Genomic DNA, 72,089 nt, shown 5'->3' with positions numbered 1-72,089 from the left:
TAGAATTTACTAGGAAAATTTGAAAAATATATTGATTGTACACACACAATTTTTTTTTTTTGGGTGTTTGTTCCTCAATTTTTGTCAATACCTACTGGCTCATAGATTTAGTGACATTTAGCAGTTCAAAAGGCATCCAAAGCAACACTTGAAGTGAAGATACTCTCACAATCTGCCACAACACAATTAAGAAATTAAATTTAGAAGATCACACGTACACAAATGAACAAGAAGGATCTTTACAAGCAAGAAATTCTCATAGATGTTATTCGTTGAATAATATACTAAAAGTATATAAAATAAATTATCATATATACATGTTAATAAATTACACAAAATAATTAATTAATTTTTTTATTAATTAATTAATTTTTTTATAAACAAAACCTATTCAAAGAGAAATGTGTCACTTTAAAGACAATTTTAAAGTTAAAAAATCATCCAATAATAGTGGTTGGTGATGGCTTATGATAATTATTAGCCATGATTGATGATAATTTTTAATAATTAAATGTAGTATGAGTTTTAAAAACAAAAGCTAAAAAGAAACAGCTCTAAAATGTTTTTATTTTTTTTGAAATTTTAAAAAAATAGGAAACTTTTTGAAAATATTTAAATTCAAGACACTTATGAGAATGAGTTTTTTATTTTACATGTTTAAAAATAAAAAATTTTTAAAAACAGGAATCAGACATCTCCTTAATATGTCTATATCTTTTTTTGTGCAACAGTAATTAACTAATTTATTTAGTACTCTTTTCATTTAAAAATATAAGGCATTTTTAATCAAATCTCACCCCTCAAAAAAGTAATTACTTATTTTTAAACTAATCCTATTTTATCATATTTGTCCCTATTAAATATTTTATAATAAATATAAAATCACTATCAATATGGACACTTTAAAAAAAAGATAATAATTACATTTTAAAAAATTAAAAATATCTTATATTATTTAACATTCAATTCCTTAAAAAATACATTACATTTTTTAACGGAGGGAGTATCATTTTTCAAAGATAATCAATCAAATCAATCTTATAAATCCACACAATACAATTACACCTCAATTCTAATATATATATATATATATATATATATATCTAACAAAAGTATATTTGAGATCCAACTATTTATTATATTTAATATAAATATATTTTATAATTTAAATATATTTTTGAGGGTTACTCAAAACAAGTTCGTATATACAAGCCTTTGGATTTGGGAAGCTATAAACCCACCTGAAAATGAAAAATCAATCAATCAGACAACGAAGAGAGAGAGAGAGAGAGAGAGATGGAGGAGGGTTGTTGGAGAGAGTACTTGAAGGTGGGGAAATGCGAAGGAGAGAAGGTGGTGGAGGGAGAAACGATGCCTCTGGTGTTAGAGCCAGCGGATGAGAACAAGAGTGACATGGATTCTCAGGTGTTGGGGTTGAAGAAGAACCAGCAATGGTTGGAGAAGACGATACAGAACAAGAGTGCGCTTCTGGTTCGAGGCTTCCGAGTGAACAAGGCCGAGGATTTCGACCAAATCATCGAAACCTTGGGCTGGCAACACATTCGCTACCTGGGACCCGCACCTCGTACCCACGTTTACAACAGAGTCTGGACTGCCAATGAAGGCCCCCTCTCTCACTTCATCTACTTTCACCATGAAATGGTTCTGGTACGTACGTTCTTTCTCGTTTAATCTTCTTAAGTGCTTAATTCCTTGTTTCAACGTTGGTGTTAGAGCGGTCAACTTGGCCGGCCCGGGTAGGTTTATTCAAATTAACCTTAAATATCCAGAGAAATTGTGGTGATTTTATGATTAAGCAGATGAATGAATATCCAGAGAAAGTGATACTGTTCTGTGAGGTGGCGCCGCCGGAGGGAGGAGAGACGCCGTTTGTTCCGAGCTTCAGAGTGACGGAGAGGATGGTGGAGGAGCTGCCGGAAGCAGTGGAAGAAATGGAGAAGAAGGGCCTCACATACTCTTTCACTGCCCTCAGTAAGAATGACACTTCCTCCATGAGAGGAAGCTTTTGCTACTTCTGATCCCAAAATAGCCGAAATCAGGCACTTTCCTTCATTATATAAATTTGAACCCAGAAAGATATGTTTGTGTGCTCTATAAAAAGACCCATAAACTTGATACTTTACCCGTGACTCTGAATAAACTCTCGGCAGAGCCAAAGCTTTAGGGATGGAGTTAGAGTGGCAGTCAAATGGAGCAGTGAAGACAATCATAGGAGCAAGGCCATTGACGAAGGTGTTTGAAGGGAGGAAAGGAAGGAGGATGTGGTTCAACACGGTGGTGGGGATGCACGGCAAGGAGCATAGCTCGGCCGCCATGGCCGACGGCAGTGAGATTCCTGAGGAACTGGTGAAGAGATGTGAAGAGATCATTGAAGAAGAAAGCATACAGTTCAAGTGGCAGAAAGGGGGACGTCCTCTTCTTAGATAACTTGGCTCTCGTCCATGGAAGAAGACCTTCTCTTCCTCCCAGAAGAGTCCTCGTTGCCACCTGCAAGTAGAACTCTCATGCTCTGTTGTGCTTTGCAGTTTTTGATATGATATATATCAATTTTGTAATGTTTGGCATGATATTAAGAAAGTTGTGCATGATGATGCTATTTTCTTTGGTAATACTATGTGTAATATTAGATATGATCAAACTATAATTCAATTATAATTTGACTTTTAAATCTTAATTTAATACAACTTAATTTTCATAATTTTAATCATTTCAAATATTAATTCTTTTATTTTAAAAAAAAAATTATGCATATCAAGTATTATTTAAAAACTTCAAGACTAATATTTTAAGTAGCTAAAATTATAAAAATTAAAATACACTAAGTTAAAATTTAAAAACTGAATTTCAACTTTAGAAACTGAGTAGCACAAAGATAAAATTCAATAACTAAATTACAATAAAAACAAAATTATGAGAATTAAATAATTAGTTTTCTTTTTGTTTAAAAAAATGGCCCACCATTTACCCCAAAAAAAGAAATGAATTTCAAAAACTAATAAAACTAAAACGTCGACTCCATAGCTTTTAATAAAAATACGTCAACTCCATAGAATTACACATAATAAGCCCCAATCTACAAATGACATTAGGAATCAAGTTGCAACTTGCATTTACAATGCACACGGTATGAAAATAAGCACATCTGAAATAGACAACTAAGCTCCATTTTAAAGATGGCAAATCAAACTGCTCTATACACTAACTAGACTTAGCCTTCTAAATAAGCTAAAATAAGATGGCGTAGAAGTATACTTCCCCCAAAACCAGGCGCTTTCCTTTATGGGCAAGGAAAGAAGCTATCATGACAAATTGGATAAAAAATGTCAACCTTTAAAATGAAACACAGAAAATACAAACTATTGTGCCTTGGGATAATTTAGGCTAACTTTAGCCAGGGGCTTGACTCTCTTTTCTCATGATAATCTAAACTTGAATCTACACTGCCAACTATGGGCGGCTCGGCATACCGCGTCCTCTTCCCCTTCCCATATAGCCATAACCCCTTCCATAATAGCCACCTCGAAAACGGCCACCGCCACCTCCACGCCAAGGACCACGTCCCCCTCGACCACCACGGTACCTCACAAAATCACCAAATGTCTGCACCACAAATCAGTAAAATATGTTTGAACATTAACCCCCCATCTCACAAATATAGAATCAGTCAAATCAACACAAATTACCTCAGTATCAATCTTAATTTGTTCAGGATATCTGGTCCTTCCATTTTGGGAATTGTGATCAAGCGCGCTGGATGAGAGTGAGTCGAAGAAATCATCCTTATTATAAACAGGCTGCGGAGAACGCAAGTAACAGGATTAAGCAATGCAACTAAAAGTATGTAATTATGCATACAGAATAACTGACAACCTCAAATTGCACGCACACACAAGTTGTAAAATTCGTACCTTGACCTCAAATTTTGATACTTCACCATAGTCCTCATCATGAATACCATCTTCATCGCTGACATCTTCCTCAGCCTCTTTCTCTTTTGAGTGAGCCTTGTTGCTTTTGCCAAGATGACCCCATACTTCATCCTTGTTAAATTTCTCATTCATTGCCATGAAATCAAAATCTTCAGTAAAATTTGTGACTGGGCGTGAACCCTGCAAGCATTCAAACTTATACCTTTAACTGGATTGTCATAGATTTACACATTAGAGATCATCTCCAAAAAAAATTTGCGAGGCTAATCAAATCAGCAAGCACAACAAAACAGCAAAGACTCAGAACGGTCATACATAACAAAGTTGGATATTGAAGTAGCAGACAACCTTTAAATTCTCAGGTTTGACACAAAAAAATACTACTTTATCTCAAAGGAAATATCATACAGAGCATTACCCCCATGGCTCTCCCCCTTCCACGTCCTCCTCTGTAACCATAATAATGATGAGTCTGAATGAGAGCTCCACTTGGCTAGAAAGAGTGCAACCAGATATACAAAATATCAGAAAGGAGATTGATGGAATATAATATTTGTAATGCATGCATAAATGAGATAGACTACCACCAACCACCATATGCAAGCAGACTTCAGAAAAGCATACGTTCATTTCAAGCATGTAAAACCAAAAGCAGACTTTAAATTACTATCACCAACCACCACATGTAAGCAGACTTTAGACTTAAATCATTTGAAAATACAGAGCAGAACTTGCAGGGAGTCAAGATCTGAACAATGACTACTCACAGTATTAGTCACAGATGATGAAAATATATCCAAGTTACAAGAATTCATGTGGTGAAATATAAGAAAAACATTTTGAAGAAACCTAGGCCAGTAGGTTATTAGTATTGTATTTTGCTTTAGCCTGTGAGGAACCTACCAAGGCTGTAGCTTCTTTTTTGTTATTTTAATACTGTTGTAAAGAGGGAAATCTGAACCTTAACTTTATATGGACAAGTTATTAAGGTTTCCTTAATAGGTAGGAAAGCTCAGACTAAGTTGGCACTTGTCATGACAGACTAGATGAATGAATGAGAAGTATTTTGAGTAACTTCTGATTATTTCCCCTCCAGCTCTGCGTTTCTCTCTTTTCCTCCTCCCTCTCTCTGTTCTCTGTCTCTCTTTTCTCCCTCTCCGTTTCAGTCTCTCCCTACTCTTTCTCCCTCTGTTTGAATCCATGCGTGCGTAAGTGTGTTACATCATCAGGTCTCCGCCAGGCCTATCATTTTATACAAACATGCAAGGACATGCAAAACCAATGTAATGTGTGCGCATAAGTGAAGGGATACGTTCATTTCAAGCATGTAAAACCAAAAGCAGAGGTTCCTCAATTATTATGTATGGCATATAGTGAATATACTACCACCAACCACCACATGTAAACAGACTTTAGACTTTAAATCATTTGAAAATGCAGAGCAGAACTTAGACAGATACATGATCTGAACAACGACTACCTCAGAGCATAAGAAGTCACAGATGATGAAAGTATATCCAAGTTACAAGAATTCAGATCTCCACCAGGCCTATCATTATATACAAACATACAAGGCCATGCAAAACCAATCTAATGTGTGCATATATGTGATGTGCATGCACAAAGCAAAGAGAAAAATACCTTGTGACTGGCCCCTGAAGTTGTTGGCAATGGCAGTATTGGGGGTTTAGTTTCAGCAGAAACTGGCACAGACTGCTCCTGAGATGATGTTGATGATACCTGAACCACTTCAACATCCTTATGGGATGTTTGCGTAGGTTGAGAAGAAGAAACTAATGCTGGCCCGCTCTGCAACAATTGACCTGGAGTTACCAAAGAAGGGACAGGTGCTTCTGTACGGGTAGTATTTGATAACCCAACAACTGCAGGAGCAAATTGAGATGCAGTTTGATATGGCAAACTTGAAGAAGGAATTGCATTAGATTTGTTGGAGATTGGTGGCACTATAACATTTATATCTGGATTGAATGTGGTCATAGGATTCAGTGATGGTAAGTTAGCAGCTAATGTGGATGCTGGAAGCAGAACAGTTGGTGCTTTGTTTGGTACTGATGCTGGAAATGTTTCAGAAGCTAATGAAGCAGAGGGTGCAGGAGGCAAAGTTGATGGAAGATTTACTGGTGGTAAGGAAGCGGATGTTATACTAGGAGAACTAGAACTGGCAGGTAGTAATGATGGTTGCAGTTCTGGCATATTTGAAGACCCAGAGGGTAAAGAGGGATTAAAGTTAGGGTACTGCATTGGCTGCTGCATAGATGAAGGCAACGATAAGCCTGGTGGTGGTCGAAGTAAAGATTGCTGGTGTAAATGAGGGAGCCCATTTGGGGCACCATAATATCCTTGCCAATACATTGGCATAGCAAGGCCACCACCATTTGCACTTGGGACCGGTGGCGAAGCCCCCCATGAGCCTATGTTCCCATCAGATTGATACAAAGGCAGGGGCCCTTGGAAATTTGACCCAGGCAGTCCAAGCTGTGTGGTATGGGAACTAAGATCAGTCAAAGACCCGCTTGCAGCAGAAGGAAAGCTTGTAGGTGTGGCAGCAGGATGGGGATATTGAGACTGCAAAGTCATCCACACACTTTACAAGGTGATAAAATTAATTGAAGGCAGTCAACTTAATTTGGCATATTATGCATGTGTATATATAATCTCTAATCAACCTGGATAATAGCTGGATCATTGTTTATTGGTGGAGTAGGCTGGATAGGTGGAGAGGATTTAACCTGTAAATCCTGCACAAAAAGAAAGCACGGCCGATATTTCAACCAATCTAATCCATAAATACATGCTGATGAAATATTAAAAGTATGCATGCAATAACATCTGTCAAAATTATAAGGCAAAAGGAAATATGGATCAGCCTTCTAATGTTTATTTCTCTGCTGCCAACATATATGATGATACTGAATGTTTTCTTGTAATTATTAGACCTTAATCAGCTAAACCTTCAACACAAGACAGTGAGAGCAACAATGAATACTGGAGACTACAAACAAAAAGACCCAGACCAAGTTATTCAAAGGAAACAAACCACATTTTCCCAAAGGAGATTTTAAGTATTCAACAAGATAAGAGCAACCTAGCAAATTAAGTGTCTTCACGGTCTCAAAATCCCAACTACAGAAAAAAGGTGCTGGGCTATGATCCACAATTACACAAATTATACCTTGATGTCACTCCCACGGAACAGTATATACTCATAAACCTTGTCACCAGGGGGAATTTGTGGCCCATCCTTTTTTCTTCCTTCAGTTCCAAAAGACCGTACTGCCCACAAAAATAAAAGCATCACCACAACAACAATGCTAGTGACATCAAACAAAAACATATTAAGGAGCCTCTAACAGAAAATAATTATTGGAACACATTCTTAGAATAAGCAGAAATCATCTGATTTGTTAAAAAAGAATCATGCCCAAATTGCAAATTTAAAAGCTATCAAGGCAAACATAACAACAGTGCCAGTCCATCTAAATAAAAAGCTTAAATAAAGATGTAAGTAGATTGGGGGGGGGCTCATTTTTACTACAGAAAACTCCAACTGTTTCTGTTCTGCCTGATTGTCAGACCAATCACCAAACCCTCCCCCAGGGCATCTGTACAAGGATTGCAAATGGAAAATATCAAAATTGTCATCTTATATTCTCATTAATGATGTAAAGAAGATTCTCGTCACTACCCAACAAAAGGATTCTTACAATTACTTTTTTTTTGGGGGGGGGGGATGACAACAAATTTTAAAACATATCTAGAACTGAAAAAGGCCTAAAATTTTTTCTCCCTTAGTATCCATCCAAACCCACCCCAGGACAAGTATACCAGGTTTGCAAATGGGATATAGTGAAATTATCATTCTATTAGCAGTACAAAGAATATTGTCACCACTTGAAAATTCTCATAGATTAATTTTATTGATCATAGAATATTCGTTTGATGTGGAATAAGGCTTGTTGTTGTTGTAGAATATTCACTTGATAAAAGAGGGGCGAAGATGACTATAAAATGCCAAGGAAGGAGCTGGAGTTGACTTGCAGGCCATGCTCCAAACATGGAAGGAAAACAAGAAAATAGAAACTGCTTAATCCTGATGGCTACAAGATGATAGAAAGGGAAGAAAATAATTGATTTGTTTTAAACAGTATTAAATCTAGAAAATACTCCAAATTTGATTAGCTAATTCATTTAGGAAACTCTCTCTCATTTAGCCAATACCAACACCACTGAACTACAAAAGAGAATTATTACTGCTGCTCTTTTTGGGATGATGATGAAAAATTCCAAAACCTTTATATTTACTAAAAAGACTTCAATTTTTTCTTCCTTGGTGTCTGTTCAAACCCTCCCCCAGGGCAACTGTATATGAACTGAGAATGGGAAATATAGAAACTGTCACTTCATTATTAGTACCATGAAGATTGTCTCTACTCCATGACAAAAAGTTTCAGAACTTACCACCATTTTCCCAAAAAAGGGTAATGATAATAATCCAGCAGAAACTGAATCCAAGTTATGAAGGCGTGAAAAGGTGTGTGCCTTATTTTCTGGTTTGTGCCTTTCTAAAGTCATTTGGTTGGCTTTTCAACTCATAATCACATTTATCAATGAATAACAGATTAAAAGCAGTTTGTTCGCCTAACTTTCAATCAACAAGACATTCAGTGCTATTATAATCTAACAACATAAATCAGCAATTTATTTACTACTAACTACTTATCTGGAAGTATGGAACATAAGGACATAAGGGAATAAAATGGCACGTGGCAGTCAATGGCATGTTGGCCAATATAGCAAAGGGGCTCCTAGAGCCATGCTCATATGATGCAAAGAACATTGCCACATTGAAGCATTATAAACACAGATGAAATATACTTCAAAATAACAATAATAATGAAAATACTGAAAGACGTATCATATCACACATGAAACATAATATCAAATGGTCAAGTCACAAGTGCCAAACTTGATGTTTAGGAGTAAAACGAGAAAAGGTTTCTATTCAGCAGAATTGACATTCGCTAGCCAACATGGGTTGTGCTAGAAATTGGAAAATAAATAAATGAATAAAGTGCTTTCTAGATGAAGTCATGGAATATAGACAGAATTTGAAGATGAACAAAATTAAGTATTGAAACACTGTGAAATCATAGAAGGAAAAAAGAGAGATCAGAAAATTGCAAACTTGAAAAAAATTGTGGCCATATATTCATGGGGATTTGTGAAGCATGCCGCATGCCACACTGAAGCATTTAATATTATTATTAGCAAACACTGCAAGACTTACAGGGTGCGACACTCAGACAATGTTCTGTAGGCCACATATGTCGGTAACAACTATGCAAGGGTGAATAACAGAAGGAATCATTTAAGTTCTTGTTTTGGCACGTGGCACTTAAATAAGGAAACAAAGCCAAGGAAGCATTTATTTATTAATTTGTTCCCTCCAAAAAAAAAGCACAATATGAGGGATACGGAACCATTTGATATTTTGATGAAATAAGAACATCCATTTCTTCCCCACGAAAGAATAAAGAAAGAAACCTTAACCACAACAAATGGTAAAATTAGTCAAATTCTATACAGCCTTTTTCCTCACCGTTCCCTTCTGTCTGTTTTCTAACTATTACAGGCAAATGTATATATTCCCAAGTGATAAATTATCCAAACAAATGAAAATGATTAAAATTATTTTCCATACTATTCGGTTTTTAATAATTGTGATTCTTTCGATTCCATCAATACAACAACAACAAACAACAACAATAAGCCTTTATCCCACTAGGTAGGGTCGGCTACATGGATTGCAAGACGCCATTGTGCTCTATCATTTATCAAGCTTTTAGGAATATTATTAATTAAGAGATTGCGTTCAATAACTTTCAAGAGTGTTCTCTTAGGCCTTCCTCTACCTCTCTTAATCAGACTCAAAGTTATATGTTCCACTCTTCTCATTGGTGCCTCCCCTGATCTTCTTTGTATATGCCCAAACCTATATTTTCTATTTCGATTCCATCAATAGAGAGAACAAATAAACTTGAAGAAAACTTGCCGTTATTAACCAGGGAGAAATCAGATCATGCTGAAAAGAGCACAATCCAAAAGCCTTCGATCATGACAGACATATGACAAAGCTTTCACAATAGTTTCAAAACACTGGTAAGCATTACTGGGGAAAAAAATCACAAGCTACGAGATTCAAAATCGCATTCATGGTACATATGCCCACACTACTACGTCCAGCCATAATGTTACTAGACCCTTCGGCCATCGCCCTTACTCTATGGCAGACACACAAATAATAATAAGAAATTCAGAACACCTCCCACGACACTGTAATTCATAACCCTTTGAAATAACCCACAGTTCAAAAGGGACGAAACAATGATGTAGATGACGATCTACAAACCTTCAGCTATAATCAACGACCAAGGTAAAAGATCTAAAATAGATTGAACCCCAATTCAGTGGAAAACATATTAAACCTAGATGGAATTACTTAAAAAAAAAAAACAAAGCAGTACCATTCCTGAGGCCGATACTGGACTCATCGGTATTGATATTGTACAGAACCCCTTCATATCTGATTTCACTCTTAGAGGTCAAGCTGATCAAGCTGCCAATGTAGGAATCGGCCGCTGAGCTCGATCGAGAAGCGCTTTCTGAAGCCATAATCTACAAAGCCAATCAAAAACTATCAATGACAGACAGACTAACCCACAAGCATTAGGGTTTGGGTTTTGGGTGCAAAGAGCGAGCAACTCCAATCTGTTTCTCCCTGTAATGGAAAAACGAAGGTTTAATTATACACGTAAGTTTTGACCCTTTTATCCGAACCCAAAAAAATTGTCAATTAATTTTGCTGCAAATAATAATAATAATAATCCGCTAAAATTACAACAAAAACAAAATAAACCAATCAAGAGAGGCCACTTCAGCAACGGGGGGACACAGTCATGTCATTCTAAAAAATAATAATAACTGCATTCTAATAATTTTAAGAAAAAATAATAATAAAATTCTTTTAAAATATATAAATGATAATTTAATCTTTTAAAATGCATAATTTTTTTAAAGTTTTTAAGAACTTTTTTATCATTACTTTTATAAATTTATATAAATTTATTAATGATAGAAAAGTCCTTAAAAACTTCAGGAAAATTACGACATTTCAAGGAATTAAATTATTATTTACATATTTTAGAATGATTTTATTATTAATTTTCCTAATTTTAACATGTTTTGATATAAACACCTATTTTTTTTTTGGCTATAGGTTCTTTGGTTTACTCTGTCTACAACATTAATCATTTTATTTTTTAATATGTCTAAAAGAACAATGAGATGGCACTAACAATAAAATATATTGAACTGTGGTTAGCATTGTTAATCTTTGTATTGTGGTAGAATTATGCTTCAATAGATTGAAACCCGAAACTTGAAAATAATAGGATGGACAATACTATTAGTCTGCTTAATTATAATTCCATTAAGCATAGAATAACAAGATTAGTCGTAGTTTAACATATTTATCATTGTTAGTGACATATCATTATCCTTTTGAGCATATTTAAAAATAAAAAAATTAATGTTGTAGATGAAATAAACTAAAAGAATTTAGAGCAATGAAATTAAATTATAAATAATTTGAATTAGTAATAGCAACAGCAATAGTTGTGGTAGTGATAGCAGTTGTCACAATTGTTATAATAATAGTAATTGTAATTATATATAATTTGAATTTGAATTAACCAAGTTCTCTTTTTTTTTTTGCCTGAACAATTAGACAAGTTCTCTTAAAATTTACATGAAGTTTGAGGAATCATTTATCTTATTTATTCGTGATTAATAATATTTTAATTTAACAATTAATACTATCTATCCTTTTTATCGGCCTATCTATCCACCAATTCTTAATCACAGATTAATAAAATGTATAATATCATGTCGTGTCATCATATATCATATATTTAAGATGACCTTTTATGAAGAAATGATTTGATCATGAACAGTGCCTACTACAATATTTTCTACAGGGAAAACCATTGTATTAAATTTGCACAGAAGAAATTTTGCAATGGAATAAGTTGGTTATATTTTTAATATATTTGGGGCTAACAAATGGTAAAATCAATGTCTTCATACCCAAATTAACCCAAACGATTAGATTGGTTGGACCATCATTTAGATACAAAAGCAACTTGGTTAAACTTGATAGCCTATCTTAAAGATCAAACCGTTTTAAATTGCTTTGAATTGAGTGATTTTGATAGATCCAGAATTAACTTGGAAATCAAAACGATTGGCCCACTTTAAATCGTATTTTCTTTTTACTCTTATTTTATAAATAATTTTTTAATTTAAAAATATTAATTTCAAATTTTATGGGTTGTTATAGTACAGTTGAGTGTGTAATTTATTTATTGATATTGTATGAATTAAACTGTAAAGAAATTTGAAAACTTATTTACTTTAAAAGATAAATAAGGTAAATAAAAATATACATATGAAAAAATGAATAACTTAAAATTTAATATGTTATTTTTAATGTTTCATTTATATTATATGTGTAGAAATATTACTTTTTTATTTTATTATTTTGTAACTGGTTTGACCCTAATCCAACAAGCCAAACCAAGAGAATTGTGATTCATTGACATTTCTGATTTATCATCTAGTCCATTTTTTAAAATATTAAATAGAATATAACAAGTTGTTTAAATTTTAATTTAAATGGGATAATAAATTTGGTAAAAATGCTTTGTTATTTTTTTTGGGTACAAAAATACAATGTCATTTTTATTTTAAGACTTTGCATGTTTCAATTGCGTTACTTTTTGAGAAGTTATGCTTCTACTTTTAAAAAAGTTAGGACTTTTAATAGATCAAGCTATATAACTTTTTAGGTTAAAAGATAATTTTATCTTTAAACTATAAGTTCAGTAGTGTATGAAATTTTAAGTTTATTTTTGGTGCAATGTCAATCATATCATAAACAAAAATTAACTCTGATTGTTAATTAATAAAAAAATTACAAAAAATAATTTCAAAAATTACATGAAATGACTAAAAAATTACAAACAAAGACATAAAAAATAACATAAAAAGATAAAAATTTTTATTGTGCTCCTTTTCTATAAATTTTTCGTCAACAAAATATGAAAGTTAATATCTATTAATGACAGGTGCAATATTATATTATTTTAAAAAGTTAAAGAGAAATATTGCACAAAAACAAAACAATCTCATGTGCTCCTAAAATTATAATTTAAGGATTAATTTATCATTTGACTTTTTGAAAAGTCTAACTTTCATTTCCTACTTACCTTGACAAAGCAACTCCTTATTGCAGGATTCTTGAAGTTACTGATTGGGGGATACCCCCCTCTCCTTTGTATAAGATATCTTTCAAGAATAAAAAAAAGTCCAAATTATAATACACTATATAAGGATATTAAATAATATTTCTTTGATATCCTTATAATTTTAATAAATTTCTAATAATTTAAGCAAGGCATGGTGAGATTCCCTTTAATTAATAATAAGAATACAATTGAAATACTGATTTGTTTTTAAATAAATAAAACAATTTAACAACTTTTCTTTGTCTACATGAAAAATGTTTGAAACACCTTATATAATAGACGGAGGAATGTGAACCTTAAGCTCCAACCTGCATGGCAAAAATGCTTCATGTATGTTTAACTATCCACTTTAGTGACAATAGCAAAAGGAAAACTTTAATCTAGAAAATCTAATTTGGCAAAAGCAATTATCCTTCTACTTGTATTCTAGAAACTATGATCTGAGGAATAAAAACCAATTTAACTGAGGTAACATGTGAATTAATAATTTTAAATTTAAATTTTAGATTTAAAATCTTGAATTTAAAATTTTGTATTTAGTTATGAAAAAGTTCATGTACTATTTAAAAACCTTTGTATGGACAATGTGAAAAGATTTTAAAGGAAGAAAAGAGATGAGTTGGGTTTCAAAGTAAAAATGAAAAATTGAGACTAACAAGGCTCCTGTTTAGCAATATGTGTTTGGAATAGTTTTTTATTCTTCAAAATAAAAAAATATGTCTGATAATGTGGTTTTAAAAATATTTTGAAGAATAAAAAATAAAATATTATTATAGATAATAGAAAAATGAAAACATCTTTTAATTGCTCTGAAATTATTGTTCCAAAAAATAAGAGAAAATGAAAAAAAACCTATTTTTATTATTTCTCTTTCAAAATATATTCTATAAAATACTAGTTCTCAAAACAATAAAACAAAACAATTTCAAACAAGTCTAAATTTACCTCTATTTTTTTAATGAGAGACAAGAACCGTAAATGAGAAAAAAAAACTAGAGTTACATTGGCAACAAAACAATAGTGAAAACATGAAGAAAATAAAAAAGTTGAAATAGCTAGAATTTTAAATAATAAGATACAGAGATAATTTGAAAATAAAAAGTTATTTTAAAACATGAGTTTGGATTTTGATCAAATACAAATAATTAGACTTTTGTATATCTAAATAAAGGATTTAATTCAAATCTAAATTTAAATTCTCATAACTTAAAGATTATGTTTGGTTTAAACTTAAAGCTATGGTAGAAGTTGTATATAAGAAGGAGTTAAGGTAGATTTTTTTTTGGGTGATTTTTTGCTTTTTTTGTGGTTACTTATCAATTTATGTTAGCTTTTAGAATTTACAGATAATACTTTTTTAATTATATATGGATGTGGACTCTTTTATATTTTTAATAATTTTAACTTAACAGTTAATATTTTTCTTAAAGAGATTAAATTACACATATAAAAATATGTCATAAAATTCATGTCATTTCGTGTCATTATATATCTAAACCTATTTTTGAATTATATTATTTGAACAAGTTTCTTATAAAAGTATCCAAATATAAATTATATTAAAATAATCGATTTTTGTTTTAACTTTAATTTGCAAACATCAATTTATAAAATTTTAGTTCTGCAAATTTTAATTCAAATGGTTCATAGTTTAATTTGACTTTCTTTTTAATATAACAAACAAGAATGAATGCTAGTACATTGACAAGAGGACCAAATGCCCAAAAGGCTGAAGAAGTTGGGGGTTACAAATTGCTGATAGGAAGACGCCCTCATATCATCTTTTGAGATATTGGATTAATGCATAAATATGTTCCCAAATTTTCATGCAAACGCAATTAATATCTTAAAGTATTTTTAAGTATAATGTTGCCCGAATATTTTTAAAAATGGTACAATTTTGCCTTGACTTGATAGAAGTAAAATTTTGTTTGTCAGTTGAACTATATATACTTACATAGTGTGTCCCCGTGACATCCACACAACATTTTTTCTCTAGCTGCTTAGATGAAAAAAATATGGAGAAAGAAATAAAAAAAATGAATGTAGGTCTTGCCTACACCGTTTGTAACGTCTTCAATTTCAAACTTTGAATTTTTAGTGTTCAAAAAGGGTAAATTGATAAAATTGAGCGATTAATAAGTTAATGATGTTTTCAAACCACTAATGAGATTATTGAATCATTAGACAACCTTGGAAGAGAGCTAAATGGGAGCTCATGGTGACCGAGCATCAAGTAAAGCTCAAAACTTAGTTTGAGCTTATTGTGTCATCTGTCGCAGTGAATGTGCCATACACCATGGTGGATGTATGAAAATTTAGTTTTATCATATGTTCATGCGCAACAAAAATAAAAGAGAAGGAAAAAGGAAACATGAAGGGCAATAAAGGAGGAGGCTTTCTCTACTAGGGCTTCATCTTTTAAGCTTTGGGGAAGCAATTTGAATTAGCAATATAATTGGGTAAGCTTCTTATCCACTCTCCTCCCTCCCTATTCAAAATTTATATAAATTTGGATGTTGTTAGAGGTTGATTTTGGCTTCCCTTTAACTTTGGCTGAATCTATTGGCTTAGTTATGGTCTTAGAGAGTTAAATCAAGTTTATAAACTTAGGTTTGTGAATTTTATAATGATTTGAAATTTTTGATTAAGGTTTGGACATTCTCTAAGTGAAATTTGGGAGATTGGGAGTAATGTGAGTGAAGAATTGATGTTACCTAAGTGTTTGAGTGTTGAATGAAATTATTGGAATGTGTTGAGAGTACTGATTGTGTTAAAGAAGAAATTTGGGTACAATAGGTATCCAAAATTAAACTAAAAGGGGTTGAATTAGAGTTAAAATTAATTATTAAGTATTAATATTTAATCTTGTAAATTAAATGTTAATCAACCCTTGTTGAGCTAATAAACCTTGTGGAGTTGGTAATTTTTCCGCGGTAATCCTTTCTATCACAAAAAATGTTGAGGTAATTAGATAATTTAATCTTTTTACTTGTTTATTTGGATATGTATGAGCTTTGCAAAAAGTTTATATGCATATGTATATGTATTCTATTGTGAAAACTAGCAACTTATTTGTATGAGTGTTGGATTTTGGAAAATTGTGTGGAGTGATTTTGAAACTGTAGTTTTAATCCTATTTTATAAACATTTTGCCCTTTTGTAGAAAATTATAATATCGGATATAAGTTTGAAATGTTAGTAAATGAGGTATATTCATTCATAATGACTTGATTGTGTATGATTGAGATTGTATAAGCATGATCATTATGAAAGGGTGAAAGTTCACCCTAAAGTTGTCAATATAACATCCTAGAAATTTTCACTCCTGACAATTAAGTAATTAAGAATGAATAAGTAGGATTTATGTGATGTGTGGTCAGAGAGGACTAATGAGTATTTTATCTATGTTTTCAACTATAAAGTTAGGCCCAAAATAAAATTGGATCACTTGAGCATCAAAAGTGAAAAAAAAAACAAGGAAGGAAATCTTTGTGCAATATGACATGGCACATGCAACGTGTGCCACAACTCATGGAGCAAGAAAATGTAAACTAGCTTTCTCTGTATCTTATGTCGTAGCACACGGCTCATTTCCTGGCAAAAATGGGATGTAAATAGATGTACAAATGAAAAGAGGAAATAAGAGAAAACTAGAGAGGAAGAAGGAGAGATTGGGCTCTACTAAGGCACGACATTGTGGAAGATTAAAGAGGATTTGAAGCTCTCAATCATTAAGATAAGTCTTTTGTATCCTTCCTCTTCTCTACACTAGTTTAAAACTAGGGTTCATAGTGTAGAGTTGATTTTCAATTCATAGAGGTTATGAGTTTGAATCTATTAACTTAAAAAGAGTTAATGAGAATTCTTTGAGGCATTTAAATCAATGATTAAGGGTTTCACATACTTTTGGTTGGTGAGGCACATTTATGTCCAAAATTAGGACATTTATTTTGAATATTTTGGGTTGTTGGTTGAAATATCTTCGTTACTAAACACAATTAATTATACAAATTAAGGTAATCATAAGTTAAGCTCCTTTTTAGATTATCAAGTTTAAATTTTGTAGAAATAGAATTCCAAATTTTTATAAATCAATTTCACTAAAACTTCATTTAATAAATCTTAAGTCAGAGTAAAATAATGTTTTGGAAATATGGAAAACCTCACGGGTTTGAAAAGGCTAAAAAATAGTTGGAAAATAACAAGTCACGAAAAATAGGGCAATATGCCGCGACTCTTACACATACGCTGCGGCTTCTCCCTTTCTGTGCCACGTGCCACAGCGTAGGTGCCATGCGCCGCGGTGTGTTACACATTTTTTATAGCAACTTTATTCTCATTTGACAGTAATCTGAGGCAACTTTTAATATGCTCCGTTTCTCCATCAAATGTCCAAATGAGGTGATATAGATATATACGAAAAGCTCTTTTCATCAACTAGCCAATGCCATAGGGTTTTACTTTCAAGTTAAGTCATATAATGAAGTTAGATACCAAACACATTCTTAAACTATTTTCATAGTTCTCACCACGCAAGAGTGTCCAAAACCCTTTATATGTGCCAAGAGCATTTTCTAACACCTAGACCATACTTAATGAACTTAGAAATTCCTATACAACACACCACATGCACCTATACACCACAATATTAAATTTTCACTCCTTAACCCTTTTAATACCAAAAACAGAAGGAGAAGGTTTTAATATTGCATAATCCAATCATTATCAATTTCAACAATATAATAATAGTTACTACACTTACACTAATTTTTAGCCCTATTAACTCTTAATAACTAACATATGACATTCCAAGGCCCAAAATACATTTCAAATTCTTTAACAACAATATAGTACGAATGTAAATAAAATACATCCTACTTAATAATATATTATCTATTACACAAAATAAATCTAAGTAAGAGGCTTTATAATAGGAATCTTAGATTCCTAAGCCTCTGTAGCTTTTTTCCTTTCCTCACTAAAGCTAGAGCTTATAAAATATTAAAAAAAAGAGGTGAGTATAGCCACTCAATAACCAAGGTATACCTACCCTATGTAATTACATATCAATTGATTTAAACACATAAAAGGGAATTAATCACTCAAAATATGATATTATATATAATATAAGTTGTAATTTCACAATGTACTCGTTTTCACGTTTCCCATTTTAAAACATAGAGTACATTGCCACAATACACTTAAACATGTGATAATTGGAATATCCTAGATTTTATTGGGCCTTAAATTATTGATAGACACCTTAAAGAGGGCATAGAATTAAGTATTAGGCCTAAAATAGTAAAACAATAATATATATATATATATAAATTAATAATTAAAGTAATTAAATTTAATAAATGTTTGAAACTAACTTATATATATAATATTAAAAGTTAGATAATCTTATTAAGTTTTAAAAGATATCAGATTATTTTAAAATTATCTTTAAAGATATTATAAAGATAATGCTAGTTAATGAAAAGAAAATTAGTTTAAGTTTATAAATTTATAAGTCTAAAATATAACTTGCTGAAAACCCTACCTCTACATTCATTTAGTTTTCTTCATTCCACTCACACAGCTATTGAGTTCTCTCCACACAAGTTACTCTTTCTAGTTTTTCCTTCTTTCGCTTTATCGTTTTCTTTCCTCGGTGCGTTATATATATCAATATATGTTGTACGAACACCACCAAAGTTGTCAAACATTTGTCCTTATCCTTGAAAAGTTTCCGTCCTTTCTTCTTCCTCAATCGTCACTGTGAGTTTGCACCAAACCTACTGATCTCGTAGTGTGATGCTTAAAATAATGATATAATAATAATAATAGTGTTTCAATTGCTTTTTTCTTTAACACCCACGCACAGCAACCTAATGCCTTCCATCTCCTCGTATATATAAAACAATGATATAATAGTCCTCCTAGTAGTCTTCTTGTAGGCGTATCATTGTTGTGTTCTTTTTCCAGTGTATACATATAAGCAATATAATATTATATGTGTTCATGGGTAGTTATAAAATAGAAATTTAGATTAAAAAATGGAAACTTCTAAATTAAGGAACATGCATAAATGGGTTTCGACATGAAACTTGACTACTCTAAATAATTACTTAAATTATAAAGTGATATGAAATTTAAAAGAAAATCTTAGGCGCTCAAGGTAGCACTAAAGTTCTAAAGTAATTTTAGAATAACTTTAGGATAGTTATAGGGTAATTTTTAGACACTTTAAATTTTCTATTAATATTTTTATATGTATGTGATTTATGTAGAATCTTATTGAGAACTCTTTTTGCTTAGTTTTTGTTGTGTGGTTGCTTGTTAGCGGAATAAGTATGGATGGAGTAACAAGGAGATTATTGGTATTACATATTGACATGTTATGAGATATATCCTAAAAATTCTTATGTTATAACTGAATGACTTTTATGAATTCACTTGTATATTAGTTGTATAATTGTGTGGTTGTAGTTTGTGCATGTATGGTTAAACTTTGGGTTACTGAAACGTTAGTGCTCACCTCTCTTTAACATTTTAGGTAAGCTTAACAGAGAAAATGGGAAGTATCTAGAAGCTTGGAGTTTAGCTTGAGTAAGTTTTAAGTCCCATTTTAGTTTGTCAAATAATTATTTGTTAGTATAGGACTCATTTGTTATTTGGGTGGAGTTTTGAAATTATTTATTATTTATTGATGCCTAAAAAAAGTATTGTTAGTTGAGGCCTAAGGCCATAGAAGTTGCTTAATGAATCTATTATTTTTACCAAGACTAGATTTTAAATATTTATTTAGTAGATGAAATTTTTGCAACCATGGTAGTTTTCTAAAATATAAATTAAATCTTTTATACTATGATCATTTTTTTAAAATAAATTTGAGAATTGACTTTACATCTTTATACCATGGTAGTTATTTTTATTAGTTTAAATCTTTTTATTACCATGGTATTTGATTATGTTTTTAGTTAGTAAAGTTAGGGTGTTACAACAATGACCCAATTCATTAATTCAATACACAATGCCATAACATAGACAACCATGTGACAATGGCATGTTCATTATCACGATTCACCACAAACTTAACAACCATGTGATAGGTTAGATAAATATATATGCATGATCAATTCCTCCTTATACCCTTATTATTTCCTCCGACTAAAACCGTGGGCTATAATCACAATCAGGGGTTCGTTCGTGTGACTGGACTACCTAAGCTCACCAATTGTGAGGTGTGATTTAGCTAAAAATCATAACACTCACTCTTGGACCACGTTTTTTCCCATTCTTGAATCTATGAGGTGTCGTATACCCTAAACTTACTTCCTCGATAAACAGGTATAGATAATTAGGTTTTAATCTCTTGACAAACTATGTGACAGTTCCTCAACAAAATAGTAGAATAAGGCTAGGCCTTCATGTATTAAAAGGCAACTATAAATACCATATGGATTTTATCTATTTCTCTCTCTAAACAAATTCCCGCCAAATGATTATGCAATGTTCATGCTTACTCATTTCCTAACTTACTTAATATCAACACATTGGGTTTATGGTATTGTGCTATCTAAGTGAGCATCAATATCATATTCATAAATATTCTCCTTTTCAATTCTAAATTTCATAACACATTTAAATTTCTGTTTAGCCACACGTATAATACTCAAATGTTAGTACAAGCATACTAACATCACATCATCCATCATAAACTTCTCATTTATGTAAGATAATATACTAACATATGGTTTATAGCATGCTTTCACATTTTCAAATTCAATCATACATGCAAGTAAGCCTATTTCTACATTAAAACTCAATTGACAAATAACAACCCAAGATAGGTTCCTCTAATTACCTCAAACATTTGAAAGGTTAAATATTTACCCCTTAATATATGCTTACAAACTTGCTTTTGAAGCCTAATATGGTGCGCGGGTGATTAATCTACAATTAATCAAACCCACAATCATTCACAATACAATACATACAATATAACTACTTTTTCTGCTATCTCTAAAATACTTAAAGCGCTCATTTATTACATTTAGGCTTACCTATTGGCTTTTTAACTCTCTTTAGCTCTCATTTTTTTATTAAGCTCTCACATTATTATTAATGGCTTCCAATGATCTCAAAGACCTATATTAGTGGGTCATTTTCGGATTTCAATGGTCGCCCACTACCATTACTGCATAAAACCCCTCATTAATGGTTTCAACAACTAAAATAACTTCCATTAACTCTATTTAGATCAATAGATTTAGATCTATAGCTTATATGGACTGAATTTAATCTTTCACTATACAAAAAACTTAAGAAAATGGGTTAGGAAGGGAGAAAAAGAGGTTAGGAAATTTATTCTTAGGGTTTGGTAGCTTCAAAATACTTCTAACCTTCTTGAAATTGAAGCCTTAATAAAGCCCTCTTCATTCTCTTTGTTTCCTCTGTCTCTTCTCTCAATTTTTTTCATTAGTTCATGTCTTCTTTCTGCAAAAAGTATACCATGGCGCCTATACTGTGCATCACAGCATGCAGTATAGAGAAGGCTATTCCTTGTCCCTTAGCCTCGTGCGTTATGGTACACCACGCACATGTCGCGGCATATGGTATAGAGGCTTTCTTCCTTTGTTTTTCACCTTTTTTGATGTTTAAGTGACCCAATTTCACTAGGGACCCAACTTTATGACTGAAATCACACTCATTAGTCTCCTTTGACCATATACCACATAATTCCTACTTATTTGTGCTAAATTACTTGATTGTTAGGAGTTTAATTTTTAGAATGTTACATTGGTTGACATTACTAACCTTAGAAACATTTAATGAAATTAATGGGAGCTAAAGAGAGTTAATAAATCCAATAGATAAGCCTAAATGTAAGAAATAGGGAATTTGGGTAATTTAGGAATGAAAAATGAGAGTTAGAAGTGTATATTTGACAATGTTGATGAATTTATTTGAAAAATTAGCCTGAAAGAAAGTTATTGAAGGGTAAATCTTCGATCTCTTAAAGGTTTGAGATAACCAAGGAAAACCTATTTTATGTAGTTGCTTGTTAATTGATTTATGCTTTTGAAAATTGATGAATTAATTTGAATAGTTGAATATTGTGGTTATTATTAAGCTAAAATCCTATAAAGCTTTATTTGTCATAAAAAGGGTTACCGTGGTCAAGTATTTGTTCTACAAGATCTACTCATGCCACAATGCCCACTCAATATTTAGTCTGCATAATTAAATACTAATAATCAATTATTACTCTAATTATATCCCTTTGTCACTAAATTTTGGATACTTACTATATCCCAAAATTTCACTTTAACACCATTCAATACTCTTAATACATTTCATTAATTTCAGTTAGCACTCAAACACTTAAACATATATAAATCTTTATCCACATTTGTCCCAATAGCTCAAATTTCACTTAGGGTTCATCCAAACCCTACACATCTCAAATCACTACAAAATTCTTCAAACTTAGGTTTAAGAGCTTGATTTAACTTTTCAAAATCTTAACTGAGTTTATGGGTTCGGCTACAATCCAAGAGAAATTGAAATCAAGTCCCCACAATACCCAAATCTAAAGAAAATTTGCATAGAGAGAGGAGGGAGTGATGAGAAACTTATTTAAGAATTAATCTTGCTCAAAACGTCCTCAAAAAACCTAGGAGATGATGCCTTAACAAAGGCAAAACGAGCTCCCATTAATCCTCCTCTTTCCTTCCTTTTCTGTTCTATCAACACACGCTTGATTTAATAAAATTTGGGTCTATCAGACACAGCACACCATACCTTTGCCACAACAGATGGCACAACAAGGCCTAGAAAGATTTTGGGCCTTGCACGCGGGCTCGGTTGATCCAAATACCATCCTAATCTACATCCAAAGCTGTCCAAAGGTCCAATAACCTCGTTAGTCATTTAAAAATATCATTAACTTATTAATATCTCAATTTTACAAATTTACTCTTTTACCACTTGTAAATTTCAAAGCTGGAAATCCATGATGTCATAATATTTTACTCATACACTTGCTTATATCTTGCTAAGTACAATATTACATAAACAAACTAATTGTCAAGTACATTATAAAATTGTTATTGTCTCTTTGTGGAGAAGCTTTTGCATCAAAACCACCTGTGCTAGTTGTCAGATGTGCATTGCTTATGTCACTGTTTTTTTTTGAAATTGATGCTAATATTATCGATATAAAACTATCATTAATTGATGTATATATTGACCTCCACAATATGCATTTAAAAGAAATTTTTTTCAAATAACTAAAAAAAAAATCCATAGCTAAAAAGTTTCATAAATACCCAATTCTTTATTACAATAACTAACTATGTTACAGAGTTTTCTTCTTCTTGTTTTTTTTGGTCAAATGTTACACAATTTTCATTAGAGCTGTATAGATATAGTGCTTATATTCAAAATACAATTTTATGTTATTACAAACTTTTACTGAAAAAGTTATCACTTATCATAAAATCATTTTATAACTTTTGTATGCTTTTGAAAATAAGCTTCATTAAACATATATTAATATCGTTTTATATGCTGAAAAAGTTATCACTTATCATAAAATCATTTTATAACTTTTGTATGCTTTTGAAAATAAGCTTCATTAAACATATATTAATATCGTTTCTTAAAGATAGAGGAAAATTATGAGTAAATATCTTAGAATAGGCAAATGACAAAATAATACTATGAACTGAGATAATTACTTTAAATTTTAAATGAACTTATTTGTTATAATTTTCTTTTATAAAATTATGTTTTTGATTTTCTACAAAACAATAGAAAGCTGAGTTGTTAAAACTTAAATTAAAATTGTTAATACAGAAAATGCTGTTATTATTGTATATTATTGTATGACTAAATTGAAGTTATGATCAACTATTCTATTAATATTTAAACTGAAGTTGCTATAATTAAGATGGAGTTATTAATATAGAAAGTGTAGTTGTTGTTACCTAGCTAGACTAACTACTACATTTCCTATATTAATAACTTTACTTGTATTATTAACAAATTTAATTTAAATATTAAAAACTATATTTTTTATTATTTTACTTAGAATCCGAAATGTAGCTTCACAAAAAATATGTTAGACAAGTCTCCATAGACTTTAAAATAATTATCATATTTTATAATACTTATTCATCATTCGTCCATTTTGATGAAATTTTTTTGTCATTTCTCAAACAATATCTTGTGAAAGAAAGCAAAAATATGAGGAAAATTAAAAAAGAGAGAGAGAGAGAGAAATCCATTTGAAGTGACAGTGAATAATTCAGTTGGGGGAAAAAACCAAAGTGAATTATTATTATTATTATCAGTAGTGGTTATTCCAATTCGAAATTGTGTAAACGTTCATGTCCTCTCATTTGCTTCGAACTAGTGTTTCACCCGTGCAATGCACGGGTCCTCTTATAAGAATTATAATAATTTTTAATTTAACTTGTATTACTAAATGAGTTATTTAAATAAAGTTATAATAAGAAATATATTTTAAAATAATTAAAATATATGATGGTATTGCAATAATAAAAAAATTGCAATATAAATGAATTCAAAATGTGATGAATCAAGATTCAAATTCCTATTGAGAGAAGTGATTATATTTAGTTTTTGACCATACTTAAAATTGGAATTACATCAGTACTCAATCAACACATATACACATGCATTTATTTAAATATACATGTAGAAAACATTTTCTAAATATAATAGATGTGAGTGTACTACAAAAGATATAGGCATGAAATCATAACATACACAAATGAAATACATCTAATATAATATGCAATATATCTAACAGGAATAAATGTTCAACAATTCATTTAAACATGAGGTAATATATATATATATATATATATATGTATATATAGGAGGGAGGTAAATGAAGGTGTGCTTTTTTTCATCAATGAGTTGTTCAATCATAGATAATAAAATCCATGTAATACCTGAACACAGCTCTAGCCATAAATACCAGCAAAACTTGGTAAAATATTCCTGAAACAAATGATGAAATTTTATGTGGATGTTAAATATAAGGAAGAATATGAATAAAAGAACATAATTGGCAAGTTAATTTTGAATATTTGAAAAGGAACAATTAGCAAATATAAGAAAACGTACTATAAAATAATTATATATAAAGTTTTATGATATATTATTTAACGATGAGTCACTAATAGATGATAGATAAGAGGCAAGGTTTATATCGAGCATGTACCTTATATATGAATCTATGTCAAACCATTAAAGATTTCTTTATAAACAACATTGTTGGTTTTGTTTGTTGGTTTACCCTCTTCATCTAGAATTAAAATCTTCAAGCCACATCTGCTACGAACTCGAGATATAGCAACGTACAACTGACCATGTGTAAATACAGGTCGTGGGAGGTACAATCCAACATTTGTGAGACTCTGTCCTTGGCTTTTATTAATCGTCATTGCAAAGGACAACATAATAGGGAATTGGCGTCTGCATATTGTGAAAGGTAAACTTGTATCTGATGGAGTAATAGTCATTCGAGGAATTAAAACTTTTTGACCTTTTGAGATTCCTGTCATGATCTCAGCTTCAATGACATGTCTGACAAGTTTACTGACAATTAATCGAGTGCCGTTACAAAGACCAATAGATTTGTCGATATTTCGCATAAGCATAATAGGAGCCCCTACTTTAAGCTTGATTTCATGGTTAGGTAGTCCTGACATTGTTAATGAATTCAAGAATTCTGGCGAGTGAATATCTTGTAAAGCACCTCCTATTTCATCTTGTTTAGAAACTGTGTCTGCGCTTAAGTAGCAAACTTCATCACCAGGGAGCATGGATAAAACATATTCATTGACTTCATCAACAATTGCTAATGTTGGAGCTAAGATAGCACGCTCCTGGAAATAACATGCACTATGTATATTCTGTAGCAGTTCTGGATAAGTGGAATCAATAATACACCTAAGAGGATCTTGAGTAGGGTTTAACAATAACTCATCTGGAATTGTAATTTCTTCTGCTTCTTTATGGTTGTTGTCAACTTTTCCATCACCAATTGAGATAATCCAGTTTGCAAATTCTTGAACTCTCATTGCATCTTTAGATGTTGCATTAGTCAATAGTCTCATATTTTTAGTCAATGTAAAAACCTTACAATCTTTCCATAAATATGAAGAAGTGATTGTAGAAAATACAATATCCTCTCTACTACCTTTTCGCACAACTGGAAGAATTTGTCGAAAGTCACCACCAAGCAAAATAACTTTGCCACCAAAGGGCCTTAACGCAGCATCTACTTGTTGAACTTTCATGATATCTCTCAGAGACTTATCAAGAGCCTCAAAACAAAATTTATTGGCCATGGGTGCTTCATCCCATATTATTAGGGAAGTGTTGATAAGCAGTTCACTAAGATGACTACCATGTTTTATATTACAAATTGAATCTTCATTAACTGCAATTGGAATGCGAAATTGAGAATGAGCAGTTTTACCTCCTGGCAATAATAATGAGGCAATACCACTTGAAGCTACGTTCAAAACAATCTTTCCCTCAGAACGTAAGGAGGTGCTCAATGTATTCCATAAATATGTTTTTCCAGTTCCACCATGGCCATAAACAAAGTACATGCCACCATTATTACTTTTGACTGTAGATAACACTTGGTCATATATTTTCTTCTGTTCAGGAGTCAAATTGTTCAACAAACAAATTAATTCTGATGATAATAATTTTTTGTCATAGCTCAACTCCATACGTATAAGTTTGTTGCTCCTTAATTCCATAACAGATGACTGTGGCAAAGGCATAGAACCAAACTCAGATAATGTCCTTGCATTTACATTCAAGAGCTTCTCAATCTCAAGCAAGGTTAAATTTTGCAACTCCTCATCAGATAACTGAAAACCTAATGGACTTAAATAGTTAGAAGTATGTAAAATGTTGTATTTTTAATAGCATTTCATAAAGTAAAATTAAAGACAAAGAAATATGAATTGTAAAGATAAGATACAGGTAATAATATGTACACATTTACCTTGGTGTCCTGTTATTTGTCTCTGTTGATACAATATGTCATTAGACAATGGTTTCCAAATTTGTCTCCATATAAACTCTGGACGTGATAAACAGTTACAGGCTAATAAGGTCGAAAACAACCGTCTCAGATAGTTGGCTGAGGCCCATTGAGCTGCTTCAAGTATCCCATCAGTATACTCTTTATCATCATCTAACAATCCTAAAGCATAACATGCATCTCTGAATGAATTATGGTAGATACCATTCACTGTACGAAGGGATTTGTAAGAGGTTGGGCCTTTAATGGTTGCAAGAAGCATGCGCAAGTAGTATGACTCACCACTGCCTGGTGGTGTGTAATACATCCTTCCGATGGAAAATCCTTTTTTTCTTGGTGTCCATTCACAAGTATCTTTGTGATATGTAAATTTCATAGGGAACTCTGAGTAAGTTAAACCTTTGGCATTTTCATATTTAGCATTAGCAATGAACCAAGCTTCAAACATAGTCGGTTTCCCATTATTTCTAGACATAACATGTTGAAGATCTTCATTCTCCTCAAATACCACCATTTGATGATTAGGCAAGTGAAATGATAGTCTTTCAACAGAGGGATTTCTATAATTAATATCGAACCCTAAGATCCTCCAAACTGATTCACATGACGAAACATATCGACAATCAAAAAACATTTTGATCTCATCACGAACCAAACCCTCACTTACATCATCTGCTTGAGTATAGAATGCAGCAGTAACTCGATCATAACCTTTATTAACATATTTAAAAAGATACTTAATGGAGTCTCCTTGATTACATCTTTCAACATTAATGTGAGCTCCATATTTTAGTAAAAGAGTTGCGTTATAGGGGATAACATATCTGTTATCCAATGGGATCCCATTCTTCATGACATGTACACCATTATCTTCCCTTTTATACCTTGGATATCCATCTTCATGGATCACTGTTGTAGAGTTAAAGTTTTTTGGGAATTGCTTAGTACATATTCCTTTGTCCATACATGGAGAATGAGGATTAGCTATTCCACATGGCCCATGTAACATATAATTCACCACTACATCATGTAACTCAGGTTGTGCTTCTTTATTAGGGATTTCTGCTGAAATGATGTTGTCAATATCTTTAGCAGTAGATAACTTATCTTTATTTGCAAGGAAAACCAAAATATGAGCATGGGGAAGACCTCGCTTTTGAAATTCAATTGTATATAGAACTGTAACATAAAAACATGAAAACAAATATTAGAAAGAAATAGAAATAAACCATGCATATTACAAATGCATATGTAAACTAAATAAGAGTAGTAAAAGGAGCTTATTAATGTAGTTTGAGTAATACCTGCTTTGACACTTCCAAAAATTTCCTCTTTTCTAATATCTTTGATAAGCAAGTCTAGCTTCATTTTAAATATACGTGTGACAATGTCAGGACGATCTTCTATACGAAGTTGACGAGCTTCCAAAAATCTAGTCATTTCAGGCCATTTTGGATTAGCTGTAAAAGTTATGAACAAATCTGGAAACCCAGCCCATCTACAAATAGCCATTGCATCTTGGTAGTTTTGCATTGTGTAACGGGCACCACCAGTGAAAGAAGATGGAAGGATTACTCGTTTCCCTACAAATGAAGCCTGAGTATCACCTCTAAAAACTGCATCTGCTAAACCATTATAAACCTCTGCTCGTAGTTTTTTTTGGTTCATCCTGATATATCTCAATCTATATGACTCAATCATGGTATATGCATCAACCAAATATTGTTGATATAATTTACGGCCATATAAAAGTAGTGATCCATCCAATGCTCGATCTTGGATATTGTAAGCAAAATATTCCCGAAGTGACACAGTTCCACTCTCACCTTTCATCTTTCGTTGCGTCTTCTTATGTGGAATACCTTCAGTATAGCCTCCATCTCCATATGGAAATAATAGAGGGTATTGCATTGGCAAATATGATTGGTGTGTCTCAGAAATTCGCTCAAGCAAACCACTTCTATATTGAATAATAATATCTCTTCCAAGTTCAGTTGATCCAATGTCTCCCACAACCAAGGCTGCTATTTCGTTAGGTGATGTTGGCAAATTATATGTATGAGCATTTTTACCACCCTTATGAATGAGTCGAATCTTAACTTCCTGACCTTGATGATTCCCCATAAAATCTCGAGCAAGTCTATAAGTTTTAACTAATTCATTGTGATTGTCCAATATTTTTTGCAATTGTTGGACAATAGAAGGCCGCAAAGATTTTTTTGTGTCTTGGCCACTATATTACAAAAGACAAAAAAATTAGAATCAAAATTTGGTTATATATAGTTATAAAAGCAATCAAAACTGAAAAGTGTAGAACAAAAGTACCTTACAGCAGCTATCCTATTTGTTGTCTCGTTGGAAGTGTCATGTATATATAACTGAGAAAATTTAGGGGGTGCTCCTTCAACAGGTAAAACACTGCCTATCATATGCATGTTTTGGCCATTAATACAATACACATAAGGACCACGACCATTGTTTACTCTTTTATCAACTTTTCCGCCCATGGACGTGAATGCAAACATCATGTTGTATGCTCTAATATTATCAAGAAAATTCTTACTATCATCATCTATGGAGTGAAATAGCCTCTGTAGTTGCCAAGGAGCATGCTTTGGGTTAGGCAAGTCAACCTTCCCTTGAAGACAACATAATCCAAACTTTGGATGAAGGTTAGAACAATTTTTTTCAAGTCGTTCATTTATCCACATAATAGCTCCACAGTGAACACATGGATATGCTTGGTCGCCTAAATCAATAGGAGCTGAAAAATTAAAGTAATAAAATAAATTATGTCTATATTAAACTTTGATTTTATGGACATTATCAAATGTTTATAGATTGTCTGTCAAAAAAAATTAGACAATTAACATGCTCTAACATTATTTGTCACGTAATAATCAACTAACTTCCATTGTCCATGAAAGAAAATTTAATTGCAAAGTTTGTGTACTCAATGATCTATTAATATTAGCTCATTGCATAAAAATTAACTTGATGAGAATCCCATCTCATGAATGAACCTCCAGAATATATAGTATATTATTGAAAACATTTAACAAAATTGATGCGTACCAAATACCAACTATTAAAGCTTGTACTCAAACACTTACAACTAACAGGGGGTTCAACTCCAAATTGTCTGTGGGTGTTGGATGTAGAGCATGTATGTTGAAGCACTGTAATTCATCCAGATACATTAGTAGGGATGAATAGATATATAACATTAAAATTTCATTCAAAATAAACATCTCAATCATATTTAACTAAGGTAATGTAACCCAATTGTTGAACCATCAAAAGTCAAATAAAGTACAATGCATATTTTAATTCTTTACAAATTTTCACATTATTGGAGCATGAAATGTTATGCAATGTGAATTTTCTATAGTTTCGAGGTTAATTATAAATACCAACTTGTTATAAGAAACCTACCATTAGTGATATCGTATAAGGGAACTTTATGGGAGTGGCTATAAACGCTCGTCGGAGGTTTTCCCTTGTTGATTGGTTGCACTGAATCTTACATCAAAGAAGATGAAGAGGAAGAAGTATAAATACAAATGTGCAAGATATTCACATTTCAAATAAATTAGTTGAACGCATATGATGGAGGAAGGATATAATACAAAAGGATTTGAAAGGAAGTTTTAAGCCAAAGGCCTCACTTGTTATGCCATTCCTAGCAATAAATGTCCTTGTTGTTTGCTTTCTTTTTTCTCTCAAGATAGAAACCCGTTGTTGTCTCGCAATTTTAGATGATGTGATATTTTCTGAGGTGAAGAAAGATTAAAATGGAAAAGTTAGTCATACCCAGCAATTAAATTCAAAAATTCAAACATTAAAATTAAAACAAATGATAAATTAATATTTTAGTCTCAATGTTTTTCTTTTTTCAGTATTTAAAGATAAAATTGTCGAGTGAATATTCAATGATCTAATTGAAAAATTAAGGTGAAATTTGTCACAAAAATCAAAATTCTAAAAGGAGCATTGCCTAAAAAAGGCAGGATTGTTCAAAAACATATATGACAGTATCAATTTAAAATTTATGAAAAGATACTTTATTTGTAAAAGATAAAAAAGTAATGGCTTGCAGTGTTGGGATATAAAATACGTGATATTCTTGAACATAGAAAGAAAGAAAACAATAGTGAAGTGTGACACGTTTATATGACATTAGACTGAAGAGAATATCTGGCAAATTAAAAAGCATTTTACAATTTAATTTTAGGTAATATTTTAATTACATCTTCATTATCTTTAGAATTATTTACTTCCCCAAAAAAAAAAGTGTGGAAAAGACAAGTGAATGCCAATAAATAATTTTTTTTAATTTAAAAGATTGTAATTTGAAACTATAACTTCTCTCTCATGATCTCAAAATCTCAAATATAATTTCTCAATTAATGAAAAATTTAAAATTTTAATTTTAAAAATATTAAATATATCTATATAAATAATACCTATTCCTATATAAAATTATTATTTTAAAAATTACCAAAAACCACTTTCCTTCTTTATCCTCGATATTGATCTCAAATATAACTTTCTGAATATTGTCGTTTCGTGAATAATTTTGAATTTATATAATAATTTTGTGAATAGTAATTTAGATGATTTTCTTGAAAATTATATCATATCAATAGTCAAATTAAAATTGAATTAAATTATTAGTTATTTTTTATACTGATGTTATTATAATTGTGTGAATTAATAGAACACAATTTTGTGAATCAATTTATTTTTTTCTCAATTAATAAGATGGTAATTTGAAAATATAACTTCTCTCCTATGATCTCAAAATTTAAAATATAATTTCTCAATTAATTCATAAATTATATTTATATATGTCCATCTATGAAAAAGGTTAAAATAGAAAACTAACCTTTGTTGCAGGCAGAATCAAGAGATGCATTCATCTGTTTCCTTTTACCCATTTTAACTGTGATAACACACATAGCATAATAATCTTTATCAAGAAAAAATTCCATAAGCTACAATTTAATAGGATTGAAGAGGTTATTCATAGAAAGTATTATACAAAATAAAAGAAGCTAAATGATGAATACCTCCAATTATCTAATATAATAGCTTAGATGCTTGTTACTATAGGCAATTTTTGGATTCATTGAACATTTAGAATTCTACTTCACACGTAGCAACAACACAATGATGAAAATGATTATCAAAACCAGCCAAATGATTTTTTTTTTCAAAAAAAAAAGTGTTGGTACATAAAGTTTAAATTTCACATTTATTCATGTTTTTTTTTTTACCAACACACATTTATTCATGTTGAAAATACAAACTTAATGCTACAGTAATGAATAAAGGAAGGCAAAATGGTAGTTAAAAGGTTATAATGAACACATACCAGAGAAGGAGAAGAAGACAAAGGAAGAAGCGCTTGTGTGGCTAATAGCCAACTCACAACATGGCCATATTATCTCCGAAGGTGGTTACTAAGATGCCCATGATGATTTAATAAAATTTTTAAAAATAATGCAAAATATCAAAAAACGTGGCAGTTAATTTGATTAAAATTTAAAATTACTAATTTATAATAAATATATTTTGTTTAAATTTTGCCAACAAAAAATATGTTTTTTAATTAAATTTCATGGTTTGTTGAGATGAATATATCTGTTATTATATATCTCTTTATTTTATTTACACATATATTTTTTATATTTATATAACCATATTCTCCATGATTTTTATTTTTCAATGCACATTTACGTCATAACTTGAACTTTTTTTCTGCTTTTAAGTGCCACGTCAGGTTAACTTCCTTAACCCATGAAGTCTCAATGTGTGACCCATATCCCCTCAATGTCTCCATTAACCATCATGATAATGTGCACGCACAAAATAAAAGCTTTAATTTCACGGAATAAATATCTCATAAATTATATATTTGTAGTGCATATTAGCATAGACATTCACACACCTAGCAAAATCAACCAAATTAATAGATTGAAATATATAACCTACACACACAAAGAGTTCGCTTACAAGATGTTCGATAGCCTACTAAACATAATTTGCAAATAAAACATAATTAAAATTAAATTTTAAACATACATCACATATATACATAATAGTCAATCATCCAAAATGGCATACTCTTGGTTCTCTTAGAGCGCCTAAATGGAACACATGTTGTAGGACTACCACCATCAGCAGATTCATCACTTGCTTCTACCACCTCGCTCTTGATTCCATCAGATGCTACAAGACCAGTAATATTGTCAAGTTCATCATTTGCTTCTACCACCTCACTCTTCACTCCATCAGATGCTATAAGACCACCAATATTGTCAAGTTCATCATTTGCTTCTACTACCTCACTCTTCACTCTATCAAATGTTATAAGAGATGAGCTTTCAAACTGTCTTTGACTCTGGTTCAAGCACCTCTTCACAGTGGTAGTGCCGACAGATTCTGGGGGAGGACACCACCATATAGGACTTGCTTTGGAGTATTCAATGGCAAGCAAGGCAGCTTTCTTGAATAACTCATCAGTGTCAGAAAATGATGGATTCATGGTGAGGATTGAAGAATAATAAGTTCTTGCAATCATTAGTGTACTCACTCAGTTTTTATATATGAGACTTGCTATCCTTATCTCCAACAACCCACACGATCACATAAGCACCCACGTTTACAACTATATGAGAGAGGGGAGATAATGGAACATAAGGAATCCACTTTATTTAAATGTATAACTTATTGATGACAAGAAATAATATCATTATATAGTCAAAAATATTTGTTAAAGAAATTATGCAATCAGAAATAAATGAAGTATATAAAACCATATTTAATAAGATTAATCATTATTAGGCACCACATTTAATAAATATATAACTGACTCAAAAATGAAAAAATTTTAAAATTTATATAGTCAAATAAATATGTAACTACCCAATTCTTGTGAAATGTAAATACATGTATAGAAAAAAGCATTTATTAACAGTTAATTAATTAATTATATAAATTAAAGTTGATATAATAATTGCATTATCTCTAATAAATATTAAAATGACATGGGTATAATTTTTTATAAAACTTTTTTAAAATTTAAATACACACCAAATCTTAGTCGTTAGAAGGAATTTATATTAGGAAATTCTTTCTTAAATTAAATTCCAAAAATGTAGGGATCACTATTATTATTAGGGTATGATATATATTAAATCAAGTAACATGGGGATCATGGTATTATATTATTTTTAATAAAATATATTCATTTAATCTATTATAGTTGGCTCCCAAATTGATAATTTTATAGATAAAATTACATTAATAATTTTTTTATAAATAGCAATAATATGCTTGAATTTGAAAAACTCCCAAATTCAATCAAACATCAATCGTGGAGTCTAGGAAGTTATTGGAATCCAACCAGTCACATATGATTCAAAATTTAAAATTTAGAATCAATAACTCAAAGTGATTTGTTTTAATTTAATTTAATAAAAAAATTTAACACCATGATCCCGACATTAGTTGATTATAAAATCCACTTATATATGAAAATTTAAAAATTAAAAAAAATCTAACTTGAATTGTGGAGTAACGAATTTATTGGGATATTTCCAACTAACATTTAAATCTTATCTAAAGTATAGAATCAATTCAAGTTAATTTGAATTAATTAAAATATAATTTTATATTAAATTATAAGATGTAGTCATATATATGAAATAAGAATTAAAAATTAAACTAAACCAAATCCTACAGGAATTGTGGAGTTAGGAATTGATTAGAATATTACCAACCAAAGTTTAAATAACCATCAGAGTAAGATATTGTTGGAATGAAGGATTAATGGAATAAAATTATATTCACAGATTAAAATTAATTTTGGAAGCAGAATCCTACGTGGCTTTATAGAATCATGGTATTTGAAATATTACTAAATTGGGCAGTATTTTTTCACAGAAAAATGCTTGTTGTTCTTCCTAAAAACATAGATATGTGTCAGGTATGAGAGTTAGGAAGTTACTGTTTGAAATGCAAGAAAAATTAGGGCAATGGAACTTTAAAGTGTGATTAATTTATTAAACTTTTGAAATGCAAATATAATTTAAATCAAAATTATATAAGTCTAAAATTCGTGAGTAGGGAGTAATTAGGAGACTGATGTAATAGACAATATTATGCAAATGGAAAAATTAAACATCATGGTCAAAAAATCAAACATCATAGTAAATCAAGTAGAGGAAGTTATAATTCTAATGTAATTGTAGACAACATTTTATTCACTACTAATATTAAACAAAGAAGATATTAATGACAGAAATCTTGTAAACATGATTATTTTCGCACCACAAAAGAATTGGAAATTTTTTTTTAACAGTTAATGAGTCTAGTATAAATTAATAAAAGAGCTAAATTATAATAAGAGCTCGCATTTTTTACTGTTATTTTCTCTAATATATATTAACAAAAGGAGATAAATTATTTCAAATATATACTTAAAATTTTTTAATAAAATAAAATTCAAATTATGTTATACAATATCCAAAAGACTTTTAATATTTGAATAATAAAAATTTATAAAATATATATTCATCACATACTATTCTTCACGAAAATAAAACCCTAAGTTATTAAAATTTTATTTAATATTAATTAAAGAAAATTGTATCAAAAAATTATATTTTAAAATATTATAATCCAGTACATCCCAATTTTCTTAAATATATTTTCACTATCCGAATTCCTAAATTTATTATGTGAAAGTAATTTATTTTAAAATAAATTTCAAATTATTGCACAAAAGGAAAATGTGCAAAGTTTAATATTTAAGATAAATTATAATATAATAGCCTCACACAACTGGCAATAATAAATGAATTAAGGGATGAGGTAAAAGAAAATTGAACAAAGGCCACATGATTTTCAGCAAAATAAATTAATTCGACCAATACCATAACAAATGATGACCAAACTACATTAGAGTAAAATAAGGTATAAATCACAAACAAACAATGAATGCGAAAAAAACTAAGTTCAGCAACGTAAAATAAAATAATAATATGCTGCTTGTTCAGAGGAAAGCAAGACTGAGAGAAATTTAACTAAAGTCTAGCAAAATTAGCAATCTTCTATCACTCCTCATCTGCTTCCAACTTAATCTTCTTTCCCTTGCGCAAGTTGTACGCAATATGAGACTTTTCAACATGCTCACCACCATTGGCAAATCCAACTTCAATAACTTCTGATGGAGTAATGGTTGAGGAACTATCTTCAGTAGATTCCTTCAATAAAAATAGCATGGATATGATATATCAGAAACCAAAAAAAAAAAAAAAGGAATTCACGTAGTATCTATTTAAGGTAGAAAGAGAACATACAGTTTCCTCAATTGAGGGTGTTTGTGATACACATTTAGGTGAAGGCACTTGTTGATCCCATTTATCCAGAAAACTCTTCACAGTGTTTTCATCATCAGTCATTCCATTTACTATAATGCCACAAGGGAGGCCCTTAGCATAATCCTCTGAAATTCTAACACGGAAAAGGAACTTTTTCCCTATTATCTTATCAAAGCCATTACCTTCACATACACCAGTTACATCCATCTACAATGCACAACCATATAAAATGTAATGTGTAATATAACTAAATAAATATATATATATATATATATATAAGAATAAGAAACCAAAAAATCATGACTATTGTAGTTTGATTACTCACCCTTCCTATACTTTCTTTTAGTTCAGCAGCAGAGCATTTCATGAAGGTAGCAAATTCCTTGTCGAAGATAAGAACATCAGTTGAGCTAGATGCATCATAAACACGACACCACACACGAAACCTAAATGTAACATAGAAACAACCACTAAACACATCAACCACCAAAAACACTTGCTGTAATAAAACAAATAGAAAGCAACATAAGCTTTATACCTTGGAGACACAGACTTGACGAACTCATTGCACTTGTCACAGTAAAAACCATCACCATCAGGAAGAACCTTTTTTGCACACTTTTGGCAGCCGATATAATACCATCCCCGCTCGGTGTCAACACTAACAACCTCAGCATAGATAACGCAATCAGCATCCTATTATTCATCGAAAATTAAGATTATTAGTTGATGACCCTAAACTGAAGTTGTATACAACACAAAAGATATATAAAAAAATTACAAGTGGCCCTCCACGAAGCTGGCATATATATTTACGATTCGGGCAGTGCAAGATCTCATCCTCGACACTTAAGGTAGGTTGATTAGGAAGGTGAATTGGCCTCTTCTCAATTTCGACACCAGCAGCTTTAAGGCTAAACTCAGAGAAGTAGTGAATAAATTGAAATAGACAGTAAATAATTACAATATAAGATATTCCACTTGAAACACTAAAATGTGTAAAATTCACCTTTCAACAAAGGTGCTGACTTCATCCATGGTAGGATGGATGAACAAACGGGAAGCGAAAAGAGAGTTGGAAACTTTCTTAATCCCTAAAAAAAAACCACCACCATAATGAATATTCATGAAAATATTAGTTGAACAGATAGTTGTGGTAACATACCCTTGAAAACTCGTATCTTGCACCACTGGACAATCACAATGATGGGACAACGTGTGGGGCCTTTCATATAACGAAGAACATCATTGGCAAGGGCACCCCATAAAGTAACTTCAAGGTAATTTCTCCTATTTATTCTCGCACAAAAACCATTAAATAATCAAATTTAATCTCTAAAATCATTGCTCAAAAACCATTAAATAATCAAATTTAATCTCTAAAATCATTGCAAACACTAAAAACACATAAAGGTAAGCATATCTTTATACTTATCATCATCCAATAATATATCAAGCCTTTGCTCCTGTCGTCCATTAACAACAACTTTTTGAATCTCCCCAACTGCAGCAAGTCTCCCTATGATATCTACATTCAAAAACAACAAACTTTATGGTATGAAATTGGAAACAAAGAAAAACGTATATTAATACGTTATAGAAGAATGACCTACCAACTAAATATTCCTCCCTTGAATCACCGCATATGATATCACTAAATGGGGTAAAGCAGAAGCCATGAGAATGGATCTTATTGTTATCCACCACAGGTCGCACAGTAGTCGAATATTGAAACATCACTTTAAAAGCGTGGTGTGTGGTCCTGTATGATCCAGAATTCTCAACAACACCAAATTGCGTGAGAATAAAGGCACGACCTTCACGAAGAAATCGAGAATGGTGACGAGCAACTCCTTTCCTAACAAAAGCTCCAATTCGATCACCCTGAAAAAAAATCAAGTTGAAAATATAAAAATATGGTTTTATAAGGAATCAATCAGTCTATTAAATGAATCATAGAATATTCAAAACATTAGAATGCAACACACAGCTTCATCCTGCAAAACCATCTCAAGTGATGTAGGCTCGTTTGAAACAGCATGAGGAGCAATGGACCACAATCGAACAATGCGTACTTTGATCTTCCAATCCTCACGAGATTGATTAATGGAATGAATGCAATCAAATGTTGCAGCCATTTGAAAGAACAATATCACTGTTAGAAATTTTACAAATGATTGAGTTTGCCTCACACTGTGTGGGGATGCCATTTTTATATATGACTCTCTTAGTTCGCATGCCATGCAAGTTAAGAACGTGTGAAGGAAAGGACAACCCCATGATCTCAAAGCAAGACTACACGTTTAGCAAGAAAAGGCATGGAGAAGTGGGAAAAGTGGGGTGGAGATATGGGGTGGGATAGTTATAAGAAAAACCTCAGACGATATTTCAGTTTTTACGCTCTTAAAATGTTTTCCTAATTTGTTGTCTTCCTTTATTAAGTTAAACGAATTTAATTCAATTTTTATTTGTTTATTTATATTAATTTGCTATTTAAATGATAGAATATTGAATAACTAACCATATCTAAAAAGGAATCGTGGAGTTAGGAAATTATTAGATTACGGGCTAAGAAGTTACCAAAATAAATAATCTAAATAACTATCTATATTTAAATTTAATTATATGCATGAATAAAAAAAGAAAATTAAGAATTTAATAAATAAGAATTTCATTTTATTGTTTACATGTTTGCACGAGATGACAATTAAAATATCAAAAAAAAATATGTTGTTATATTTATTTTAAATATTATAATTTAACTTAATATCCATTAATTACTCAATCCATAAATCATATATATTTAATTAAATTATAAATGAGAATTATATTAATTAATAACATATAAAGAATTTAATGTAATTATTTTATTAAGTCATATGTTTATAATTCAGTTTTTATTTGTTTAATTATATTAATTTGCTATTTGAATGATAGAATATTGAATAACTAATCATATCTAAAAGAGGAATCGTGGAGTTAGAAAATTATTAGATTACAGGCTAAGAAGTTACCGGAATAAATAATCAAAATAACTATCCATATTTAAATTTAATTATATACATGAATCAAAAAAATAAAGAAAATTAAGAATTTCATAAATAAGAACTTCATTTTATTGTTTACATGTTTGCACGAGATGACAATTAAAATATCAAGAAAATTATGTTGTTATATTTATTTTAAATATTATAATTTAACTTAATATCCATTAATTACTCAATTCATAAATCATATATATTTAATTAAATTATAAATGAGAATTATATTAATTAATAATGTATAAAGAATTTAATGTAATTATTTTATTAAGTCATACGAATTTAATTCAGTTTTTTTTTTGTTAATTTATATTAATTTTCTATTTGAATGATAGAATATTGAATAACTAACCATATCTAAAGAGGAATCGTGGAGTTAGAAAATTATTAGATTACGGGCTAAGAAGTTACCGGAATAAATAATCTAAATAAATATCTATATCAAGAAAATTATGTTGTTATATTTATTTTAAATATTATAATTTAACTTAATATCCATTAATTACTCAATTCATAAATCATATATATTTAATTAAATTATAAATGAGAATTATATTAATTAATAATGTATAAAGAATTTAATGTAATTATTTTATTAAGTCATACGAATTTAATTCAGTTTTTTTTTGTTAATTTATATTAATTTTCTATTTGAATGATAGAATATTGAATAACTAACCATATCTAAAGAGGAATCGTGGAGTTAGAAAATTATTAGATTACGGGCTAAGAAGTTACCGGAATAAATAATCTAAATAAATATCTATATTTAAATTTAATTATATACATGAATCAAAAAAATAAAGAAAATTAAGAATTTCATAAATAAGAATTTTATTTTATTGTTTACATGTTTGCACGAGATAACAATTAAAATATCAAGAAAATTATGTTGTTATATTTATTTTAAATATTATAATTTAAATTAATATCCATTAATTACTCAATTCATAAATCATATATATTTAATTAAATTATAAATGAGAATTATATTAATTAATAATGTATAAAGAATTTAATTTAATTATTTTATTAAGTCATACGAATTTAATTCAGTTTTTATTTGTTTATTTATATTAATTTACTATTTGAATGATAGAATATTGAATAACTAACCATATCTAAAAGAGGAATCGTGGAATTAGGAAATTATTAGATCATGCGTTAAGAAGTTACTGAAATAAAAGAATAAAAATAAATTATATTCATGAATTAAAAATAATTTTATAAATAAAAATCTTACGTGACTTTCTAAAATTATACTATTTAAAAAAATGACACTTGTCATTCATAGAGATACGCTTGTTATTCTTCTATTATATATATATAGATTTGGGAAGTTAAGACGAGTTCTGTACTTCCAGAGAATATTCCGAACAACAGCGGCTCATAGCCCCCTTAGCGAGATACAGCGAATCCCTTTACTTTCTAGCTGTTACTAAATCAAAGGCCTCACGTCAAAAATTATTTCAAAAAGAAATCGAACAAGATCGGAATTTTATTTTCCGCATCCGCTGATTGATTGGGGCCCAGTTTCGCCTCCGGTAGCCCCGCGACGGAATTTCTAGGGCTTCTGGTGCCTTTTCACCGGCGATTTTTTACTCCGACATTCTTATGTTTACGCCGCAGAGAAAGGGATGGCCTACTACAGTATCTTTTACACCCCAGGGAAGTGGTGTAGGGGCTAGTTCGAACCTCCTAAATTCCGGAAAAGGGAAGGCCGTTGCGTTTGCCGATGACCCGCCGCCGCCATTGGGTTCTCTGAGTGAGAAACAGGAGAAGATGGCGGTGGGGTTTGACTCCATGGGGAATAGTGAGGATTGGAAGAAATTTAAGGAGGCGGGACTGTTGGACGAAGCGGTGATGCGGAAGAAGGATCATGAAGCACTCATGGAGAAGGTTTCGAGGCTTGAAAAAGAGGTAAGCTTGAGAATTTTGAATATTTGTTGGTGGTCTATGACATACCTTGATGCTTACTGTTTGTAGTTACTGGCATTTCATCTTCAATAATGAAATCATGCGTAAACTTTCTTTATAAATAAATACTCTCCAGGATGAATACAAGCAATATCGCCCATGTTTTACTTAACTGTATGGGAACATCGGAATGGTCTTCCAAGTCCTAATGTGGAGTAACGTATTGAAATCTCCCCCTCGTTTAATTGAAATTGTCTCTTTCTTTGGTTGCTTAATATGTCAGAGTGCAACCTAATTCTCTCCTTTGAGGACTTTCAGACTCAATCGCTCAGTTACATTCAGAAGAAAAGAGAGACCATTATCATTCTTGACAAAGCTTTCTATCTCTCTAGAGCCTAGGGAGAGAGAGCAACCTACTTTACTGATAATTATCATTATTATGCTGCTAAAGTGATTATCGGGATTATTTGGTCAAAACTATTCTGTGAGAATTTTGGTTCAGCTATGGTTTTGAGAAATTGAGATAAAATATTAATTAAAAGCGTGATGCATGAAGGGTGTCTTGAGAGAAGCACGAACACGTCAAAGTCTTGTGTTTTAATTAGATTTGGAAGGATTATAGCAGAAATTTTTTTAGGGTTAATGGAACCATTCTTATAGAATGATTGTTTAGAAAGTTTCACCACTGACGAATTGATAAATCCAACTATCATGATGGCTATCTTTTATGGCTTGATGCATAGAGGATCAGATTTTATTTATTTCTCTCAGCAGGATGCTTTAAGAATAAGGTGACTACAGTTAGTTCTCAAGTCTTTAACTATTGATGTTAAGTTTTGGTTGGCCTCCACTTTCACCTCTAGTAGTATTTAATCTCATCAATAGTTGGATATTTAACCTCATTAAGATCACTTGGTATGCATATGTTGACATGTTGTCATGATCACAAATTGAGAGATTGAATGGATCGAAAAGGAGAAAAATAATATATATTATAGTGACTAATTAAGCTAAATCTTTGGTTGCTTCTTTCTCATAAAATGATTTCCTGGTTGCTTGTATTCCCGATATCTCTTTTTCTCCATCCAGTTAATTTGAACACAGGTCCTTTCCCATGAAGCACGAGGACTTCTAAATTCCAGCAATACTTATACCCTTGGATACCTCTTTGGGTACTCCAAAATAAGTAATATGTTGTCATTTTCTTTGAATTTCAATTTCAATACATATTGGAATTGTAAGTGTGCTCGCGAACTTTTAACTCAATGTTGAAGATTGGAAATGGAATATTACCATCTCAACAATTACAATAAAAACTAATTACTTTGATATTATATAATATTGCAGCCGAATATATTGAAGTTAAGTGAATTTTAAGATCAAATTCAGAAATATATCAAAGCAGTTTCATTACCTGTTTTTTAAATGTTGTAAGAATGATCATATAATAGAAGACTCTATATATTTAATCAGTACGTAATGCCATACATGTACTCTATATTTCAGAAAAATTATTGTGTTCAATAATCTTACCCACGCCTGCATTTGAAACATTATCTCTGCAACGTGGGTTTTTCTTTTTTGTGTATTTGAAGAAAACACTAGATAACTAAAACAAGTTCTTATGGAAATGATTTGCTATGTTTGTTTGACTGCTGATGAATTCTCTCTCCCTGTCCTCCCCTCTTTTATGCAGCTTTATGACTACCAGTACAGCATGGGCCTCCTGCTGATAGAGAAGAAAGAATGGAGTTCAAAGTTTGATGAACTGAGGCAGGAATTAGTTGAAACTCAGGAGATTTTTAAACGAGAGCAATCATCACACTTAATTACATTATCTGAAGCTGGAAAGAGAGAGGAAAATTTAAGAAAAGCATTAACCACAGAGAAGCAGTGTGTGACTGATGTCTGTAACTTTCTTCAATTATATTTCACCATCTGAAATTTGTATGTGCTTGCATATATTTATCTTCTGTTGTCCGTAATGTTGTCTTCTGTCTAACTTAAGTCAGTTCTTGTATTTCTTCATGTTATCTTATGCATTGTGTAAATTAGCTTTAAGATATGGTGTACTTGGCATAGTTATTTACCTGTAAAGGAGGTTATCTAGAATGTTTGAGGTGGGGTTTTCACTCCTTGTTGGGTGTGTGGAAGTTAAGTTTTTTATAATTGAAAGACATCGGCTTATAACTTTTCAGGATGATGATTTTTTTTTTTTTTTTTGCTTAGGTTTATCATAGTTATCAATTTAGTTCCTTAAGTTTAGTCTTTATTAATCAAGTCCCTAAAGTTTCATAACCATACACAATTAGTTCTTATGGGTTGAAGACGTATAATCCTATACATGTATGTGGTGTAACTTTTAACTCAAGTATGACAGCCTCTTCATTAATTGTGGAAAAAATTGCTAGTTCAATGAGATCAAATAAAAATATGAGATTGTGTATGAAATTTTAGGGACTTGATTGATAAAGAATTGTGTATGAAGTTTTAGGGACTTGATTGATAAGGATTAAACTTCAAGAACCAAATTAATAACTAAGACAAACTTGATGGATAAAATTTTTATCATCCCCAATTTTTCAATGGTAGATTATCATCCTCTTTTTTTTTTTTACTGCATTTTCTAGAATTTTTATGTGGTAGATTTGTGACAATAATAAGCCTTTTTGGTACACTAACCCCTTTCCTTGAATTTCACTGTAAGCTAAACTTTTATATATTTCTGATGATGTGATTGTTACTTTCCTTCCCCTCCCCCCTTCTCGTTCTAATGTTTTGTGTTTATGTTGTATCCTATTGGTTGGGTTTGAATTTTATATCAAGATTCATATCTTCTCAATTAATAGCTGGCCCATTCAGTATTATGAGCATTCTGTAGATGTGTAGTGGTATTATGTGAGTGTGATGAGATTTGTTTAACATTTCATTATGATAATTATTGTACATTTGATGTATTCTTGGTGTTTGGTATCACAGTTCATTATGATAATTACTGTATATTTGATTTATTCTGTGTTTGGTACACAGTCTATAATAATAACATGTACATCCAGAAAATTTCACATTGACACTTGAGCTTTCTTTAACTGTTGCGTTATGCAAATTTTCTGGAGGTTTGTGTTAAAATTATTGCATTTAAAACTATTTTTATGATGCAAAAGTTCATGAATGTGTAAGAGTGAGTCTCTTTTGGGTCAAACTTGCATATGATGTTATGATGTTAGCAAGGAAACCATTCTAAGAGTTTATTCTTTGCACTCTCAGTTCCTTATCACATTCTCCCTCTGTTTCTATTTATAAGAGAAACTATCACTTTTTGCTTCTTCTTTTTTTTATATATATAAGCAAAATCACATATTTCAATGAGCATTTATTACACATTTCCTAAATCATCCCTTATAATTTATATTAACAAGAAATAATTAATGCATGCTTATGTTGATTAACTTAGGGCATTTTAATCCAATTTTTTATTTTCAGATATAATTACTATGGTTAACTAACTTTCTTAAACTGTGTAATACAGTTTTTTTCTCTTATGTATAAAAACGGAGGGAGTATAAGTTATGGATAGGTAGTGCATACGTCTTTCAAGACACATAGCAATATTTAAAGAACATTATGGGTGGCATTAATCCTTAGCAATTTACTTTCCTTGATTGCCAAACTTATAAACTTAAGCTTCATATGTTGGGCATTTTTTATTGTCCTCACTTTGTTAGTTAAACATTTTTGCTGCTCTCTTCATAGTCTCAATTATTTTTGTTGGTTTTGCTTTCATGTTTCATAGTCTGGGTTGTCATATCTAATTCTCTTCTTTAATCTGTAAACCTAGCTTAACATTTGCTTAAACTGCTGTGAAAGTGAAGCTAATTTTCTAGAAGCTGACTTTGTTTAATTTTAAGTTGTTAACCCTTTCAAGCATCATGCATTCTTGGTTTCGTCATTCATGCCTGTCTTGCTCATTTTTATTATAAACAAACTGTGTTCAACAATCAAAGGGATGTCATGCTTTGTATTTTTGCCAGTTATGCCACCTGCAAGACGTTCGTCTCTGATTATCTTTCTGGGATCACGCTGGGTGGTAAATATATATTTTACATGCTAACACCAGCACTCAAGAATAAGCGTGGATGGTTGGAAAGAACATCCATTTACCCAAAGGAATTTTCCAATTTGTTTTGAAACTTCTTTCAATTATTTTGATTACCAATGAGCTTGTATGCAAGACATTTGTCATTCATTTGGTTCTATACACACGCATCTTGTACATGCACATGTAGTAGCATGCACACACATGTTAGTAGCAAGTAGGAGGATATGATCCTGATAAAAGTAGAGTTGCCATAACTTTTTCATTTCTTTGCAAAATTTTTAGTGGTCATTGATAATAAGTGGATTTATTAGACCTGATTTATTCTTCCTTTCTCCATGCTTGCATAATCTTAATATTCACTGTGCTTTTACATCTTATTGGTTGAATTTTAGGAATATAAATTTGAATGTCTTGCCTTCAGGTTGGGGTTGTTCATTCCTTACAGCTGTTCATGTTTCCTAATGTTTTACTAGTTAGTTTCTTATCCAGTTTAATTACTGGAGTCATAGGATATCTATACATGTTGCTTTTGTAAGCTGCTATGGTTGTCTATCTCTAAAATATGTGTAGAATCTACAAAAGTTGTGGTGTAAAAAAAAAAAAAAGGAATCTGTTGAAGTTTGTTCTTACTATGATGCTCCTGTGGCAATGGATTAATTGCAGCTTGAAAGAGCTTTACGTGCAATCCGAGAAGAGCATGACCAAGTCCAGTGTTCCTCCCAGGCAAAGTTGGCTGAAGCAAGTGCTTTGGTTGATGGAATTGAAGGGAAGTCTTCAGTTGTTGACAAGAAGTTGCATGATGCAGAAGCTAAGCTAGCTGAGGTCAACAGAAAAAGTGCTGAGCTTGAGATGAAACTGAGAGAAGTTGAGACTCGTGAAAATTTACTTTTGAAGGAGCGTTTGTCTGTAGTTACTGAGTATGTACTATGCTTTACATTTCTACTATTTTTAGACATCATGTTATATTTTATTCCTTGAACTATTTGAAGCAATTCATATACTAAGATTTTACCATTCATTATAGTCGAGAATCATTTGACGCAACTTTCTACAAGCAAAGGGAAGATTTAAAGGAGTGGGAGAGGAATCTAAAGCAACGAGAAGAAATGCTGTGCAAGGGCAGGCAACATCTCAGTGAGAGAGAGGAGAAGGAAAATGAAATTGATAAGCACTTGAAGCAGAAAAAGAGAGAATTAGAATCGCTGGAAAAAAAGATTGATTCCTCTAACTTGTCATTGAAGGAGAAGGAAACTGAGATTAGCAGAAGAGTTCAAGATTTAGAAACAAGAGAGAAAGTTAGTTTCTTCCTTCTTGACTTCTCTATTCTTTTTAAAATGTAACAATCTATTTTGTTATTTGTTGTTCTTTCTGTAATTTGACTGCTGCTTATACTGTTTCAGGAGGCTGATTCTTTAGGGAGCATGCTGGAGACAAAAGAAAAGAAATTACATGAAATTGAGTTTCAGCTAAGTGGTAGAGAACGAGTGAGTTTCAGGCATTTATAGTTATATAGTCTGCATACAATAAAATGTCATGTGAAGTTGCTGCATAGATAAACTTGATGACCTCATTATTTGTTTTTACTTGAGCCATTTTTGACAAGCAATGAATTGGAAAGAGATACAAATGCTTAGATTGTCACTTAAACTCATGTACATGTCAAGAGATTTTGTTTGTTAATTTTAAAGGTGTTAAACGTAATGCATCTGCTTTTTGCCTTGCTGGGCCGTAAGAGCGGTCTTGTTCAGTGGGGTGTTTACAAGGGGCAACAGACACCTTGAACAGGATCTTCTGACACCTGCATATCAGGTGATATGGTAAACTGTTTCAAAGAGAACATGAAGACATGCTTCTAAGACCATGGCTTCTTTTAATATTTCCATCGTGTTACTATGGTGCAAACTGACGCTCTGCTCACAATTGAAAGTGGGAGCAGTGATATTAACCCAGCTGCCTAGTTAATCTATAAGTAATTTATCAGTTTTCAGTCTAGCTTAGCTGAATGCCATTTAGGTCAAAATGATTAACAGTTTTTATAGTTTGCTTTGGGAGTTTTATTTTTTCAACCAAACAAATTCATTTCCTTTGCTAAGTGGAGGCCATGTGAACAAACTGAACTATAGAAAATTATTGTATAATGATTTACCGAGTCCTGTGGAATATAATGTGCCCTTTGTAGGAGCAAAGCCCACCAATAAGGGCATGTGTATATACTTTTCGTGCATTGTTATGTGCTGATATATTTGCATGCGTTTGACATTAGTGGTAGTTAGAACAGCCTTAGATTAATGAACAGCTGTATGTGTTCTAGAAGAGATGGGTGGACACAACTATCCCCCATATCTCTTTTATCTGAAGATTGTATATAGTCTGTATTGAAAATGAAGAAGCAAGCAAAGCTTGCATTCTCACATAACTCTATTGCATCAACTTTCTTTGAATGTCCAGTTGTTTGTAGTTGACTTTTGTATATTATACAATTATGTTGGATGCTGACACATGTCATTGCGGTTCTTGTAGGAGGGAATCCAGAAGCTCCTTGGTGAGCAAAAGGATGTGTTGGATTCGAAGTTGCAGGAATTTGAACTGGAAATGGAACGAAAGAGGAAGTCCCTCGATGAGGAGTTTAACAAGCAGATAGAATCCTTGGAGCAGAGGGAAGTTGAAGTCAACCATAGAGAAAAGAAGGTTGGGAAGGAAGAGTTGGCTTTGGGTAAGAAGGCTGAGAGAATAAAGGAGCAGGAAAAGGAATTTGAGGCAAAGTGGAAATCATTGAAGGAGAAAGAAAAAAGTATGAAAGTTAAAGAGAAAGAATTGGAGATGGAAAAGAAACAATTGCTTACTGATGTGGAGACCACGGAGAATCTGAAAGTTGAGGTTGAAAAGATAAGAGCTGAGATTTCTCAGCAGGAGCTGCAACTGACCAAGGAGAGAGAGGATTTGAAAATAACTAGGGATGAGAGGAAAGATCATTCCCGTTTGCAGTCGGAACTGAAACAGGAGATTGAGAATACAAGATTGCAGAGGGAACTTATTCTGAAGGAAACTGAAAACTTAAAGCAAGAGAGAGAGAGGTTTGAGAAAGAATGGGAAGTGCTGGATGAAAAAAGGGCTGCAATTAGTAGAGAGCAGAGCATAATTGATTCAGAGAAAGAAAAAATAAGAAAACTGCAACATACTGAAGAACAAAGGTTGAAAAGAGAGAAACAGGCTATGCAAGATCATACAAAGAGAGAGTTGGAGAAGCTTGAACTGGAGAAGGAATCATTTGCAGATGCAATGAGGCATGAGAAGCTAGTTTTGTCTGAAAAGACTAAAAATGATCATGCACAGATGCTTCAAGATTTTGAATCCCGGCGAAGGAATCTTGAGAATGAAATACAGAAAAAACGAGAGGAAATGGAGCTAGATTTGCAGAAGAGAGAGAATTCTTTTCAGGAAGAAATGGAAAGGGAGCGTAAAAATATTAGTCTCTTGAAGGATGTGACTGAGAAAGAATGGGAAGAAGTGAGGTCTGAACGGTATAGATTAGAGAATGCAAGAAAGGAGGCTGAGTTAAATAAACAGCAGCTGGAGTCAGCCCATCGTGAAATGCATGAAGATTCTGAAATGCTTATGAACCTGAGCAGGAAGGTTAAGAAGGAGCGTGAAAACTTTATGGCCGAAAGAAATCGCTTTCTTGCTCTTGTTGAGAAGCTAAGGGGCTGCAAGGGCTGTGGAGAAGTTGTTAGGGATTTGATTATATCGGATCTTCAGCTACCTGAGTTTAAGGAGAGGGTGGTTATCCAATCACCCATTTCACCGGTGCTGGATAGTAATCCTCAGGAGAATTCTGGGTGTGATAATGCTTCTTCTGACATGAAAAATTCTGGATCCGTAAGGACTGTGTCTTGGCTCCGCCAATGTGCTTCTAAGATTTTGAGTTTGTCTCCAAGTGGTAAAAGGGATGTCATCAGGGCACCTGGCATGGATGATTCGTCTCCATTGTCAGATCTGAAAATTGATACAGAAAAAGCTGAGGGCTCTGCATCTTTCTTGAATGTAGAAGTCACTAGACATATCCTTGAAGAAGTGCATCCATTAGGTGGGATTGCTCAGTTCTCTTCGGATTCTCAACAGCTCCAATCTGCTAACTTTATTAGAGATGTGGATGACAGGCATGATCCTTCTGTTGATCATTCTAGTTATATAGACAGCTTGGTAGAAGGAGGTCCAGAGGATTCTCAGCAGTCAGTTCCAAAGAGACAGAGAGGCAGGCCTGGTAGGAAACTGAAAGCTGGAGTCAACAGAACACGCTCTGTGAAGGCAGTAGTTGAAGAAGCAAAGGAGTTCCTAGGACAACCTTCAGAGGAACTGGAAAACGCAAATCTGGAGTCTCTTAATACTGATGAGGCAAAAGATGACAGTCTAGAAGTGTCTACTCACACTGAGAAAGCTACTGGTAAATCTAAAAGGAAACGGCAGTATGCACAAACATCTAGGGCTACACAAGGTGAGCAGGATGCTGATTCTGAAGGACATTCTGATAGTATTGCAGCTGGTGTGCGCAGGAAGAAAAAGCAAACGGTTCCTCCTCCAGAAGAAGTTACTGGAGAGAGGCGATATAATCTCAGGCACCACAGAAAGTAAGTTAACTACTTAATTTTAGTTCTGGCAGTTTCATCTGGGACAAGAATAGTTTGATTAAATTAATACACTGGTTGTTTTCTTTTTGGTGAATAGTCTGTTAGAGCTGGCTTATGGTGTCAAGTATTGGGACTGGTCCTTTTTATAGGCTATATCTTGCTTGTCCAGAGTCTTGGAGCTGAGTGTTGAAGTTCTACAATATAATTTTAGTTCTTTTTAAGAAAAATGAACATTGTTGCATCTTGATTCTATTGCGGTGGTCTGTTGAAAATAAATTAGAATCTATTTACTAGCACAGGGTTCATATCATTCCCCACTCACGCCCCTTTCTGTTTTGGGGAAAAAGATAGAAAAGGAACAATTGAAAAAAAAAACCTTCGAGCGCTGGCTGGCTTGTGTTTGCCATTTTGGTTTACAACTTAGAATATTGTGTCATCTTGGTAGAATAGATCGTAGACAGGTTCTTTATCTTTTGACATGTCAATTATTCAGTAACATCAGTCGATGTTATTTATACTCTTTAAAAATTCTGGGGAAATATTTTCCTATTGCAAAACAAATTTGGAGATGAATTCAGGTTTGGAGTGATACTGTTCACTTATTCACTGATGCATGCTAGTTTTGAGATACGCTCTCAAGATGATAATTTCTGAAAGCGGTTGAAGCATATTTATTTTTCTAATGGTCATTTGACCTGTTTTTAACAAACCAGAATGTTATGGCTTTTAAAACGATCTTTAATTTGAACCTGAGGAAATCTTTTAAATATTCACTTTTGTTGGTTCATATAGTGCATTACTCCTTCTGGTTCTTGATACAAGGCAAACTTCATAACTTCGCTCATATTAAGAAATGATAGTTGTATTCTCAAAATTGTTTAAAAAAAAAAAGATGTAACTTTCCGATTTTCCCCTTTTTTGCAATTAATAACTGTAATAGATTGTTGTCTAAGAATTCAAATCATAATGAATAAACAAGGGTTAACATTAAAAAAATAATTATTCTAAATTTAACTTATATTAAGTATCAAAAAAATAAAGCTTTCAAAGTTTGCCTTATATTATCTGAAGGAGAATTTATTTTTGACAAATATTCTGACGTTCTTTGGATTCATTTATTGTCAACGTGGTTGATACAATTCCCTTTGCTAACCATGCACTGCACATAATGCCTTTTGAGTGTTAGTGTAGTCTTGGTTAAAACATTTTTTGAATTTTCTAATAAACTTTTCATGTCGTTAGCAGTTCGACCATGGCTCCCTCAGATCGGGTCATGTCTAAGGGAACAAAGACTATTGAGCAAGTAGCTAGTGGTGGTGGGTTAAAGGATGGACAAAACCCAAAAGTTGTCTCATCAGTAGTAGCTGATGGCAATGCTCAAAGCAAACATGGAGTGGAGGTTTTGACAGTAAACCATGTAGATTTCTCAGTTGATAGAGTTGTAAGGGTAAGACATGGCAGCCTGTTTTGATGATTGATTTGGCTACATTTATGAGATTTATGTTCTATTTTATTCATGTACGTATATCTCTGTTCAGTTCGAAGAACCAAAAGACATTGTTGAAGACAACGGAGATGAACCCAAACCTGCCGAAGTTGAGTTGAGTGAAGAAGTGAATGGTACACAGGAGTATAGAGATGAGGATGGAAGTACAATCCAAGAAGCTGAAATTGACTATGACGATGAACAAGATGAAGATGAAGATGAAGCAGAAGAGGAGGAGGATCATCCAGGTGAGATATCAATTGGAAAGAAGATATTGAAGTTTTTTACAACGTGATGGAAGGAGCTTTTTTTCCCTCTTCCATCCAATGATAGAAATAACATCTTTGTTCCCTTGGAAATAGGAATTTAGGCATGTAATATTTTAAATTTACCATATGGGATTAACCTTCAGATTTGTCTGTCTTGCAGATAAGATAGTGCTTAGTTTCTGGATTCTTTTTCTTTTTGCTGTTTTTTTTTTTCAATCCTTAGCTTTGTGAGTTACCACTTGTTGTGCCCCAATAGGCAATACAATGGACAGACTTGGGGTACTTGTGTTACATCCTAGCTGTACCTTAACCATTTAGCATTAACTTGAAGGTGAATCTTAAGGTGGCCTTTGGATGGTGCATTTTAGAGTTACCATGTAATTGTGATATACCAGGAAATTAAACTTGAAAGTTCAGGCCAAGTTTTAAAAAAAACAAAAGAAAAAGCTTCGAAGTTATTGGTCAAGAAAAGACAATTTAAATTGAACAGTCATTTTCAATTGATAACATTAGATTGCTGATTGACAAGGCTTTGATGGTTTTGAATGATACCATTTCATAAAAATATTCTGTGTAGATTTATTCTTTAAATGGTTTTTTGTGGTTTGAGATGTTTGGGCGATTAACAATTTTGTTTACAATGATTATAAGGTATGAATGTCATCTTTGCACATTTATCCAGATTCTCAATCTCAATATAAAACATGGATTATATAGCAAGTTGCCAGGGTACATAAGTTTTATGATTCTTTACATTTTAATAATTCATGGAGCTTTGTTTAATACCACCATTTACCACTTGTGTTAGGTTATGGCTTTTCTAGGCTTTTCCATTTGTTGTTCCAAAAAAAATAAATAAATTGATACATCAAAAAAATTTTATTAGAACGTGGTAATGCCTCATGATTTGTGTTGGTGAAAGTTGAAGTTTAATGTTTTTTCTTTGAAAAACTGATTATAGGACCATCAGGCCTGAATCATTGGACGAAAGTCCCAAAGACTGATTTAAACTTTTCAGGGTACCATGGTTTTTCAGTGGCAATATCTTTAGATATGAAAAGGCTTGAATACCCTTAAAGTGAAAAATTGCTGAGGCGAGACTGTTTTTTCAATAAAATGAACAATTTTCATGAAAAGGCCATCTATCTACAACTTCTTCCCAAGGTCTTCAAGTGTCTGCAAATATCTTCAACGTATATTTTTCAACAATCTTTCACAGTCTTCAATTTTCTTCCATGGATCCTCAACATTGTCGGAAGATTAATGGAGGATATTTTCTGCATCTATGTGCAAAGTTATTTCACTAATCTTTTAGGTGTATGCAAATGTCTTTCACAAATAGGTATTCAAATATTTTTTTCCCACAAGATTGAATTTTCTTTCACAATGAAAACCAATATTCAATTATCTTTCAGTGATTGAGGATTTCGGGTTGATTTTTTTTTCTGTGAAAAAGATTTAGTATATTCTAAAAATTTGCTAAGGCTTAGGTCTTTTTCCAGAAAAATTGAAATAATTTTTATGAAAAAAATAATCTCAATGACTGGGGTCTTGGGTTCATTCATTTTTTTCCTAAAAAAGGTTATAGTATATTCCAAAAATTTGCCGAGGCTAGATATTTTTCCGAATGAATTGAAATAATTTTCATGAAAAAAAAACATATTTTATGACTGAGGTAAGGTCTCGGTTCATCGACTTTTTCCCCAAAAAATTCAATATATTTTGGAAGATTGTTGAGGCCAAATTGTTTTCCAAATAAAATGAAGACATTTTCATGAAAAAATATCTCAATGATTTGAGGGCCTCGATTCATTCATTGTTTTCCTAAAAAAATTGGTCCGGCAAGATCGTTTTTCCACTTTCATTTCCTTTTTCCTTTTCTTTTTTGCAATTAACATGAATGGCATTTTAATCTTTTTCATTTTTGGATATATTGCCACCGAACGACCATGGTCCCCTAAAATATTTAAATCATCCCAACGGACTTTTACCCTAACATTTGGGACTCATAGTCCCCCCCCCCCAAACGGACTTTTACCCTAATATTTAAAATTTTAAATATTGAACAAATATTTGACTTATTGAGCTTCATTTTTTTAAAATAATAATGATTAAAAAAATTATTTAAAACTCACAATGCTAAAATTAAAAGTTTAAAAAAGTACTTTATAAAATTAAAAGATGAAATTAAAATTTTATATAAAATTAAGAGATTAAAAATATAGTTTAACTTATTCATTATTATTTTTATTTTTATGATTTAACTCATATTTTTTAAAGATGCCAAGTGGCAGGTAAAGAATGAGAAATGGATAGGACGTGGGCTATGGGCCTAAGGCTAAAGCTATGTGTCCTTAAGCCTTTCAACCTCATTACTTTATTACCTCTTCACTTTTGGGTGGTTCCTTTCTTTTAATTTAGCTTCATACATTCATACACCTTTCATATCTTTTATCCAACTACCTTTGTTTTCATTTTTTCTTTAAGAACCTTAATTATTGATTTATATAATTTCATCAGATTTTATCTTTAATTCTATAATTTTTTAATTCTTATAATTTTAACAGGATTTTAAATATTTGTTATTCAAATCTTTATAGTTTCAGTATTTTTTATTAAAAAATTATAAAAATTAAGAACAAAATTTGATAAAATTATAGAGACTAATAATTGTGTTTTTCTATGAAGAACTAAAGTATCTTGTTAGTACCTTAATTTTATATCAGATTTCGGTTTAGTTGCTTAGTTTTATTTTTTATTTTTTTGATGAATAGTTGCTTAGTTTTATGAAATATATTTTCAGTCTTTTAATTCTAGTTCTGTTAGTTTTAAATGATTATTTTTTTATATCAATTAATTTTATTTTAAAAAATTAGATTTAATACTTTAATATTTGAGAATATTTTATCAATATTTAAAAATTTAATGTAAGAGGTTTTTTGTTGATAAAACTAACGCTGTTAGAATTAAAAAATAAAAAAATACTTTATAAAATTAAAGGATCAAATGAGATGTTGTATAAAATTAAAGAAATAAATGTTTAATTTAACAAGAAAAATACTTATTTTTTATCTCAAAATAATTACCTGAGAAGTGACAACTGAAATTTTATATTTTATAAAGTGTCTTTTAAAAAGATATTATTCTTAATCCAAAACATATGGTGTTTTGCAATATTATATAATGGCTTCTCATTATAAAATTGCTTCTATTTATTTGTCCATTAGCCTCTTAGCCTCTACTTTGTTACAAGTTGTTTTGGCACCCCCATCCTCCTCCCACCCCTTCACTTTTTGGGTGGTCCTTTTATCTTTTCAATTTAACTTTAACCAATCAAAAAGCTTTCATTTCTTTTACCTACCATTGTTTTCTTACAAAAATCGAAAAAAAAACAAAACAAAACATAATAATTGTATGGGTTTCCATATTACTCCCTTGGGTAATATGGAATATAAGCTGTTTTGAATACTTAAAAGGTATTTTTCTTAGCCCCATGTCCTTGGTCCAGAATATAAGTTGTTTTGTAATATTCATTTCAGTCCAAAATACATGACACCTTTAATTATTTTATAATGATAAAAAATAGTTAAAAATGATTTGTATTATTAAAATGATTAAAAAATAAAAAAAATATAATCATTGATCCTTATAATTTTATTAATTTTTATTTTTAGTCTTTTTTTTTTAAATTTTCAATCTTTATAGTTTTAGTAAAAGTGAGTGATGTTTGCTCCTCAGGTCTCTAAAAGTAAAACCTAATAAAAATATAAGGATCAATAATTATATTTTTCCTATAAAAATATTACTACTCTCTATTATTGCTCTCGAGTTAAAGTAAATTTATCTTAATTATCCCTAATTTCTCCTTTACATAATCTCTTTTTATAATATATCACCTTGATTTCTATTATAAAGCACCTTCTAAAAGGATTTTTTTGATCTTTAATACGAGACATGTGGGGTGTTATTTATTACTCTTTCTATTTAAAAATGTAAGGCATTTTTTGAGCAGTTAGATGTTAAAAAATGTAAGGCATTTTTAATCTTTTAAGATATAATCATTACCTTTTTTTAAAAAAAATATCCCTATTAATGATGACTTTATATTTATTGTAGGGTGTTTAATAGAGATAAATATAAAAAGATAAAGTTAGTTTGAAAGTAGGTAACTACTAAAAATGCCTTATATTTTTAAGTGAAAGAAGTACCATTTTTCAATTTTATTCATATTATAAATTTAACTGTATAACTCATCTTTTATTATGTATATCTCTCTTTCTATTATTAATAGTAGTAAATCTGAAAATATTTTTCATTTTAAGACATATTTTTAATTAATTGTTATTTCTTGGTTGTGGGAAAGTTGTTGAAAGTATTTTATAACATAGATTAAAAGAAGTAATTAATAAGAAAATTTGTTAAAAAATAATTTAGTACTATTGACTTTTTGTAAAATATCCTACATTTTGTACTAACACTTAATGGTAGAAAATGTCCTATATAACATTCCAATTTTTATTTTTTGAATTTAAATAATATGGGGATGAAATTTTATGGTAATTGAAATTTATCATGTAAATGTTGGGTAAAAATAATTTACTAAACTAAAAAAAAGAGTTAAGACATCATTTTAGAAAATGGAAAAATTTATAATATTATGTGAAATTAATTTACTACTTAAAATAATGTTACGTTGTAGCATATTATAATAATCACTTATATAGTTAAAACATATATAAGCAAAAATATAAATTTAACTGAATCTTACAGATTTTGAGAGAGTGTTGAAAAAGTTATACAAAAGATAATTTAAAATTTCATAAGACCAAAATACGATATTACAAGATGGGGAAAAAAACCTATATAATATATTATATTATAATATATAAACATATATATAAAAAGATTAAAAAAAGAAAACGTAATAACCAAAAAAAAAAATATGAATAACCAAATAGTTGTGCCCACAACCCACTATTTGGTCATCCATTAGGGTGATTATCGATTGCAGCTTTTTTCCTTCGGCAACGCAATTCAGACGCCAACACAAGGGTCAGATGAGATTGTGAGGGAGTGTAACAGCGTAGGAGCTTTATTTGGGCACTGTTAAGTCCCAAATATCTAATTTATCTATTTCGAGACCCCAAAAAAGTTACTCCATAAGTGATTTTTTTTTTCTCTTATTTTTCCTTTTTGATATTTTTGCAATCTCATAAGGGAAGAAATTTAGAGTTAAATATATTTTAATTTTTTAGGTGTTTCCAACTGGATATTAGGATGTTAAAAGATTTTTTTTTAAAAAATTAGATTAAGAGTATATGTGTATGGGCTTTGTTCAAATCTTTGATTTTGAAGACTTTATAGTTGTTTTGAATGTTTTGAAAGATTTATGAAACTTAGTTATGAATCAATGGGCTTAAAAATTTCTCTAGAAGTTGAATTTATTTATAAATAAGCTGAATAAAAGGATTGGAGTTGAATATATGAAATTTGAAAATGGGATGATAAATTTTAAAGATAGAATTTGAGTTTTTTTTAGGAAAATTTTAATATAAGGAGTTTTTATTAATTTTATAGAGGTGGGAAAATGAACAAAATTTATAGAAATTAATTTAAATTAAAGGATAAAATAGTTTAAAAGTTAAATGGGGAATGTTGGAAGCTGTTACAGTTAAATTTTTGAATAAGATAAATTATTGAGACTTATTAAATAATATATTTGTTATTATTAATTTTTGTAGAGTAACATTTGAGTTGGTAATGCTGAGAACATTTTGGTACAAATAGTTTTAGTTTAAAAAAGAGGTAACAATGATCATTCTTTTTATATTAGGAAATTATTTTTATATTGTTCTAGAAATTTTATGCTTAGTGAGAGCATGTTTGATTGATTCTGGATTAGAAATCTATGCTTTAAACCATCTAGCAAGCTTGTGTAATATTTGCACTGTGATATAACTATTTTGTTCCTTTCAAGCATGTTATTTTTTGTTGAGTGGTGACTGTATTGTGAAAATAATTTTTTATGATAGTTTAATTATGTCAAACATACTTTTGTTTTAAAAATTGGAATAATATGATTTAAATTTTTCAAACATACTTGTAAGTTTGAAATTGTTTTGATTGTCATGGATTTGTAGAGAGTATAAGGGAGGATATGATTATAGTAGATGTATTAGAAATTTTGTTATTTTGGTCATTTGATAAGTCACTATCAAAGATCCTGTGGTTAGCATTTCGACCTCTTTTTCCTAGTTTGGAACTGTAGAACATTGGATTAAACCTTTAATTTCTCACTAATTCCAAGATTCTCCATCTCCACTTTTTCCTCTCCAAGGATAAGCTATGGGAGATGGAACAAATAATGAACATCTTTCAACCCCTAAAAAAAATTATCCAAAATTTAAAACTATGACTTTCTTCTGCTGTAGACCCTCATAATTTATAACTCTTTTGATTAATATGTACATCTTTCAATAAAAAAAAAGGAAAAGAAAACACACACACACTTTTACTTTCTTTAAAATCAAATGTTTTACGATGATGAATCTTCCTTTGTTATGATAAAGACTACTTAATTGGAATGGATTATGACTTGCAAAGGCAAATATGTTATATTTAGAGCGGATAATATATGATGAGCTTGATGAGTCAATTTGAATAAGTTTAAAAAATTTTAAAGTTGAGTCATCCATAAGAATAATTTTAAAAAATTTTGGCTCTGATTATATTCATCTTTTCTTCCCACTTTGCCCTTCTAAGATTTGGCCTACTTATTGGGCCTACCTAAATACAAAATAATCAAATTTAATGCAAAAATCATTCTAGAAAAATACATGAATCAAGGTTTTGAGTTCAAGTCAGTATGAATACAAAAAAAAAAACTTTTGGAAAAACTACTCCAAATTAAATTTAACAATGTTTAATTGTGATCCAATAAGATAGGTATATAAAAAATCATATAAATCAAATAAACATCAAGCTTATCCCCTCCCTCCAATTGATTTTTTTTAATACCCATTCCAATTGAATTGTTAACAGAATAATGATCAAATCAATACTTTTTTTTTTGAAAAATCACAATCAAGGACCCTTAAAAACAATTAATTATGCTGTAGGATCAAAAGATTTAAATGTAATTAAAATTTATTGTGAAAAGATAAAATTATCCATGATATATTTTTGTTATGATAGAGGAATTAATTATTGTTAAAATAGAAACGAGACTTTTTTTTTTGAATGAAGACTTATTCACCAAATTATAATAATTTCACTATCAAATTAATACTTTGTAGTTGTTAATGAAGGATTTGATTGTTATTGGAATGAAAATGAGATTTGTTTACCAAATCACAACACTTGTTTCTCTCCATCACTAAATTAATTTTTTTTTAAAATTGTTAATAAGGGAATTCATGGTTGTTATAATGCAAGTAAGACTTATTTTTTCTTAAATAGGAACTTGTTCACCAAATCACAATCCTTATTTCTTTCCACCATTAAATTAATTTTATAGAGTTGTTAATAAAATAATTGATCTTTATTAAAATATAAATCAGATTTGTTTTTTTTTAAATGGAGAATTGTTGTTAAAAAAATACATCACATACACTTGAAGGTATTTTTATGTTTTCATAATAAAAATAGGTACTTTAATCCTGGAAAATAGTATTAAAATTATTTAATCCTATAACATAATTAATTGTTTAGATTCTTGATTGTAATGTTCCCTTTTATTTGGTGGCGACCTTTGAGAAAACAATACCAAGTGGGATCAGAAGTTGGTGAGGCCCCACACGTCTTTGAAAGTACCCAAACTTGAATGTTTTGCATCAAATCCAAAGAGTGAGGAAGCAATGTAGTATTATAGTTAGCTTTCCTTTTTCAATGCTTCTGTGCTCTCTCTGTCCTCTCTTTTTCTTTCTGCTCTCTCAGAGCTGCCCTATCGCCACCCATAGTACACTAGTCTATGTGTTTTACCTCTTTACCATCAAATGCTAAAATGATTCATCTTCATTATTCAATCCATATTTAATTTGTTGCTGTAAGTTTTCCACCTAATTGTCTCCTACAGTTTGATGATTCACTTTGTTACCGCTTAATATTCGAATGACATCTACGGCACGCTGTATTTTATAAATAATGAAGGAATAATGTATTTCTCATATAATATGAGACCTCAGGGTTTTAATATGTTTATGCGTGAGGAATATATTTTCGGCTACCTGTAAGCTAGTTTCTTGTACTCACAAAAAATTACTCCATGAGAGATATTGTTTTCTTGTAAGTTCACTTTTCTTTTTTGGTTGATATTTGCTGAAACTAAAATTATCATATTCTAATTTCTAAGCAAGATTTTTTTTTAAAAAAAAAGGTTGATTCCCATGCCATAATACCACGCAAATAATTTGAAAAGGTGCCTCCGTGACCTAATTATTCAAGTTCAGCTTCAATGTAAAGTATTGTATGATTAATTTATACAATTTATTAACAAACACACTAATATATGTATATATATATAATTTTTTTATATATTTCAACTTGAATTAAAAATTCATAAAATTTGGAACCTTAAGTATAGACCTTTTTCAATAAAAAAGAAGAAAAAGGAAATGTCATTTTGAATCAGACTGTGGTGGAAACTGTGATCTGCCCTAAATAAGATATATCTGTTTTGTCCTCCATGCAATTTCATGCATCTTTACTATTGCATGAGTTCTGACCCCAAGAAAAAAAAAAAAAAAAACCCTATTGCATGGGCAAGAACAACAGTTCTCTCTCTTCTTCATTTTCTCACCTCTCTTCTAACTAATCCCTTTCAACTCCAACCTTTCTTCTGCAACCATAATTCCCTTCAACTACCAAACCCATTTCTCCATTCTCAATCCTCAATTCATAGCCTTCCAAAACTCTGACCCTAGCCCTCAACTAGTTTCCCAATTTTGTTGCACGAGAGAATCACAACGCAAAGCAGAGCTGTATTTATATTTGTGTGTGTGTGTGCATAGCTTTTGTTTTCCATATCATCACAGACCTTCTCCAGTGCTACAACTCTGATAATCTAAATACGGTCATTACTAATACTAATCATGATGATAGTAATGAATTTTCTTTTGACTTTGTGCCTTGATAACTGTGCTAAGCTGGTGCTGCTTCTTTGTGTTTTGTTGAGTTCCTTTGATCTCTCTCTGCCTATATGCTTCCTTAGCTTTTCTATTAAACACTAGGCAGATAAAGGGGTCAGATTTCTCACTGCTTTTGTGCTTTCCTCCTCACCTTGTTTTGAGCATAAATTTAGCATCTTCTTCCTCCTGTGGAACCAAGAAAACCCCTTTTGGCATTTCGCTTGATTCCCAGTCCTTTCTTTCATTCTTCTTCTTATGCGTCTGTTCATCATCTGGGTTTGGTTAATCCTATTTTGACTCCATATCTGTATCATTATCATAATAATGAGCTTCAAAACTGTTGTTATTGGTCATGCCATTTTGGCTGTGTTCATTATTCTCCTTGTGGGTTCAAGGTGTTTTGGACAAGTAGAAGAAGCTGATGTGAGTATGGCTCCAATGGAGAAGAAAGAGCTGGAAGCACTTTACTCAACCATACAAGGCTTTGTTGGTAATTGGTGGAATGGCTCAGATCTCTATCCTGATCCTTGTGGGTGGACTCCTATTCAGGTATAAACCTATATACTGGATTCTGCTGCAAGCAAAAAGAAAGAAGAAAAAAAAAATCTAGAAAATGACTTGGTTTGATAGTGTTATACTTTAGCAGAAGTACTGAAACTGTAATTATCCACCAAGGTCTATACTGTTCTCTGTACAAGTTACATGCAATGTTCTGTGATCATGTTCATCACCCATTTTATATATAGCTCTCAATTAAGTTTTGAGTTTTTAACAATTCAATATGTTTAATAATTTCTGTTCTGAATTCTACTGCAGGGTGTGTCCTGTGATCTGATAAATGGATTCTGGTATGTTACTACCTTGAACATTGGACCTGTATACGACAATTCTCTTACTTGTGTCCCAAACTTGGAATTCAGATCAAACTTGTTTGAGCTCAGGCACCTCAAAGTCTTGTACTTCTTCAATTGTTTTCAATCACAAGACAAATACCCATTTTCCATCCCCAAAGGAAACTGGGAGAAACTGAGTGACAGCTTAGAATCGCTCGAGTTTCGATCCAACCCCGGTCTTGTTGGAAGCATTCCGTCCTCTCTTGGTGTTCTCAAGAACCTTCAATCACTTATACTGCTAGAAAATGGTCTAGCAGGTGAAATACCCCCGCATATTGGCAACCTCATCAAGTTGAAAAGACTAGTTCTTGCAGAGAATTCATTATCTGGGCATATTCCAGATGTTCTTAACGGTTTCACTGAGTTGTTAATCCTTGATCTAAGTGGAAACTCACTATCTGGGCCTTTGCCTCTATCAGTTGGAAGCTTAACTTCACTGTTGAAGCTTGATTTAAGCAACAATCATTTAGAAGGCAATCTGGTAAAAGAGATTGGTCATCTCAAGAACCTGACCCTCATGGACCTGAAGAACAACAAATTCTCAGGTGGGTTGTCACAATCTTTTCAAGAGATGTTTTCATTAGAAGAACTAGTCTTGTCAAACAATCCAATAGGTGGAAGCCTGAGGATTCTAAAGTGGGAAAATCTCCAGAACCTGGCAGTTCTTGAGCTCTCAAATGTGGGATTGAGAGGGGAAATTCCTGGGTCACTATCAAGATTGAAGAGATTGAGATATTTAGGTCTCGGTGATAACAACCTCACAGGGAATCTCTCTCAAGAACTAGCAAGCCTTCCTTGTCTCAATGCACTGTACCTAAACAGTAATAATCTGACAGGAGAGCTTAAATTCTCTGAGGAGTTCTACGGAAAAATGGGAAGGCGTTTTGGGGCATGGAACAACCCTAAACTTTGCTATGCAATTGGAAGAATGATGTCAACAAGTCATGTTCCTTTCGGAGTAAGGCCATGCTAGCAACAGCTACAGGGTCAAATTGTTTGAACCAAATATAAAAACTGAACTGATTTAGTTCCTGTTCCATCCTTCTGTTGCTGCAAGATAACTCTGTTAGTTTTACATATGATGTGAATACATAAATTGTCAACTCTTCGCATCTAATTATAGTGCCCTTCTACTTTTCTACTATTGAGATTTAACGTTCTAGTATTGAGATTTGCGTCCTTGTGATCATTCATGTGTGGAAAATAAAGAAAGCTAGCAAGGAATTTGAGGGCTATACGCGCTCGCGCACACACGAGGCAAACTAGGCTTCCATTAATTTCATTGCTTTATTGGGATTTTCAAGCTATATCGTACAGTTTTTCTCGAAAGAGACATTGATCATCGATGACGGGTCTTTTCACGGATACTGTACAGTGTAAATAGCTCTGTAATCAAAGTCCAAAAAAAAAAAAAAAAACAGTTCTTCGACTAATAACAAAATAACCTTTTAAATGTTCCGTTTGCTCAACAAAAAAAATAAAACCCCCTTTTAAATGTTCCAACTTATTTTTTTTTTAAAACAAAGCATAACTGTTAGTTTCAATAATTTGGTTGATATTGCTTTTAACTTCTATAGTATTTTTTAAATATTTTTAGTCCTATCAATTTCTAAAAACACTGAAATTAATGGAGCTAAATAATAAATTTTACTTAATTTTATTAAAATTATAGGGATTGAAAATATTTAAAAAGAACAAAACTCTAATAAATTATAAAAACTAATGATTATATACTTTGTTAATTTCTTTGAACTCCTTAACAAAGGTGGATGATCTTTTAGTAACGCAAACTAGACATAAGCTTATTTAGTGGAAAAGCACATAAGTTTCAGTTTAGAAGTGATTATTATGAGTTAACTAAGATCACAAAACAAATGTTCTTTAAAATTAGTGTTTTAAGAGTTTGAATATTTTATAGGGAGAATTTTAACCAAGAATTATGGATGTGATTTAATTATTAATGAATTTTAAAAATTTAAAATTTCAATTCAATCTAAAAGGATTGAAATAAAAATAATTTTAATGATAAAAAGATTAAAACACCCTTCACTTATTAATTTTGCCCGAGGTACAAATTAAATCATTTGTTGTTATTTTTTATTTCACTTGTCAATTTATCAATATGAATTATAAATTAAATCAGTTATTAATTTGTTAACTTATTAATTTACTAACATCAATTTACAATTGATGTGACTTAATTATTAATGAGTCTCAAAAAAATTTAGTTGTTAATTTATTAATTTACTAACATCAATTCAATTTATAAGGATTGAAATGAAAATAATTTCAATGATAAAAAAATTAAAATATCCTAAACTTGTTAATTTTATCTTAGGTATAAAATTATTAGTTGTTAATTTTTTTATTTCACTTGTTAATTAATCAATATAAATTGTAAATTATATTAGTTGTTAATTTGCTAACTTTATTTTTTAATTTATAAATATCAGTTGTAAATAATTTAACAATTGATATTATTACTTGTGATTGAACAACTAATGTTAACTTTTATATACATATAATTTATAACTTATATTGATAAATTAACAGATAAAATAAAAAAATTAATAATTAATAATTCTATATCCTAGGTAAAGTTAACAAGTGAAGAGTATTTTAATTCTTTTATTATTAAATTTATTTTCACTTCAATCCTCTTAAATTTAATTAAAATTTCAATTTTTTTGAGACCCATTAATAATTAAGTCACATCAATTTTTTTCGAAACACATTAATATTTAAGTCACATTTCTAATACTTAATTGAAATTATTTTTATTTTATACTCTCTCCGTTAAAAAATATAAGGTATTTTTTAAAGAGTTGGATGTTAAAAAATGTAAGATATTTTTAGTCTTTCGATGTGTAATCATTACTTTTTTTTTCAAAAGTATCACTATCAATAATGACTTTATATTTATTGTAAGGTATTTAATAAAGATAAATATAAAAAGATAAGGTTAGTTAAAAAATAAATAATTATTTTATTAAAAAATAAAATTTAATTAAAAACATTTTATATTTTTAAACAAAAAGAGTACTCCCTCCAGTCCCATTTATAAGTTTCATTTTAGAAGGTACATTTGGTTCCATTTATAAGTCATGGTGCGTCTTTTTAGGTAATATTTGAGAGGTATTTCCAAAATTACTCTTTATGAGAGAGATAAAGTAACAAAACATTACTTTTTAAATGTGTTATACAGAGGCAAGTTTAAAATTTTACTTACTTTTATTGTATTGGTATTGATGAAGTTGGTAAAAATTACTTGAATTTAATATAAAACTAACAAGAGAATGGTATACGTGAGATGTGAAATTAATGTCGTATCTGAAACGTTTGATGGTTGTCATTACATAGTACCAAAACGGTATGATTTTCGGGCCTGGTAAGGTTGTACAATATTACGTCATGACAAGTTCGACGAAACTGAATCACATAACAATGATTCAGATCCTAAAATGTTCATTATTAAAAAAAAAAAAGGAAATATCACCTATCCACTTGTCTTGTATGGCTCTATGAACCCGTATTTCACTTTCACGTACAAAAACAATATCATTATCGTTATGCAAATACTACGTATGAAGTTTGGTTCCCCCCCCCCCTTCCTTCTTGGGTTGTAGTCTTGCCCTGAAACACACTAATGCAGAGATCTGGCTTTGTGTGGACCATCAGGTTCAGAAGAAGTTTAAACATACAGTGTTTTGAAAGTATCAACTGGTTTGCAGTTGTGTTACCTTAAAAAGAGGTTTCAAGTTTGAATTTTGAATACACAATCACATTAAATACTTGTTTTTAAGAGCTCATCAATGTTGTAAACTAACCCATCTCAATTCAAGTTAATCTAGAGATCAAAAAAACTGCAGATCACAAGTAAGAAAACAATCGAGGAGTACATAATCTAGTTAGAGACTTTATTGGAGGAATCAAAGGTCTCATTCAAGTCATAAATAATGCAAATAAAATAAGTACATATTGGAAAAGCTTGCAACCCTTGTAGTCTGACCTGGCTATAAATCCAGATTAGTGGAAATCGGAAGAACATATGGAGGGCAAAATATCGAGGAGGAAACAAAACGGAAAGCTAGGATGGTGTTGGGTCAGTGAAGTGAGATTTCCAAGGCATTAAAGAGTTTAGAGAGAGATTAGAGGAAGAGGATAGAGACGCAGGCTATACATGTAGAGGCTAAACGAGTAGGGCACAGTGCTATTAATGTGAGGCTTCTGATTAAAGTGAAGGAAGGGAGCAAGCTTGCGATGATGGAGGTTGAGTCTGTTTAATTATTTAAGAGCTCTTTGATTTCTTTCACTCTATTATTTACCTTGTTTTTCTTTGCTTTTTCTTGGTGCAATCCAAGCCCATTAGTTTATGGGAGGATGATAGTTGATGGATAAGTCCCAATCGAATCAGTTAATTTAAATTACTCCCTCCGTTTTTATATGTAAAATATTTTAAATCAAATCATATAAATTAATAAAAATTAGTTATATAATTAAAAATACAATAATATTTTAATTTTGTTCTTAATTATAAGAGAATTGCAAATAGGTGTCATACAGTATACTTATTTACAAATAAGTCCTGTAAAATTTAAAAATTATAACTAAGTTTCTTGAAATTTGAGTTTAATTTATGAATTGGATATGAAGATAATATTGCCCCTATTAATTTAGCTTTTACTTACAATTATAAATTCACAATATACAATTAAAATTTCATAATTTACAAATCAAATTTCTTATTTAACACTTGATATGATATAGAGTCTTTATAAAGTTAATTATGTTTCTATAAGCTATAGTTACAAGGTGAATTATAAATTTTCCATCTCAATTAAACCACTTATAGCCTTTAAGTAGACATAATTAACTTCACAGAGACTTCATATTATATGAAGTGTTAAACAAGAAATTTGATTTATAAATTATTAAATTTTATTTGTAAATTATAAAGTTGTAGTTGTAAATAAAAGCCAAATTAACAAGGCAATATTGTCCTTATATCCCAACTAAAAATTACAATCAAATCTCATAAGACTTGGTTATAATTTTTTAATTTCATGAGATTTATTTGTAAATAAATTTACTGTATGGGACCTATTCATAATTTTTTCTAATTATAATTTCTAATAATCAAATTTATTTTATTTTGAAAACAAGAAAAATAAAATCAAAACAACTTTAAGATGTTTTCTACTTTATTTTTATTTTAAAACCAAAAATGAAAATAGTTCAAGAACAATTAAAACCAAAATACCTATTTAAGTGAGTTTTTAATTGTTTTTGTTTTCAAAAACATAAAACAACTTTAAAAAAAGGCCCTAAGTTCCATTCTTTTTTGAAGCCGTTCTACATAATTAATTTATGAAATTGGTCCTTCAACATAATTATCCCGTTGTATTATATTATTGATAAAACAAACACAAATCATCGATATTCACAAATCTCTCGAGTCAGGAGCAATAAAACTTTATGGAGCCCATCCATCATGCCTCATGACATGTTGAACCAACATCGAATATTGACTTTGATATTAATGAATTAGACTTCTTGTACGAACACTTTAAGATGAGCCGTATTGCACATGACATATTAATAATGCCATTTTCACTCACAAGGGTTAAGTTTAGCCAAAAAAAAAAAAAACTATTTCCTCGTAATATAATAAATGAATGTTTGAATTATTATCAAGAGAAATACTTATACTTAGTGTTCGATCATTTTTTAAATAGAATTATTTTTAATAAAAAAATATGTATAAATATTAATAAAAAAATTCTGTGTACATTTGACTAATGAGATTGAATCTAGTGAAAGAAGCTAGTCCTTCATAATATGACAAACTAAGGTTCGAGTTCTTGTTAAATAGGTGCTTACATTTAGTATTTGACTGTACTTTGAATATGATTATTTTTTATTAAAGAATATTTATAAGCAATAAAAAATAATTTTTTATAATTTTAGACTAGATGGGAGCTTTTAGAGTCTATTAAAAAATGCCAAATTATGACTAGAACAGCTTCATATATATATATATATATATATATAGAAAAACAGCTTCTCATATTTATATACTATATGTTGAAACAAAATGTAAAGTTTATATTATTATAAAGTCATGAACAATTAAATTTTTGCAATGTACGGATCTCATCCGTATGTTTTCTACTGAAACAATATTTAATATTAGCTTTGATAAGAGAGAATTTTATCTAAGGATGTGAGAAGAAACATATTTTTTGATGGGTTTTAAAAGATTTTAAAATTTCAGTTCAATCTTCAAAGATTAAATTAAAAATAAGTTGAATGTGAAAAAAATAAAAATACCCATAGTTCAAATATTAAAAAAAAACTACTAGCAACCGTTGTCGAAGCACCATTATCGGTGACTGAAGCCTCACCAGCAATGGCAGCCATTGGACCTCCGTCGCTGGAGCTCCAGTCATTAGCTTGACCACTGTCGGCAGTGGTTGAAGAATTATGAAAAATTAATTTTTTCAAAAGTGGTCAAGGTGGATGTAGAACCCAAGACTCCTTAGTTCACCAGAAAATTTTAAACCATCAAGTCATTCAACCCATTTAATCATACAATGCATAAAATTATAGATATAATAAACCTTGTTTTCAAATCACTTAATTATTACATTACTTGTTAATTGTGTAACTTTACTTGTTAATACCTTAACAACACTTGTTAGTTACTTAACTTTTCTTGTTAACCCATGGTTCCTGTAACAGAACTAAATTACTTGTTAACCACATAACTATACTTGTTAATATTTTAATAGGACTTGTCAATTACTTAACTCTCCTTGTTAAGTTCATGACTCCCACAACAGAGTTACATTACTTATTAATCGCATAATTGTAGTTGTTAATACCATAACAAGAATTGTTAATTACTTGAATTTACTTGTTAAATCCATGACTACTTTAATTGAACTGCATTACTTGTTAATTATGTAAATTTACTTATTAATTACACAACAATACTTGTTAATTGCATAAATTTGCTTGGTAATTTTTCAACAATACTTGTTAATTATCTATTGTCACTTGTTAAATGAATATATAATTTACATAAAAAATTGAGTTTGTTAGATAATAAAAGTAACGACAGTCGGGTCTCCCTTATCAGTATTCATCAAACTAGATACTCAATTATATAAGCATATATATATAGAGAGAGAGAGAGAGCAATATCCTAAAAAATAAATATAATATTAACAATTAAAATTGAAGAAATGACAAGTTATATTAAACTTTTAACAAGTATACTTCTTGTTATAATACTCAAGAGACTTGAAAATAAGATTTATTATACAAATAATTTTGAGAGAGTCATGAAACTAACAAGTAAAGTTACATAATTAATAAGTCAAGTTGTAATAGCCCTCCTCAGGATCTCATCGTCACCCGAGGCGCTGGACACTCTCCCCTCAGGCCCTACAACAGGGCGATCCCACACCTTACGGTGAGCATCAAGAGACAAAGGCTTCCCCGTAGTAGTGTGCAGGATTATTCTCCTTGCGGAGAGCCTCCCCAGGTTCGATCCTCCAACCTCTCCTACATAACAAAGTTGAGGCTGAACTTGGTACCATTGAGTCACTTGACTCAATGGTACCAGACTTAGCCTCAACTTTGTTAAGGTGGTAGAGGTTGGAGGTTTGAGTCTGGAGAGGTTCCAAAAGACTCCTGTGAGGGTGGGGTGAGGAATACCCATTGTACCACCAGTGGGGAATGCTGGACTTGGACCCGCGAGGGTGGTGGGTCCTAGCACTGCCAAAAGACCCTGGGGAGGCATTGGTGAGGCCGTGCTGTTACACAAGTTATGCAATTAACAAGTATTATTGCATTATTAACAAATAAAGTTACATGATTAACAAGTAATACAGTTCAGTTGAAGGAGTCATAAATTTGATAAGTAAATTTAAGTAATTATCAAATCCTATTAAGGTATTAACAATTACAGTTATGTGATTAACAAGTAATGTAGCTCTGTTATAGGAGTCACACTTAACAAAGAGAGTTAAATAATTGACAAGTCCTATTAATGTATTAACAAGTATAGTTTTGTGGTTAACAAGTAATTTAGTTCTGTTACAAGAGTCATGGATTTAACAAGAAAAGTCAAGTAATTAACAAGTCCTATTAAGGTATTAACAAGTAAAGTTATACAATTAACAAGTGATTTGAAAACAAGATATATATATATATATATATATATATTTATATAATTTTATGTATTATATGATTGAATGGGTTGAATAGCTTGATGGTTTAAAATTTTTTGGTGAATTAAGGAGTCTTAGGTTTTATACCCACCTTGACTACTTTTGAAGAAATTAATTCTCCATAATTTTATAGCTATTGTTGATGATGGTCTAGCTGGCGATTAGAGCTCCGACGATGAAGGTCTAGTAGTTGCCATTGTTGGTGAGGCTTTGGTTAGTGGCGATAGTGCTCTGATGACGGTGGCTAATAGTTTTTTATATATATTTAAACTAAGAGTATTTTCATCCTTTTTACATATAACTTATTTTTAATTTAATTATTGAGGATTGAACTGAAATTTTAAAATTTTTCAAGACTCATTAGAAAATATATTTCTTCTCAGGCTTTTAAATGAAATTCTCCCTAATAACATTAATATTGAAGTTGATTATTATTTTTTTCTTTCACAAACACTCTATTTGGGCGTCAAATTTTAACGAGATTAAGCATTGTGAAAGCACTTAATAGTTAGTTAAAAAAAAACGGAGCATTTTAGCTGTTGACGACCTTTGATTATTTTAGAAACACATCATAAAACCACTAGAAATGAAATTCAGATCATCTTAAATGATATGTGAGTGTGTGATCTCTGTCAATGAATTTTACATTTTCATTAGACTTTACAGCCTGTTATATTATTATTATTATTATTATTATTATTATTATTATTATTATTATTATTTACATGAAGGCCTTTAAACATAAAAAATTAATATATGAAATCTATATCTTTGTTAGTACAAAATTTACCTTATACAACAAACTTTTTATATCAATTAAAAGGCAAATGAGATAAAAAGTCAAGGTGATAGTATTTTTATAATATTTGCAGCAGTCTGTCGGACTTTTAATATTGAGAGCCACTTCACCTGATGTAGAAAACATTTTCAGCATCAGATGCCAGGACACCAAATGTTGAAGTGTTAACATTAGTTTTTTTATTAAATGTGAATTTATTTTAACTCACCTTGTTTTGTAAGAACTATTAACAATTGATTGTTCTTTCATTGAATAGTAATACGGTTCTCTTTTTATATTTTCTTCATTACAAACCAAAAAAGGACATAAAGAAGTTACATCATCGCATTAGAAATGACAGCATTTACTAATGAGGTAAATATATTTTTGAAAAACTAATTTTATTGTTATTTGAATTAGTTAGTTAATATTTTAATTATAATTTTATACTTTAATTTAAATGTTTGACATTTGAATCTATTTTTCGAGAAAAAGGTTGATGACATCCTTACACTTTGAGCACAATATTTTATGGATTGCATGTGAGATTTAGGTAATTTTTTAAAAAATTGTATAGACCAATTGAATTTTATGTAATTTTTATAAAATTTTGTATTAAAATTTAGATTGCTTATATATACTAGAATTGACTGACTGACAATAAATTATATAAAAGATTTTTATTTGTAAGAATTAGTGGAATAAGTAAAAACAAATGACATTTAAAAAAAAATAGATTTCTAACATCAATTATAGTCATATATATAACTATAACCAATGTTAGAAGTCTGTTTTTTTTTTA

At 30.7% G+C, this 72,089-nt stretch overlaps 5 protein-coding genes and 1 pseudogene across 6 annotated transcripts; 3 read left to right on the top strand and 3 right to left on the bottom strand.

The window, feature by feature from the left end:
- The first annotated feature begins 1,089 nt into the window (after positions 1 to 1,089).
- Positions 1,090 to 2,612, top strand: LOC129284413 (clavaminate synthase-like protein At3g21360; annotated as a pseudogene).
- Positions 2,613 to 3,073: 461 nt separating this feature from the next.
- Positions 3,074 to 10,750, bottom strand: LOC129322366 (protein decapping 5). Its single transcript, XM_054968690.1, has 8 exons — positions 10,496 to 10,750; positions 7,144 to 7,244; positions 6,638 to 6,709; positions 5,592 to 6,536; positions 4,369 to 4,443; positions 3,930 to 4,130; positions 3,705 to 3,815; positions 3,074 to 3,621 (listed from the first exon to the last, which is right to left on the bottom strand). Exons 1-8 carry the CDS (start codon positions 10,641 to 10,643, stop codon positions 3,469 to 3,471), a joined length of 1,806 nt encoding a protein of 601 aa, XP_054824665.1. The 5' UTR covers positions 10,644 to 10,750; the 3' UTR covers positions 3,074 to 3,468.
- A 14,846-nt stretch (positions 10,751 to 25,596) lies between these two features.
- LOC129322578 (uncharacterized) lies at positions 25,597 to 33,978 on the bottom strand. Its single transcript, XM_054968877.1, has 6 exons — positions 33,558 to 33,978; positions 32,317 to 32,373; positions 29,754 to 30,192; positions 28,733 to 29,661; positions 27,390 to 28,607; positions 25,597 to 27,260 (listed from the first exon to the last, which is right to left on the bottom strand). The coding sequence occupies exons 1-6, from the start codon at positions 33,976 to 33,978 to the stop codon at positions 25,597 to 25,599; spliced, it is 4,728 nt and encodes a 1,575-aa protein (XP_054824852.1).
- Positions 33,979 to 36,550: 2,572 nt separating this feature from the next.
- Positions 36,551 to 38,955, bottom strand: LOC129322577 (uncharacterized). Its single transcript, XM_054968876.1, has 10 exons — positions 38,806 to 38,955; positions 38,431 to 38,701; positions 38,249 to 38,345; positions 37,983 to 38,107; positions 37,827 to 37,911; positions 37,599 to 37,731; positions 37,356 to 37,513; positions 37,143 to 37,263; positions 36,797 to 37,024; positions 36,551 to 36,700 (listed from the first exon to the last, which is right to left on the bottom strand). The coding sequence occupies exons 1-10, from the start codon at positions 38,953 to 38,955 to the stop codon at positions 36,551 to 36,553; spliced, it is 1,518 nt and encodes a 505-aa protein (XP_054824851.1).
- Positions 38,956 to 41,194: 2,239 nt separating this feature from the next.
- LOC129321702 (protein CROWDED NUCLEI 2-like) lies at positions 41,195 to 52,616 on the top strand. 2 transcript variants are annotated; one of them, XM_054967582.1, is made up of 8 exons: positions 41,195 to 41,778; positions 43,472 to 43,681; positions 46,538 to 46,791; positions 46,899 to 47,169; positions 47,275 to 47,358; positions 48,395 to 50,499; positions 51,745 to 51,946; positions 52,038 to 52,616. In XM_054967582.1, exons 1-8 carry the CDS (start codon positions 41,473 to 41,475, stop codon positions 52,278 to 52,280), a joined length of 3,675 nt encoding a protein of 1,224 aa, XP_054823557.1. In that variant the 5' UTR covers positions 41,195 to 41,472; the 3' UTR covers positions 52,281 to 52,616. The 2 variants fall into 2 exon arrangements, with proteins under 2 accessions (XP_054823557.1, XP_054823556.1); XM_054967581.1 differs by having other exon boundaries at positions 51,742 to 51,946.
- Positions 52,617 to 61,218: 8,602 nt separating this feature from the next.
- On the top strand, positions 61,219 to 63,393 carry LOC129321314 (piriformospora indica-insensitive protein 2-like). The gene is made up of 2 exons (XM_054967043.1): positions 61,219 to 61,928; positions 62,196 to 63,393. The coding sequence occupies exons 1-2, from the start codon at positions 61,704 to 61,706 to the stop codon at positions 63,243 to 63,245; spliced, it is 1,275 nt and encodes a 424-aa protein (XP_054823018.1). The 5' UTR covers positions 61,219 to 61,703; the 3' UTR covers positions 63,246 to 63,393.
- Positions 63,394 to 72,089: the final 8,696 nt, after the last annotated feature.

This window comes from Prosopis cineraria, unplaced genomic scaffold (genome assembly GCF_029017545.1).
Source record: "Prosopis cineraria cultivar Desert tree isolate PC_DT_omini unplaced genomic scaffold, ASM2901754v1 PC10, whole genome shotgun sequence".
Lineage (NCBI taxonomy): Eukaryota > Viridiplantae > Streptophyta > Magnoliopsida > Fabales > Fabaceae > Prosopis > Prosopis cineraria.
This window is presented reverse-complemented; position numbering and strand designations above follow the sequence as displayed.

Bases quoted from the DNA above. Each gene is read 5' to 3' on its own strand.
- LOC129322366 (XM_054968690.1), bottom strand. From the start codon at position 10,643: ATGGCTTCAGAAAGCGCTTCTCGATCGAGCTCAGCGGCCGATTCCTAC. The intron at 7,245-10,495 runs GTACTGCTTTGT...TTTTGTGGGCAG, and splicing joins CAGTATCGGCCTCAGGAATG to TACGGTCTTTTGGAACTGAA. The intron at 6,537-6,637 runs GTTGATTAGAGA...ATGACTTTGCAG, and splicing joins ATGATCCAGCTATTATCCAG to TCTCAATATCCCCATCCTGC.
- LOC129321702 (XM_054967581.1), top strand. From the start codon at position 41,473: ATGTTTACGCCGCAGAGAAAGGGATGGCCTACTACAGTATCTTTTACA. The intron at 41,779-43,471 runs GTAAGCTTGAGA...TCTTTTATGCAG, and splicing joins TTTCGAGGCTTGAAAAAGAG to CTTTATGACTACCAGTACAG. The intron at 47,170-47,274 runs GTTAGTTTCTTC...ATACTGTTTCAG, and splicing joins ATTTAGAAACAAGAGAGAAA to GAGGCTGATTCTTTAGGGAG.
- LOC129322577 (XM_054968876.1), bottom strand. From the start codon at position 38,955: ATGGCTGCAACATTTGATTGCATTCATTCCATTAATCAATCTCGTGAG. The intron at 37,912-37,982 runs GTATGTTACCAC...GTTTTTTTTTAG, and splicing joins CAAGATACGAGTTTTCAAGG to GGATTAAGAAAGTTTCCAAC. The intron at 37,025-37,142 runs GTGAGTAATCAA...TGTGCATTGTAG, and splicing joins TAAAAGAAAGTATAGGAAGG to ATGGATGTAACTGGTGTATG.
- LOC129321314 (XM_054967043.1), top strand. From the start codon at position 61,704: ATGAGCTTCAAAACTGTTGTTATTGGTCATGCCATTTTGGCTGTGTTC. The intron at 61,929-62,195 runs GTATAAACCTAT...ATTCTACTGCAG, and splicing joins GTGGGTGGACTCCTATTCAG to GGTGTGTCCTGTGATCTGAT.
- LOC129322578 (XM_054968877.1), bottom strand. From the start codon at position 33,978: ATGAATCCATCATTTTCTGACACTGATGAGTTATTCAAGAAAGCTGCC. The intron at 32,374-33,557 runs GTATGCCATTTT...GTGTTATCACAG, and splicing joins GCGCTCTAAGAGAACCAAGA to TTAAAATGGGTAAAAGGAAA. The intron at 28,608-28,732 runs GTATTACTCAAA...TTTATGTTACAG, and splicing joins TTTTGGAAGTGTCAAAGCAG to TTCTATATACAATTGAATTT.